Source organism: Patiria miniata, unplaced genomic scaffold (genome assembly GCF_015706575.1).
Source record: "Patiria miniata isolate m_02_andy unplaced genomic scaffold, ASM1570657v1 HiC_scaffold_19, whole genome shotgun sequence".
Lineage (NCBI taxonomy): Eukaryota > Metazoa > Echinodermata > Asteroidea > Valvatida > Asterinidae > Patiria > Patiria miniata.
In genome coordinates, this window is record NW_024037057.1 from 810468 (window position 1) to 882500 (window position 72033).

The window sequence follows — 72033 nt, forward strand, 5'->3', positions numbered from 1 at the left end:
TTTTGTACACGATTTGAGATCTAGACGTTCGGTCAATCGTGGACGTATTGTTTGCGCCGCAATTCTTTTGTCCTACGTCTACGATTGCCGGTGTTTACATACTCATACTCACACCCACACACCCACACACGTCCCACTTTTCGATTTTGGCGAGGCTGGAAGGCCGGTGACAAATCCTGTGTATCTTTTACCACAATTTATGAGCGAAACAAAAATGATATATTGCAACAAGCAAACAAATCTAGGGTTACGCTACTGCCTACCACTACAGAGGAACTTTTAATTATTAGAACAAGACTAATTTTTTAGAAGTGTACTGTGGTTACGTCCCCTTGGAGAATTCCGCAGAAACTTTTACAATAATCAGAGGGTCCTGCGTACTGTAACAACCGCAATAAAAACTTCACCTGCAGTAGAAAGATTGACCGTGCTCCTCCACGAGTCTTTAGGGTTAACATTAAAAAGAAAAGAAAACGAACGACTGTGTGCGAATCGGTAATAAAAAAACATTGGCTGTATCCATAGAGGAGCGGCATAGCCCCAATATTTCCAAGAATTGTGCACTTTGTGATAATAGCATGAAACTTCGCGTGTTGGTTCTTTTGCCATGAAGAACATTTTCAGATATAAAGGCATTTCATATTTGACATCTGGTGACCTTTGAGAGGTCAATGACCTTTACGTACTGTATTTATAGCAACTACTATTGAAAACGTCACTTTCTTATGAACAAAGTCTACGTCATAAGTCTTCATACAATTCAAATTATGACCAGATGCGGGAACAGTTCATATCTGACCTCTGGTGACCTTTGAGAGGTCAATGACCTCTTTAAACCTTATTTATAGCCATTTGCAAGAATTACTCTTTAAATCCCAACTTTCTCACGATCCATGTCTAAATGGTAAGTGTTCATGCTATGAAGAGAATTTCCATATATAGGACATTTCATATTTAACCTCTGGTGACCTCACGAGAGGTCATGACCTTTGTAAGCCCTATCTTTATATACATTATATAAATAAGATTTACTCTTGTAAATGCCACTTTTTCATGACCCAAGTCTAAAAGTTAACTCTTTGAATTTTCAGATGTGGGGACATCACCCTGGGAGAGATCAATGAACTTTGTATACCTTAGTTAATAATCATAATAATAATAATAATGGTCATTTATGAAGCGCAAACCATCTGCAGGTGCTCAAGGCGCAAGGTATATACATATACAAGCAAAACAACAGCAACAATAAAGTAAACAATATCAATATGAATTAATAAACAAATTACGGTAAACAACCAAGGAGCAGAAAAACGATATAAACTTGCAAGGGATTAATTAAAAGCTAACGACATGAGATGAGTTTTGAGAGATGTTTTGAAGGACTGGATAGTTTCTGAAGTTTTGATGTGAATAGGTAGCCGATTCCACAGACGAGGTGCTGCTACAGAGAATGACCTGACTCCTCAAATATGGTGTGATTTTGGCTCATGGAGTAGATGCTTGTTACTGGATCGAAGGGTGCCAGGGGTTGTATGTGGAAAGCATGTCTATGATATATAGACTATGAATGCATATATGGCTGTCGCTATTTATCATATTTATTAGTCAAAACGCCATTTTGTTCGTTACCCAAGCCTCAATAGTGCCAAAAAAGATGTTGCACCTATTATTCCCCAGTCATATGCTATGACTTCAGACCTTATAAACAATTTTGGGGTGACCTCTGACCTTCATTTTACTGTTTTATTGGCAGACGCAACAGATGCGATTGGAAATATGTGGGACTGTTCTGCAATGGAATATGTACACATGTCAAGCAGTATTCACTCTTGTGTACTTCCCTTACACAAATATATCATGTTAATTATGGAGATTCATGGGGCTTTGGACACAGTTTCAAACAATCAGAATGTACTTCTGAAGGTATAGGGCTTTTGAAAATACACCTTTTTTTAAGTGACGTCACGTGACACACGATGCCGTCATCGCTGCGAAAATCTTCGGGGACCATCTGCGGGTGTTGGTCTAAGTGTGTACTAAGTCGGAAGTAGATCAGATTTACGAAAGTGCCAAAGTGTAATATTTATTTATTTATTTATTTATTCATTCTACATCTTTAGACATAAATATAAAATTAAGTTAAAGGAAATGTAAAACAACATGAACAGGGGCTGTCAAGGACAAACATAGCATTGTTTCTCCCTTTTCAGACAGTCACTTTAGAGACGAAATGGTAGAAGAAGAACGTGTACAACGCCTATGTAGACAAGTCTGAAAAAGGAGAAACAAAATATAACTGTAATTGTGGACAAACACCAGCTGTTTCTGCTGTTTGAAACTACTCTGAAACGGCAGCAGCAGCGACTAACTCAAGTAATTAGGCTTGACGAAATGTTTTTTTGTTATTCAAATCTCGCGGTGCCTGTATCAATATGGATTATGGCAGCCTCGTTTTTCGCTAAAACAACCTGTATCTTCGGTTGTAAAGGGACGAAAGGAGTACGTACATTAAATACAAATCTTTCCTAAATATCACAACGTTCAAAACTTATGTTTGAAAGGATTGATTCTTCAAAATCACAACCTTTCAACATTTTAAAGATGGCGTCGGCACGTTAAACGGATAAACAGCAGCCTGATTATAATGTGCCATATTTTGACACATTTAAATGAGACAAATCCAGGGGTTGAGATCGCGCAAGGCATGATGGCAAACAACATGGCGCAGCAAGATCTCGTACCCATTGCAACGAGGTTGCATTCGGGATAATCGAACGCTCATCGAAGGCGCATGAATGCGCAGGAAGACGGGCGCACGACGGTCTCGTGCTAATTATAGTCGTGTTCCCTGACGTGGCGCACTTCGAAGCTTACCCGACTTTCCTCGTGTGGTGTTGCCAAACCTCTTTGTTGACAAACCTCAAATTCATGCAGTAAAATACTAGTACTTTTACCTTATTATTGCTTGCTATTTAACATCTGTCAACAATTTCGGTTTTATAAAATTTAATCCGAAATTCAAAAACGGTGGCGTCCGGAAATTGGGCACAAATAGGCGGAGTGTTCCCTAACGTGGCGTACTTGAAAAAAATCTCGGAAAATTCCAAATTAACATTTAAGAATGTCTGTAAACTTCATAAATTTTGATAAATAATTATTATCTCTACTTACCTACCAAGCCAGATGTTTCTTATTTTTCGGGGCATTTTCAAAGGGTTCACTTTGCACTTGAAAATAAAATCGGAAAATCACGCCAAAATAATTTTTTCTTCTAACTTTGTTACGGGTAAATAAACTCGCGATTTATGAACAGGGGTGTTTAGAACTTGATAAAATTTCACTTTCTGTGAAATTTCAGTTAAAACTTTTGCTCTAGGTAGGCGCTACAGGCGAAAAATCAAAGTGCGCCACGTTGGGGGCCGCGCCACGCTAGGGTACATCAACAATACAAGAAGAATGGGCGTCCGCGTAACATCGTGTATCATCACGTCAGTGATTTTATCCCGATGACCTTTGACATAGAGATACCTAACTGGCTTATTGTAATTGTGATGAATTCCGTTTGCATTAACAACCTGCTTGTTTTCTTGCCATGGTTGTTGAAGTGTCCTTAATTATAATGCTGTAATCACAAAGGTCTGCATAGTGAGATATGAATATGTGCAACCCTTAATTATTTGATAAGGCATTTTATGCATTAATAGGAAAACACGCAAGCAGCACGATGTTTTTAAAGAAGGCTGTCATTCTTACCACTCCAATTAACGCACTTGTTCTTGAAGTCAACTTTCTGAACGATTGGGCGGAATGAAATAACATTTTAATGGCGTCTCTCTTTGTGAAAAAAAAATGTGCTTGTTTTCCTGCACAAATAAGTGCTCTTGGCTGTGTCCACTATGAAAAACAAAATAAGCTTGGAAACCTACCAGAGAACCAAGATCCAGCATGTTATGTCACCTGAAGCTGGCTACAACGCATTTAGCAGCACAAATACAAGCTCATCGTCGGTGCAACATAACAACTTGATAGTTCAAATAAAGCCAACTTTTGTTGACCTCGATGAAAATGTGAATGGGCCCATGCCTATTTGGAACAAACATATATTTGGGGTCGTTATGAATCTTCAAAGGTGCAACTATGGAGAAGATTTAACAACTCAAAAAGGAAGCAAACTAGCTCTCTCTATGGTTTGGGTCTGTAATTGTGAAGCAGATGAGAACTGTTGCAACACCAACCGTTTTGTCCTGTATAAAGATGATGAAACTGAGATTACATTCCTACTTGTCTATAACTGAATTTCATGATTCCTTCATAGACATGAGGTTTGCTACTAAAATGCACTCCACTTGACATCCATATTCAACGTTTTTATGCAACCTTGCTATGGTTTGGCAACCTTTTCTGTTAAAAAAAAGCATTAAGAAAATAAACGACTGCCATCCATTCATTAATAAACTCATTAATTGTTACCAAAAAGTAGCGTTTGCCCACCAAAGAAGCAATCGGGACCAAAGTATGCACATTTTGTGTCAAATAGTGTTTGTTTTCAGCAATACAAGATGATTGCCATCCATTGCCGTTTCTTTGGCAAAAACAATAATTGCAGGGTATAAGACTCTGACTATTGCATTAACATTTATCTTCGTATATCCCATTTGTAATAGAGTTGTGCATGGAACCGCTTGGTATGGAGGATTTGGGCATCGCCAAGGGTAGCCTCTTCGTTTCTAGTACGTTACCGAATATGAAGAATGAGAATAACATCAGACATGATTGCAGTAAAGATAACGCGCGACTAAACTTTCCGCCGGGTGACAAGTTAAACCGGCCGCGTGGAGGGTGGTGTCCAAGTGAAGAAAACAAAAACACATCATGGATACAGGTTTGTGTTACCAGAATATATTGCCCTACCACAGACCAATGATTTTACAGGATTATCGTGTGGTTCGGGATAGTCACTCAAAGGCGCCGGTCTATGAAAAGTCATCATGTTTTAAAATAAAAGTCACTATCTGTGAGAGAAAAGAATCTGTCCTTCACCCCCCCCCCCCCCCCCCCACAGGTTGATCCTACTAACAATAACACTTCAATGTTCCTTCTTCTACTCCAGAGTCCATACCCTCTCCCAATCCCCTTTGGTCTTCACCCAGACTGGTCCGTCCCCCATTTATTTATCTTCTGTTTCTCCTCCGAAACATTTATTTGTTTGTCTTGTATCACTGCCATTTGCTTCTGAAGAAGATCTTGTTAGGATAAAAATATCAGGCTGTCGTAAGTTCTTGAAAATTTAAGAGGTGGGTTTGAAGACGGGACTCGGAAGGTGTTTGTTATCAAAGAAATCATTTCTTGCATTAAGTTAATGGGGCAATTTTTTGACTGGTAAACATTTCTGTATTGCAACAAAGTCATTGACGTGAACAATGTATTGCTGTTAGGAAACTGAATGTGTATGTCAATTATTATATGCATTTCACACTTAGATTTATCTCGGTCGTTCGCTGCAAGTTGAAGGCGTCATAACCCAAGGAGGTGGCTTCACCGACACAGAAGAATGGATTGAACGATACCAGATTCAGTACAGTAACACAAACGCCGATTCTTTGGAAAGCATCAGAGATAACAGTGGCAATATCCAGGTAAAATAATCACAAGAGAGTGAGACCCATGCAATTCGGGCGTTTCACAATGCAGTGCGCCACCAAGAGTTTGGCACGGAGTCCATTTTTCAAGTTTACGGTCGACAAACACGGCTTATTTGAACAAGTATCAATAGACAACCTGAGTTAATTTGTTAAAAATTGAGGCATAGCGTTCTGTCGCCTTACAAAAAAACACCATATTGTTACAAGGAAAAGAAAAGGGCAAACAAATACTCGAATCACACGCTTGCGAAATACTGATCAGACAAATTAACAACTTCAAATAGCTCGCGTTGCGAATTTGTCGACCATTTCCCACAATGCACGGGGACAAATGAACTCTCCGTGGCAAACTTTTGGTGGCACATTGCTTGCAAAACGCCCAAATTCTTCTCCTAGAAACCATACAATGTATGCACTATTAAATTGGGAGGGAATGCCTAGTAATATATAGAGAATATACTTTAAGTATACAATGTAGTAGGCGATTTCACAAAGTGACAAAACATAACTCTAAATGTGGCACAATAACAAGAGATAATCGTAATTTGAAGTTGATTTTTGTTTCCCCAAAGACTGTCTTTACCGTTAGCAGTAACAGAACTCAGGCATTTTAGCTTTGATTAACAGCCTATATTTTGCTCTTTGCTAATTTACACCTGTTTCTTAATTTAACCTTAGTGAATTAATCAAACTTGTTTACACTGCATGAGAACATACTAGTAAATACGAAGAGGCCGTGTAATTTCCCTATCACTCTATTCACAGATTTTGTCACTTCCTATGATTGTTTAAAGGTGCAACAAAATAGCCTACTCTGAGAAATACATTTGCAAATCTTACAACAGTTAAGCGCGCCGCGTTTAACGTTGCCTGCGCGCATGCGTAAGCTCTGATGCTGACGAGTGTTGACCAATGAATGATCCCTCTTGCCCTGTCAAAGAGGCGAGTTTTTGTCAAATAATTATGACATTTTATGTTTGATTTACACTTCGTTAAAACGGGGGAAAGACTTAGTTCGGTCACTTTGTCAAATGTTTATTTACACTCATATGGAAAGTAAACACATAGTTCCTTTAGAAACTTCGTCAAAGTGTTCCTTGAGACAAATATAACAGAAAGCCTGGTAAAACTCCAAATCGAAAAATTGATCGATTTTTTTTTTAGGTTTTATGCACTTCGTGAGAACAGCTATGGAATGTAAGGGAGATATTAGGAAAGTGTTTACCTATGAAAAAAAAGTTTAAAACCTCACCCTGAGTCTGAGTGGAGTAAAGTCTACTCACATTTCTATGTTTTATATAGTCCTAATTTTGTGGTAACCATGCCGGAGGTTATCAGTCTCTATCACATATCACTAAATCCTAGTATGGGACATGGTACATCCACCAGAGGAGGTGTCGCTTGGGCGACCGTACTGGATGGGTTGAAATTGGCGGGAAAACCTAGTGTGCTTGTGCATATTTACATAGGCTTGTGTACCAATGAACTGATCAACCCCTGTGACCAAAATGGAACAGTCAAATTGCAGTGTTGTAGGTCTCGAGACCGGTCTCGGTCTCGAGACCGGTCTCGAGACCACTTTTTGCTGGTCTCGGTCTCGGTCTCGGTCTCGGTCTCGGTCTCGGAAGCTGTGGTCTCGGTCTTGGTCTCGGTCTCGGTCCCCTTTGGTCTCGATATTTTGGCTGGTCTCGGGTCGAGACCGGCAATATGTAGCTTTTACAGCTCGATCGATTACTTTGTGTTCACTTCGTTCAGTACCGACCGTTGTTATTTAAAACATTTGCTAGCCTGTAGATCAAGCTTGTTATATATCGCGGTCGGTTTGGACTTGACTGCACGTTGGAAAGTCCCCAAAGTACATGTAAAACTGCAGCAGTACCAGTCACTGAACGATTTGGAACAAGTTCGGCATTTATCTGTTGAGTCGGCCACATAAAGCAAAGTATAAACTTGTAACAATTTATGCAATAAGGGTCAACCATTTTCGGGGATTGTGTAGTTTAGCCCATCCCTGTGGGCGTAATCACTTGCATTTTGTATTCTGATAATAAATGAGGTGCTTCAAATTAGTTATATTTTCGACCCCACACAAAATGTTCTCTTTAATTTGGGACAGTATTTTGAAGAAAAAGTAAATTTTTCTACCTGATTTTTCAGCTTTGAACTCACACACTCTTACCAGTTACCACTCACTGTTGCCATGAGAGTGTATGATGAGACCCCATTTTCTGGCTGCTCATTTTAAAGTACCCAATTATTCCTCAAAAATTAAAAATCCCGTTCAGAAAAAAAATAAAAATCCATATCTGGCACATTCTGGCTACCACCTGGCAACTTGTGGGTCTACATGTACAAGTCCACATTCTATGACAAAAAAATAAAAATTAATTCAACATTTTCTAGCTCCCATTTTTTAAAATCAAGTACACAAGTCTTGTTAGAAGTTAAGTCCTCAATTTATTTTAGGAAAAAAAAGGCAATGTAAAATTAAAATTGCATCTTTAAATATCCGTTAGAAGTCATAGCTGAAACCAAGGGGGTGACTGTGGAGTTTAGGATCCGAGTTCCTATAACAGATGAAACATCTACCTTTAACTTTTGTCACGATTGGGTGCAGACAACATGTCAAAGCCCATATTTCTTAAGTGTAACTACTTTTTGCTCAAGTAAGGTGTTATGTATCAATTTGTCAACATTGCCACTGGTCAAAATTTTGGTCTGTATTCTTTGTGAATAGAAAGGTTACATTTTTCAACTATAATAACGTGTCTTGTTTTTTTTATTTCGACTATTGTTATTTATTATCAGCGGTCTCGGTCTCGGTCTCGGTCTCGGACCATATTGGTCTCGGTCTCGGTCCGCCTTGAAGGGGCTGGTCTCGGTCTCGGTCTCGGTCTCGAATCTTCAGGTCTCGGTCTTGGTCTCGGTCTCGGACTATCCGGTCTCGACTACAACACTGTCAAATTGTAATCACGGGCAAGTCTATGATTTTAATGGATGTTTTTGGTCTGAATGATTCCAGTGGTGAATGGTCCGGGTGTAAGGGCCGGGTGGCTCGAATGACATTGTGGTAGGAAAACATTCCACTCAACCTCCAGATATGGTACATTAAACAGCCCCTCAAGATCGAATTTTATTTTATATTTCCTCAAAGTAACACGTTTCCTTTCCCCATTAGGAATTCACAGGTAATGTTGATAAGCAGTCAACGGTGACCATGATATTTGCCACGCCAGTAACGGCTAAGATCATCCGGCTCCTACCCACAGAGTACAATGTGTGGCCTACACTCCGCATGGAACTTCTTGGTTGCAGAGGTAGTGTACTTTGTTCACATAGAAAAAAATAATAACTGCGTGTGGCTAGTGTAGTCACTGGTACCTCATTACTTCAGTGCGGGATGCACGGCGGTGGATAGGTTGAGTGTTGCGTGGGGTAGCTCAATACATGCAGGGACACGTGTAGACTGGTTGATGTAACACACAAGACTAGCATGACATGCTTGAATGGTTTAAAACGTAATCACCATTATTGTTTTCTGTTCATAGAGAATCGCTATAATGGTGCTAATTGGCTCTAAGTCAATTTCAAATGACCCCTACATATGTACCTAGTACCTATGCCCGACCTATACTGCCAAATGAGGCAGGTATTGGTTAAACGCCGTGTCAGTGTGGGGTACATGTACACCACCCGATCGCACCGCGCACTGCATGCAATTTTCGTCTTACCACTGCTAAAAGGGAACTATATAAACATTGAATGATTTGACTATTGCCTATGCGCTTCTGCAGAACCGCTACCGCACACTGACAAGTCTCGTTTATTATATTAAACAATGCAAGGAAATTCCGAGGTAAGGACAGTCAATACATGTTATTTTAGAGAGACTTATCTACAGGGGTCTTTCTCTTTAGATTAATTTAGAAAATCGGGTTTTGGTGTAGCGGTACCTCGTTTTGCCTTCCAATGCTGCGACCCGGGTTCAAATCCCGCCGGGTCAATAAAATGTGGATTGGGTTTTCAGTCCCTGCCTGATTCCATGGATTCTCTGTAGAATATCATTCTGGGGGTTTCCTCTCACCACTAATCAAGGGCAGCGGAATGTTTTTTTCAAACCGGGGAGGGGGGGGGGTACCAAAAAGGGGCACTTGCTTAGAAAAATATAGGATTATAGCGAAATGATCGGGACCATTTTCTTTTCCTCCACTTTCACAACGACGAAAGGTGCTTCCTTTTTGGAACTAATTATGAATACGTTGTCCATCTTGCTCTTTGTGTTGTTTTACCTAGTTATGTAGAGAGACCATTTATTTTATCGGGAGAGGGGCACTGTTGCTTGCGGCCAGCTCAGTGACCCTTTTATTTGCGTGAAGAGCATTATTATTTTTTTAGGGGCCAGTTTTCCATCTTGAGGGGGGCACAGTTTTAATGATGCGGGCGGGGCACTAATTGTGCTTTCAAGGGCCAGTTTTTCATTTCGAGAATAGCCTTGCACCAAGGCCTTCGTGGCTTAACTTGCCCGCATTAGACAAAATTTAAAAATAAAAAATGCCAGTCTAGTTTTCCACGAGACCGTGACCGCGTAATTGTTCTTACATTATCTTGTTTTAATTGTACTAATAAAAGTATTTCAAGAAATTATTTGAGTGAATGAACTTATTTTTCATCTGAACTTACAGTTATTTGCTCTTACATTTTCCTTTTTTCACCCTTCTTTTAAAAATGGAAGCGACTAGGCAAAATCCGCGTTGTGATTGGTTAACCTTCAGCACTCTTCTTATTTGCATAAAAACTATGAATAATTCAACAAAATCAAGTTGGAAAAGGCCTCATGGCATTGCCACTCGTACGTGATTGCTCCAGTCGCTTCGGGACTTCGCAGCCTCGCCGCTCTAAGCCACGATGGCCTTTGCGAAAGGCTATCTCGAGAAGTAATAGCGAGAGGAGCACTATTGCTTTTGATGGCCGATTTTCCATCTCAAGAGGGGCACAATTTTATTAATGCGAGAGAGGTATTCGCGCTTTCGAGGGGTAGTTTTCCATCTCGAGAAGGTGCACAATCTTGTTAATGTGAGAGGGCTACTTGTGTTTTTCAGGGGCAGTTTTGCATTACAAGAGAGGAGACAATTTCTTTGGTGCTTTCATACGAGTGCGTTTGAGGAGCAGTGTTGTTTTCATCTCAAAGGGGGCTTATAACCGCGAGCGGGGCACTTTGTTGGCCTGGGAAAATCTGGGGGGTCCTCTCAGTGCCCCCTCCCCCGTTTTCGCCGCTCCTGCCTCTATACGAGTTCCTTTCACGTCGGCTACAAAAAAAAGACCCCAACGAAAGACTTTCGTGGATTATCCCGGTCAATTCAAATGCAGAATAATCCTAAATAGATCTCAAATCCTTTTCAAATAGATGTGTGCTTTCAGCCACTGGGTGTACAAGATGGGAGTGTGCCCGACTCCAGTTTTACAGCTTCAAGTTGGCGAAGCAACCTTGATGAAAATGACTGTCTCCCCGCTAACGGCCGGCTGAATATTGGTCACGGGAATGACGGCACAACCTTAGGCGGGTGGTGCCCTGCAACCAACAACACAGATGACGAACCTTGGCTGGCCGTGGACCTTGGACAGGCATTGCGAGTAGAGGGCGTCCTCACCCAAGGCGGTAACCATAGCGATCCGGCCATGATGGAATGGGTGACCAAATTCCGGGTGGAATACAAGGTCCACAGTTCTGACAATTGGATGAAGATCAAGAACAGAAAGAGAAAAACAAGGGTAGGTCGGGCGGCACATTCACGTCAAACTTTCTGTCCATGTACATTACACTTTGGATAATACAAAATGTCTTCATTGTTCACTACGCAAGTTGCAGATGCGACGGCTGTTTCCTATACCATGCATTTATCGTCTGGGGGCCACGTGCACTGATTGCTATTCAGGATCCACGGCACAGGAAACAGCCGTCGCATTAGCAACTCGCGCCCTCGCTAGACAAGCAATTTGCATCTGTATCTGTATCTGTATGGCTACGTTGCAGAAACCTATTCAGGCATTATCGCAACGGAGTACTGAGGTAGGCACTGGGAGTTATGTATATTATTAGATGAATGAAGTACATGAGAGATATGAGACCCATTATGTGGCACCAGGGCTTACAAGGTGCTGCGGCCACTGCCAGAAACACCGGGGCGAACCCCTTCTCTTAGCGACAAGTGTTACTGGGTTCTTTAACGTGCATTACACAACACACGGGACCTACGGCTTTGCGTCCCATCCGAAGGACGAAGCCTTAGGGTAGCAGACCAGTAAATAAACTTCCATAGACCCCAATGGTGAATGCTCCCACTTCAAAAATTCGGGAAAAATACTCACAACTCTCCAAGGTGTTCGAGACGCACATCAAATTAAAGCTTATTTCATCATCTTTCATTTTCTTTTCAATTTTCGGGGGGTCAACTGATGACTTTTAGGGGAAATTTCCATCTGAAGATGATCACCCCTGAAAATAGTCCTGAAGCCCATCGCCATTTTGAAAAACGATGCCTACACTCCATTGCAAAATAGAGCGCTTTTAGGGTCCAAAGTACATCAAAATTACACAGAACTGCAAGCTCCCAGTCCTGTGCACGGCTTCCACCCATATTTTTTACAAACCCTCAAGTTCATGGCCCAAAGCATGCCCAAATACCGAAGATTTTGAGGGCATGCAAATCGTGATTTGGCCGGCGCAGGCGATTTCGGACCGATTTACTGGTCTGCACCCTTAGTGGTAAAGTACCACAGCACACGAGTCGAACACCGTAACCATTGGACCACAGCACCCCATAAACGCGACGTCACAGATTGAGGTCATCTCTAGCTCTTGTCACATTCAAAATGGCTGCCATCACCGGACGTTTCACGAGTGCATATGGGCTCCAGAAAGATTCAAGAATATCTCGGAAAATTGAACATCATTACACCTAAGCATCCCAGAAGTGATAGATGGGACATCATAGAATACAACCATATGTAAGAAACTGCCTGTAATTTTTATGAAAACGCCCTCAGAAGTGCGCGGTACCACGGTGTGTGGCCAGAGGTTCAGCGCAGCATACCGTGGCCACACTAGTGGGGCTACAATAAGTGGTCTATAATGAGATGAATTAAAGAGGCATTCTCCGTGCTGTATATTCGAAAGTTTGACGGTTTGCAAGAGGACGATTAAAATAAGATAAGGTTTCCAAAATCTCTTTTGTGAGTTTGTGAGTTTAGAATAAACTGCCACCAGACAATAATTCTGTCCTTGTGGGATAGGCTGGTTCCCACTGCATAATCAATGTCAATGTTGTAGGCCTACGGTTTGCCAGGCCTACGGACCGCGAACCAGTTTGCTGACAAGGCGAACCACATTGTGCCCAAAAATATAAGCTTTCTTTAGATAGTTTAGGGTTTAAACAAAAATAATGAAATACAATACAATTATTTTGGTTGGAATAAAACGTACATTGTACAGGTTGAAAAGTCGATTATTTTTAAGTTCACGGGAACCAACTTGTCTTATGGGGATTGGTGAAGGCAAGTTTGATTTTTGGAAAGTTCCTTTTGTGGATATATATTAACACGTTTTAGCTTTACTAAGGTAGATTGAAAGTGGTCATTGAATATCAACTCTGAAAGCTAAATCCCCGTGACAGTGTTACTACATTAAAGCAGTAAAAAAAAAATAGAAATGATAATATGAATATGTTGAGAACAAATTGGAAGAAACAGTTGCTAAAAGATTATATTTTTGCTCATCCCTGTTAAAACAAAGGTTCAATATTTAAAGTCATGATTTCCACTCTCTTTTAACACTTTAAAAGGTATTTCCTGGGAACGAGGATGTAAACACACCTGTTAGACATCTGTTTTACGTACCCACCGTGCTTCGTTTTATCCGGATTGTGGTCATGGACTACGAAGGGTACCCCTCACTACGGTTTGAGGTTTTAGGATGTAAAGGTGAGTGAATGCACAAAGACACTTCGTTTATCCTGAATGGAATTTGTTATTGTTATCTTAATGGGATCAGAGTGCATGGCTTAATGTGCAATCGCAACTAATTCGTTTCAAAAAATCATTTTTACAGTGGCACACAAACAAAAACTTTCAAACCAATAAAGTATTTTCACCCACTTTGTTCAATTGTTATTAGAAAATGTTAAAATGAAACTTTTTTTATGAATTATCCCCTACAAAAGTCAAGTGTAGCTGGTACCCCTTTTCCGACATTTAAATTGTGTTTACTTTTGTTCCTTCTTCTTTTGATGAAGCTCCATCCAACATAACATGTCCAAGTCCCGACTCGTTCACGCTTGCACCAGGAATGGGCGAAGTTGAAGTGGTGTTTCCTGCTGTCACCAGTACCGATCCTTACTTCAATCGTTTCACTGTCACGATCAGTGACGTGGACCCACTGGTGTCCAGCGGAGGTGTCATGTGGCGAGTAGGTGAAAACTCCACATTCCCTCCGCCAATGAACAGCAATGAGCAAACAGTTCATTACATTGCTACCGATGATGCCGGGAACCAAGCAACATGCGCATGGACGTTTGAAGTTATCGGTAAGCCATAAACTATACTGAAGACATGGCACCCTTTTCAATTTTGTGGCACTGCGAAGAAAATTACTCATAATGCATTGTGTAATCGCTATGTATGTACATGTAGTGACATGACTAGCTCTGATTCATGACTTCATTTTTGACAGCCTACTCAGCGAATGAAGCGCATCTTTCTCTTTTCAGTGAATTAACCATTGCATTTTTTTTCTTCTTCAGATAACGAACCTCCAGAATTTGATAACTGTGAGAATGTTACCTTATATACCGACCCTTATAAGAATTATACCACTGCAATCCCAAGTGCACCAACGGCAAGTGATAATATAGCAGCGACTGTAGAATGCTCAGCAATCCCAAATCAGCTGGAAATTGGTGTTCACCAAGTGTCTTGCATCGCCAACGATTCTGCGTCCAACACCGACATGTGCGAGTTTGAAATATATGTAGTAGGTAAGTGTGACGACTTGAGAATGCCTTATGAAACACAGAAACCCAATTTTTGACACGTGAAATTGATGAAATCCTGGGCATACTATTCTTTGAAGAGTGAGTAAAACTAACTTCAGAAGGCGAATCTTGGTATATTTTTTTAGTACTTTTAGTTACTTTTCATTGAAAGAGGCAAAGGAACTTCTTTACGTATTTTTGTTTTAAATAATAATCTTGCTAACTTTTTCCTGCTATATTTTTCTCCATAGACATTCAAGACCCTGTCATCTCCTGCCCATCTAGGGGATCATTCCCAACCGAACCACGCCAACCAAACGCTACGGTGGTTTTTCCTGGAGACTACGTCGCTTCAGACAACTCAGGCGACTTCCAAGTTATCATCACGGAATTGAGTCCTAACTCCAGTGAGCCTAATGGAATGACGTGGACCGTCGGGGACGCTGTGGTATTAGGCATTGGTGATCACACCTTCTTCTACCTGGTTACAGATGGGGCTGGGAATGAAGACTACTGTGCTTGGGATGTCGAGGTGTATGGTAAGATTCTTTCTAACTTTAGATTGCCAGAAGGCGGCTGAATATCCAGCCCTATAAGTGAAAAACCTAAATAACGGACTTCAGCTGCACAAGACAGAGTTAGGAACCGAATCGCTACATCCTGGTGAAACAAGTGTTTCTGATATAACGGATGCACAACTGTCTTCACAGTAAAGCATATTGAAACTTAGGCTGTAATCCACTTAATGCAGTTCAATTCCAATGTCTTTCATTTGTCAATGTCGCAGGTAACAAACCACCACAATGACAACGCCCACTTATATGTTCAGTGATTTAATCTTGCTCACTTTCTCCTATTATGTTTTGCAATGTAGATAATCAAGACCCTGTCATCTCCTGTCCACCTAGTAGATCATTTCCAACCGACCCAGGCCAACCCAACGCTACGGTGATCTTCCCCGATGACTACGTCGCTTCAGACAACTCGGGCGACTTTCAAGTTATCGTCACGGAATTCAGTCCTAACTCCAGTGAGCCTAATGGAATGACGTGGACCATCGGGGACGCTGTGGTATTAGGCATTGGTAACCACACCTTCTTCTACCTGGTTACAGATGCAGCTGGAAATGAAGACTACTGTGCATGGGATGTCGAGGTGTACGGTGAGAGCTTTCTGTCGTTCACTTTAGATTGCTGGAAGATCGCTGAATATTCAACTTTACAATAACTAGATATGGGACAACCGATATACCGACATGAGCTACACAAAACAGTGCTAAGAACCGTTTTCCTGATGTAAAGAGGAACGTGTCTCATTTGTTGCGCGATCAAATGGCTAAATGTGTAACTTGCTGACAGTTAGAGATACTAGTTGACATACTAGACGCATCAGAATTCCTTTCTGCACAATAAAAGATATTCAAACAAATGGTTCAAACCACTGCATAAAGTTCAATTGCAAATTCTTATCTTTCTTAATATCTTAGATGACCAACCTCCAGTATTACAATGCCCCTCTGATGTGTTCAAATCTACCTTAGCTGGTTCGGATATGGGCACAGCCAGCTGGTCACCTGTAACTGCGACCGACAACTCCGGCGTAATGTCGACTATTGTTGCCTCTCACACGTCAGGACAAATGTTCACACTCGGTGAACACACTGTGGAGTTCACTGGCATGGACCCTTATGGCAACGTCGGACGATGCAACTTCACTGTCACAATCACAGGTATTGCCTTACTCTATATAATGATTTGTTTTAGAAACATGACTAAAACTGCAAATTTCAGTTGAACGAATCTGAGCAATCCTCAACAGACACGTTTTGGCAATCCTTAGTTAAAACTCGTCCTGTCTTGACACATGTGAACTATATATTCCTTGCTATAATGCAAGCGCTTCGAAGCCTCGCTGGCACTGCCTGACTTCAATCTGGCGTTGCACTCTCCCAAACTTCACAATGAACGAGCTTTGATGTTCCGCTGCCTTTCCTGCATGGGCCTTATTCACAAGTTGGTCGTTTTTGTCGAGTTCCCTGAACGTATTTCATTAAGTGTTAAATGTTCCATGGGATTCTTTTTTAATCTGGCTTTAAACATTAGGGAATTTTTAATTACAAATTTAAAAATTATTCATTGAAGCAGACTAGAATTAATTACGAAATAATATGCTCTCATTTCTCTTCTCAAGTTCCAAAAAATAAGATTTCACCTTGCTTTCAATTCGTCACCGTTTTCACGAACAACCACATACTATTATGTTGATTTTGAAGTAAAGTGTTTTCGAGATAATCGCAAAAGAAGTTTCTCATATTTTAAAACTACAAGAAATACTACTTTGCAACAACTTTGTGCAGCAAGGAAACCATCACACGATTCTACGTGAGCTGAAGTTTTCCATAAACCCGGAAATAAGACTTGCTACAGCAGTTAATTAGTGAAAATTAATTAGTACAGATATGTGGCTCTTCGTAAAAACGCAAATTCACGTTTTCTGTTCAACGTGTATTTCCATAGACGCGCGTGAGTACGCGCGCGCAACTAAAAAAAAGGAAACAAAGATGTGTGGCTCTTCGTGAAAACGCAAATCTCATTTGACCTACTTTTAGTACGTATTTCCGTGCAATGGGTTTTGTACGCGTACAAAGGGCCAAAATGTATGTGGCTCTCGTGAAAATGCAGTTATGCAGTTGTCGAGATTTTTGCCCCTTGCAACATTAAAGTAACTTAGAAATTAATGATGTTGTGCATACAGAAACATGTCAAAATGGTTAAGTACATTGTTTTAATGCAAAATATTGAAAAAAAAAATCAAAATCGAAAAAAAATTTGTAATTTTGGACATATGTGGCTCTTCGTGAAAACGGTGACGAATTCAATATGGCCGACTCGTGAATAAGGCCCAGTGGAGTGTACTGCTCCAGTGGGCTTAATGACTGATTTGTCATACAGTCTAAGCTTCGCTGTGGATGTTTGCAACGGCTCTTCTGTCTGTAATTTTCTGTTTGTTCTGAAGTAGTCCTGTTCTGCATGTAGCATTGTTGTCTATCAGAAATTCCGGTGCTGCTGCTTTACCACATGACCGAGGTCTGGTCTGTGGATTTGAAAGATAATTGGTGCCTTTGGCCTATTAGCGTTCTTCTTTTCTGGTTTGCAACACTCTAAAAAAGAAGTGTGAAATTGTGTTGTGTAAAACTGTTGGGGACAAAAAAATGTAATTTCTGCTCAGTATTGAGTGAAATAACAATTTCGCTTTTACCTCCTCCTTGTGTCATATGTGTTACACATGAAAAGGGTAAAAAAAAATACGTAACATTGACTACAAGTTCCAGCAGCTCAGGCAAAAAGGTAAAATTATGGTATTATCACCCAAGTGATGGGTTAAAGAAAATTAATTTACCCCACAACTGCGTCACAATTTTTCATTGTCACGCCGAAGAGTACAATTTACCACGACATTGGCAAAAATGTTATCACTGTGCAGGGTTAACTGACACACGTGATAACGTTACCCAAAATTGTGCACTCGTATCACTCATGTACAAGATGGCCGCCGCTTGTGAGGCCCTAACAAGTTAGGCAATTGAAGACGTAATTCCCTTGTTCAAGGTTAGTCAGTGAAATGAATCTCAGTGTTGTTTCCTCCAAATGCGATGCTGATGAATAAGGATTACTATCGGGGAGATTGGAGGACTGAAATGCTTATTAATGAGACAGTATTTGCAACATGAACCTCACGCTCTGCCAAGCACGTTTACATGCATGCGTTGTATAGTGAGTCTTCTCATCTATAGAAACACACAGTCAAGTGACCGAAATTTTGGGGAAACAAATTGTAATGAGTCTATTGACGGAACTTCTAACACCCCTGCCCATCGTAATAATCCTCATGCATAAGCACCTTACATGTATATTATATTTATTCATTTAACTGGCTTTTAAACCCAGGATTCCGTTATTGAAATACCTTGGTTTAGCCCAGCGATTGCTGTCTCTGGCAATTAACATTGCAGAATTCAAAGTTGAAATAAAACCTCAAGGGTCAACATACAAAGGTGCACAATAACTGATTAAAAAACCTTCAAGTAATGGTAAATTTAGAACCCAACGGTGTAGGGTAGAATTAGAACCCAGTATCTGGGTAAGATTACAAGTTGACGACCATGTTCCCTTATTTTCTCAAAAAGGTAGTACTTTTTTTTCCAACATTGAGCAACTATTTTTTAGAGTGAACTTTTGCCAGATCTGCTGACTGGTAGCTTATTTTTGGTCCGGGGGTTTCCTGTTCCTAGGAGAAAAAGGAAAATCCTGACACATGAAGATGCAAGTATACGTATGTATATATACTCAGTATTCGAAGTAGTTATGCCGGCCAAATAATTTGTTTTTTGCTCCTACTTTAATACGTTGTGTAACAAGAAGATGTAATATGATTTGTGGATCTTTTCTCTCGTCTGAGAAGTGGTCGTGGGAAAATAGCAAAATGTCTGGTACGTGTAGGTTGCGGACCAGTAAATAGGCCCAAAATTGGCCACGTCAAATCATGATGTGCATGCCCTCGAATAATCTGCCGATGGAGCATATTGAGGACCATGAACTTCAGAGTTTGTTAAAAAAAAAAGTACAAGCAGTAAACATGATTGCAAGCTTGAATTTCTGTGCAATTCGGATGATCAATTTTCCAATGGAGCGTAGTTATTTTTGTTCAAAATGGCGATGGGTTTAAGGACTACTTTCTGGGAAGATATTTTTCCAACTGGAAATCAAAATAGTAATAATAATGATAATGTATATATTTCTTTTTTAAAGGAACAAAACCAAAATGTGAAGAAGAAAAAATAAATTAAATTTGATATATGTCTCAAACACCTTGGAGAACTATAGGTACATGTATTTTCCCTCCTTTTCGGATTTTGGGGTATTTATCAATGGAATCTTTGGTAGTTTATTCAGAGGTCATTTTACTTTTCGATTTCTGACTAAGGATGTTCCCAATTTTGCAAGGAGTCCGATTTTTGGCACATAATTTGTCATAATTAATACATTCACCATAGTATTATCGTGTGTACTAATACATTCACCATAGTATTATCGTGTGTACCGTTCACCCTGAACCAGCTTCATGGAGGCATGAAGTATTATAATTAGAATTACAAGTTAGGGCCTATTACAAGTTGCATTTATCCTGAAGGGAAATTTTACACTCGCACATAAAATGGTTATACATTTAAGAAAAAGAAAGTATACGTTGGAACTTATCACAATACATACACACTAAACAACAGTTCCTACATAAAATAACATTAGGTATTTTGGACCCAAGATTATACACGAGACTTCGATAATCAGCGCTTAAAATTAGCATGACAGCATTTTATATGCACGCGGGACAAAATGAATCCCGATATCGGTTATTAGGCTACCCTCAGGATTGGGAGTCAAAGCTAGCATTGCTGCACCTGTCCCACATTGATCACAGAGCTGACCATCAAGGGGATTACTCGAGTCATTATTGATTCACTTCGCCAGACGCACTGATAGACAGTGGTTAGCAGTTTCTAAGTTTCCCAAATCACACGCCCAGCCCGCTTCATCACCCTGAGATTATGTCCCTTTCCATTTTGCTTACATTTCCAACCCAACAAATCAAACAATATCGCAAAACATTGAATACAATTGAGTTACAAAACAACATTAAATTTTCAGTTCGGCATTAAAAGTAGCCATTTTACGTAGACAGTAACTCCTAGTATTTACTTTTTGTACTGCATTTGTCCACATGATCTTGCCAGGTAAGCTTATCATTCAATGTTTCACACAAATATGTTTATGTGGGCGAGATGAGAGCCGCGGGCTATTAATATAAATACGGTAACTCAAAGTGTGCACTAATTGTTTGTATTTTTATTTTGGAACAGAATTTTGCATTGAACCCCTCGGAATGGAAGATTTGGGTATCCATGGGTCTAGTATTTTCGCCTCCAGTTTTTTCAAGTGGTCGAGTAGTGATAATATCAGGCATCTATGCAGAGCACAGAACGCCCGATTGAATCTTCCGCTCGGCACTAATCCAAACCGGCAGAACGGAGGATGGTGTCCCGATGAAGCAGACAAAAACACCACATCATATATACAGGTTGGTGTCATGAGTATTGCAGGTAAACATCTTGTGATAGGCCATCAGCCTGGTGGTTGGTCGGTATCAAGTTAGGGGAATAATGCTCATGGCGATTTTTGGCAAGGTATGCACCCCTAGAGTTGGAAAATATGTGATAGCATTGCAACGGTGGCAGCTTTTTGGGTGTTATCACTTTTTTTTCAAAATGGCCGCCAAAATGTGTGTTTCCACATATAAGTGGCCATATCTAAACTCATAGAGAAGTTAGGACAGTACGTTGGTGTCTATAACTAGGTTTGAGGGGTCGAATATTTCATTTCTGTCTTTGCCTCAAACACTGGAGCCTTGCTTTATATGAGAATCCCAAATGGCCGCCAAAATGGCTGTCAAAATGCTGATAACACCCGAAAACTGCCACCGCTGCAATGCTATCAAATATTTTCTAACTCTAGGGGTGCATATACCTTGCCAAAAATCGCTATAAGCATTGTTCCCCTAACTTGATACCGGTGGCCAAAATTTTGGACCAAGGCTGATGGCCTACGAGTGTATTATGTTAAACAATGATAAATAAAGTCTATATTCGATTTTTTTTTTGCTTGTACCCACCCCTTCGAAGGGTGCTGCTGACCTTATATAAGTAAGTAGTACTCGAGTCCCTGACTCGTGCTCGAGTCTCAATCGATTAGAGTTACACTTAATTACATAGGCAAAAGACTCGGACTGGCACTTGACCATCAAGACCCGAATATACAACGTCTTGGCCTAAGACTAAGGATGCGTCCGCACAAAATGTACGTGCAGTGATTGTCACTATATGTTACCCACAAGAATATTGCTGCAATTTGCACGTTGATCACATTGGTCACCTGCGCCTTGGACAGGATTGCGGACATCACTTGTCCCATAAGCCCTATCCGAGATCTTCTTTAAGGGCGCTCTCATTGGATACATATACCCGTGGTCGGCATTGCCATGTTCCCACGACCTTTGCGTACAAAACGCTAGAACATGTAGGCCTACACCGCCTATTGCCAGTAAGCTACCAACAATTCTTTGCGACGTCTGTATTTATTTCAAATGTTTGTTTTTTTGTGAAAGAGATTAGGATACGTGTAGCTACGCGATAAGTATATGCCATTTATGCGGATCGGAGAAAAATAGAAGTGGCTTGCTAAATCACTCATTTCAAAAGTTATTTCATGTGGCACATTATGGGCAATGATTCATTTTATATAAAAATCATAATATTTGGGTTTGGTAATAACAACACAAAAAGGGGATATTAACAGCTGTTTTTGTTTTTGTTTTTTGAGCCGCGTACGTATCCCGTGTAAGCATCATTTGTAATGTTCCCTAATATGGCAGGCACTTATACACAACCGTGATCCTGGATCTCAGGGATCCTTCCCGAGAGTTGGTTCAGCGCCCCCGAATTTTCTCAGCCCAACAAAAGTGCCCCTCTCGCGATAATAAATGTACCCCCTCGAGATGAAAACAAGACTGCCCCTGAAACGCGCACGTCTTAAAGCATAGGTACGCGCTACAAATACAATTGTCTCCTCTCTTTAAACAAGTACCCTCGCATTAACAAGATTGTGCACCTTTTCGAGATGGAAAACGACCTCTCGAAAGCACAAACACTCCTCTCGCAATAATAAAACTGTGCCCCTCTCGAGATGGAAAAGTGGCCATCAAAACAAAAAACAATACTGGTCCGCTTGCGATAACCACGAAAGATGGAAAACTGCCCCTCGAGAGTACAATTAGTGCCCCGCCCTCAAGAAGGAAAACTGGCCCCTAAAAATAATAGTGTTCTTCAAGCGAATAAAACGGTTAGTGAACTGGCATTTAAAAAGCAACAGTGCACAACTCGCGATAAAAAAAAGGTCAGGACCATATTCTTTTCCTCCACTTTCACACTGACGGAAGGTCCCCCCCCCCCCCCCCCAGTTTCAAAAGCGTTCGACCGGCCCTGCATACAAAGTTAGCCGTCCTCTTTTTTTCACTTTTGGCTTGCCAAGTGACTTTATATACGGATCAGGCACATTATGGGCCTTCAAGGACTCGAATTGGGATCTGTACCGAAACAAATGACCCAATAGAAATCAGTTGGGGAGACCATAACCACTGGTCGGGATTCTTGAAAGCACTGCCACTGTTCCGGCACACACGCCAAGATGCTAAGGGTTTGTACACAGTCGTGCAATATACGTCTAGTGATCAGTAAGCGCAAGTTTTGTGTCAAATACATGCAACACTCTGCAAAGGAGCAAAATACTATCTTCTGTTCATAACCGGAGTACAAGAATGGAGCAATTCACACTTACAAAACGGTACATTTGCAATCGGAATCGCTTGCAATAGGGTCATTACGTGAATGTTTGGTTTGGCAAAGGTTTCTCTGTTTTCTCAACACATGTATAAAGCATCCTTTTAGTCGAAATTCCAACAGGACAGTTGTGAAGCAAAATTGTGTTGCTTCAATGGAGCAAAAAATAACCTACAATGATCTCATGACCTTATAAGAAGCTTCGTTAAGCATGACAAGTGAGTGTGCAGGGGCAGACGGCCACTCAAACGAAACATGTGTGTTATGTGGTCAGGTATCCAGTCTACACTGCGATAACAATGGGGGTAAACTCTCTCAGGGTAGTGTGCTTTATCAAAAGGATTCAAGAAATAAGTAAGAATATATTTGCTTAATTGCTATCACATAACATTAACTCTAGATCGATCTTGGTCGTTCGCTGCAAGTTGAGGGCATCATAACCCAAGGAGGTGGCTTCACTGACACGGATGAATGGATCGAACAGTATCAGCTTCGGTATCGTTACGCTAAGGGGCAACCTTGGAATTACATACTTGATGAAAATGGCGATATCAAGGTACGGAACATCAGATTTGAAAACCAAAGTAGGCTAAATCATAGATTAAGCAATTATTCATAGTGAACAAAAATGAACAAAGTGAAGCATCGACCCTGAAAAGTAGGAACAGTTCCGGGATATATCCAGTTAGTTCTCCTGAGCTACGCATCCTAAAGAAAATCCGGCAGCTGCGTCTCAGTTCATTGGAACCAGAATTTTAGCAATTCCATTGTGTCAACTGTTTATTTCTCTCTTTTTTCCCGGATCGAAATACCCGTAGAACGAAAGAACAAACGTCGTTTTATGTTCATCACTTGTATGAACTTATGGTAGATTTGATTTGTTTTTGCCTATTAAAGGAATTCACGGGAAATACTGACAAAAGTTCCCCAGTGACCAGGATCTTTGACGCGCCAATAACGGCTCAGTTCATCAGATTCATACCCACAGCGTACCATGTGTGGCCTACACTCCGAATGGAGCTTCTTGGTTGCAGAGGTAACGTAACGCACCTTTCAACCTTATCTTTTTTCAACGTTTCAAGATAGAATTGAAGATTGCTAAGCGCATGACTCATGAGGCACCATCTCTTTATCTCTTGCCTGGGGTGCCGCATAGGAATGTGGGGTAAAACGATTAATCCCACTAACTCCATATTTTTGGTCGTCAATTAATGGTTTTGAGTGGAATGCCTTCATAAAACACTGTGCCATCTAATGTCATTTCTGTCGAGTCACAGCCAACCTAATTCCCTTTTCCATCTTTGTCAATCGTTAGTTTTTGAGGGATTTCAGAAAAAAAAACACGTATGTATGTTGAACCTTTCCTAATATCATGTGAACATAATTTGGCATACACACGGCAAACGCAGTGAACAGTGTAAAACAGACACCTAACACGGATGTACGCATCGTGGTAGAACATTTTGTAGGCCCCATACACTGCAATGTTGAAAGCAGTGTCCGAAATGCCAGAAAACATTCATATGCAAAATTGTCGGTCGCATGGAGCGATGTCCCTTTCCTGTTTTTGGCGAGCTGCGAAGCAGATGCGAGCCTATGTAATACCAATTTCCATCCGTCTGTCCGGGCGCCCGTCTGTCCGTTCTGACCATACCACCCTTGTGGGGTGATGTTCCTTTCAGGACACATCACCCCACTTTTTTTACAATAGAAAAACATTACCCCAGAAGGGAATCTTTAGAAAAAGGGATAATGGGAACACAATGCTATCACCCCACAATTCCGTCTGGCTGGAACGTCCGTCCGTCCGTCCGTCCGTCCGGCCGTCATGATAAAAATGTTGAAGTTTTTGGTTCTAGTTAACTTGGGGAAAAGAATTAAATGCAGTTGTCATGTATCATCTCTATAACTTCAGTTAGGTTCATATCATTTCAGTAAATTTTTATGATTTTATTGAGGAACTTAATTCAAGGAAATGTTAAAGTTTTTAATTGTTACATGTACATACTGGTGTAACATGTACATGTGTGTATACCGGTATAACATGTACATGTACACTATGCATTTTGGGGATGTGCATGAGATTCTGGTTTGATCTTTTAGTTTATGGGGTTGGAGTAGGGATGGGGTAGGGGAGGGTGGGGTGGGGTGGGTTGGGGATAGGGTTGGAGTTAGGGTTTGTGTGAATAGGATGAGTAGGGGAGCTAGGATGGTAGGGGCGGGGTGGGTGGGGTGGGGAGAGGGGTTGGAATACTGGGTTTGGGTGAGGTGGGGATTTGTAGGGGTGGGGTGGGAACAGGTAGGGAGAGACAGGTAGGGGGAGACAGGTAGGGAGAGGATGGGCATGGATGTAGGGGTTGGGTTAGGAGGGGGTTGGGCAGGTGGCGGGATATAGGATCGGAGTAGGGTTGGGTTGGGGATGGGTAGGGATGGGTAGGGATGGGTTGTTGTAGGGGTTGGATAAGGGGAGGGGGCAGTACATGTATATAGGAATCAGAGTAGGGGTTGCTGGGGTCTGGGGTGGGCGGGATATTGGAATTCGAGTAAGGGTTAGGGTGGGGATGTGTAGGGTGGGTAAGGACAGATAGGGGAAGATAGGGTAGGTGGGTGTAGGGGGTAGGGGAGGGTACGGGTCAGGGGAGGGGGAAGGAGATAGGGATTGGAGTTTGGGTGGGTTTGGGATGTGTAGGTGATAGGGTGGGGATGGTTAGGGGAGGATGGAATGGGTGTGGGTAGGGGGTTGGGTGGGGGAGGGGGCGGGTTGGGGATGGGGTAAGGTTTTGGGATGGGGTAAGGTTCGGGGGAGGTGGTGATGGTGCTGTGTCTACATGTACATGTATACCCATTCTTGTTCTGCATTTGTGGCGACTACACAAGAGTTTTCCCATGGTAATACAAGTATGGGGAGCAGAAGACACTGTTGGGGGTGCAAAAATCCACAACGGGGTCCTAATTACCCTAACAATGGAAAACTCCCCCATAATACAGTGACGGCTAACCTACCGGTATATACACATGTATTTATTAGGTAATCTGTTGACTTTTTATGTTGACATTTAAAAACTGACCCCTACACCTAGGCACATCAACATGAATCCTGATCCCCTTCCATCATGCCCATCCCCAACCCTACCTTCAGCCTCCCTTCCTGCCTTGGACAGCGAGCCATGGCGGCTTCGCCGTTCTAGTTAATGTCAATTACCAAAATTTTGTACACATTGCCTACTTCAACATTTGTTGTTTGTTGATTCGTCTTGGGCAATCAAATCCACTGAGTGTTCTATTTAGCATCGGTATCGCTTGTTTCAAAGCAGTTAATATTTATCCCAAAACGTCCTACCCACGGATCCTTATTTTTTCGGGGGGGGGGGGGGGGGGGGTTTGTACTCATTGCGCAAATATTACATATAAATTTACTTCTATTTTAACATGGAATTACTTAAACATTTATTTGCACTAATTTTGTATACAAATCGCTTTCAACACATTTTTGCGTGGCTAAAGGCCTATCTGGTCAAATAATCAAACACATTTTGTTACAAAGGTACCGCTTTATTAATTTGACATTAATATTAAACGGGCTGGATTCCTCAGATGATGAAGCACCGAAACGCCAGTCTTAAGGTCGCCACTTTAAACCCCGCCCCAGAGGGTTTTTACTGGGCTCAACTTTAAAACTAGTTTGAACATTAGTTTTGAACAATAGTTGAACATTTGCTTGCACTTTTCAGAAATACTCCTTAAAGATTTTTTTGAAATCAAGTTTTGCAGCGCAACGCCCACATCGGTATGCATCGACTTACACACTTTCACAACACTGGTTAAATTTGGTTGGTAAAAACGTTGTGTATTTTTTTTCCCAATGTGACCAATGCTGGGTACATTTTACCAAACGTTGGGTAAAATTGGCATATTGTTTAACCAACCTTTTAGTTTAACCAACTGTTGGGCTGTTCACCTGGTAAGCAGCGGTTAGTAAAAATAGTTAAACTAACCCAACGTTTGTGAAATTTGGTTAGGTTTAATCAACGTTGTGTAATATGACTAATTTTAACCAATCGTTAGTTACCAGGTGAACAGCGCAACAGTTTTTAACCAACTTAAAAAGTTGGTTTAAAAATGAACACATTTTACCCAACGTTGGGTAACATGTACCCAGCATTGGTCAAATTTGAAACATTAACACAATTTTGGTTAAAATTTTAACCAACTAATTGTAAACCAATGTTTTGAGAGTGCACCTCCTGGGTTGCTATGCAAGGCGAGGCTGCCGCTACGCACAGTAAAAAAAACACGAACAGAGCTAAAATTGTTGATATCATGTGGTGTGTCTTGACTTATCAATATACCTGATGCTATAAACCCAGTAATTAGAAAATCTTCTGCTACTGATTCAACATGTAACCTGACTCACTTTTTAAATAGATGTGTGCTTTCAGCCACTGGGTGTACAAGATGGGAGTGTGCCCGACTCCAGTTTTACAGCTTCAAGTTGGCGAAGCAACCTTGATGAAAATGACTGTCTCCCCGCTAACGGCCGGCTGAATTTTGGTCACGGCAATGACGGCACAACCTTAGGTGGATGGTGCCCTGCAACGAACAACACAGATAACGAACCTTGGCTGGCCGTGGACCTTGGACAGGCATTGCGGGTAGAGGGCGTCCTCATCCAAGGCGGTAACCATAGCGATCCGGCCATGATGGAATGGGTGACCAAATTCCGGGTGGATTACAAGGTCAACAGTTCTGACGATTGGATGACGATCATGAACAGAAGGGAGAGAACAATGGTACGTCGGGTGGAACTTTCAAGATAAACTATTTGTCCATGCACAGTACATTTTGGATAATCTAATTTTTTTCCCATGGTATAACAGAAATTCTTCAATTAGTGGTCTTGAACTATGAAAGCAATTTAAGTAGCCTTCCACATTTTTTTGTTTGGTTTCATCAACTGAAAACTATTTCTATTTCTAAACTGCTTTTTCACTCACTTTTGAATGAGACATTGAACAAAAAAAAATGGAAACAATTAGTTATTGAAACAATTTCTATACACATTTCAAATTAACAAGCGCCCAGACAATAATTGCGTTCACGCAAGATAGGCTGGCTCTAGCCCGACTGCGTCTGGCCGTACAGTACTATCGCAAGCTCTGTAGTACGGCCAGATGCTGAATGCTTCCAAAAAGACTGAATTTTTTGGGCCGCTGATGTAGCGATTTTGCTACATCTTTTAATCGAGATTATCTTTTCATCCAGGACAAAAATGTCCACAGTTAAGGTTCTTAGTCGTAGAGCAACTCATACCTTTTCGAAAAAACGTTCTTTGGTCTCAATATTTTCATCCATCTGGCCAAAAGACGACTTTCAGTCATCATCTTCCACAAATATCGTCCCGAAAATGCTCCCCCATGCGATTTCAAAATGGCGGCCGCGCTGTAACTCATGAATATGCATGAAAAGTCTGTGACGTATGACCTCGTGTTTTTGGACGTGCGTGCGGCGGCGCCGTACGTACATACATGTATGTACATGTATATTACTTGTAGACAACAGCCCAGTACGTGCATGCACACCGCCGCGCGGACGTACGTGTGCATGCACGTACTGGGCTGTAATGTACATGTAGTCTTTTTGGAAGCATTCAGCGTCTGGCCGTACTACCAGACTACAGAGCTTGCGATAGTACTGTACGGCCAGACGCAGTCGGGCTAGGCTGGCTCCCGACCCACAACGAGTATCGATAATATACTGACCGGGAGCTAGTCTGCTGGGATGGTGGACCTGAACTTTTTTCTGAGGGTTGGAGGTGCTATAAAAAAATATATTTATAAACATGTAGAGGCCTATTTTGGTTAAAAAGTAACATAAAGATTGAACAGTTATGAACAGAAAAAAATATCGAAACTTTTTTGTGCACAGGAACCAATCTTAAGCTGCACGTGGTACATGGATTGATAAAGGCATTTTTTTAATGGCTCGTTCATAATGTTGGTATGCACTAACAAGTGTCGGCCATAGTGAGGTTGGTTGAAAGTGGGAATTGATCAAAATATCATTGAGAGTATTGTTATAAGAAATCAGTCAAGAAAATAGTGAGATTAAACATATAATGTGTTGTGAACATACGTGACGGATTTGATGCTTAGACATGTTAGAGATGATCTTGCTGCTCCACCCCCTTAATGTGGATACAATCTTAAGTCATGAATTCTTCCTCTCACTTTACCCTTCTGAAGGTATTTCTTGGGAACGAGGATGCAAACACACCAAATAGACATCTGTTTTACGTACCAACCGTGGTTCGTTTCATCCGGATTGTGGTCATAGAGTACGAAGGGTACCCCTCTCTACGGTTTGAGGTTTTAGGATGTAAAGGTGAGCTAATGCGCAGACACATTCAAATTCCAAGGACATTTCTTTAGCTTAAAAGGTCGATGCGATACATTTTTCTTAGGAGCACACTTTGTGCAACTCCACTCCTCTTAAGAGTATACGAAAACTATTTAACATCACTTCTTAGTAAATTTTGTGGAAATGTTCACTTCTTAAAACCTTAAAAATGGTCCAAACTTTTCTGGACAACCCGGCGCTGTTGCTGTGAAGTCATTTCAGAAAGACATTGTTCAGTTTGGGGGTTTTCTGTTCAAATTGTGAACTCAAATTTTCCTCATTGAAAACTTTCGCTCAAAAATAAGGAAATTCGTAGTAGGTTAATAACAAAAAGTCTTCAAAACACACTTGAAACCCTTGAAAATGGCAAGACAACATTTAAAAATAAGTTAAATAGGACACAAAGGTGCATTTACAAGGATAGCGTAAACAAAAATGCATTGCATGCAAGAGGTGTCAATTGCAATGCATTTATTCCTCAAACATTTAATCAAAAAATAAGGTGATAGGGCCTTACTGTCCAGTCTTGACTAGACCTTCTTCAAACAAATGACAGTGATGCAAGAAAAAAAACATGTAGGTGACAAACAGGCACACAGGGATAGAATGATAAACAGAAAAGAGGTATTAAGGAGCAAGGGTGGGTGAAGATCAAAGGGGAAAAGATAAGGTTTGGAGGAAAAGAGGGAACCAAGGGGTGTGGGGTAGGGAAAGTCAAAGAGACGGGATTCAGACGGAAGGGATGACACTGGTGGATGGATATAAAGGAGTGTTGCAGCTCATAAAGTGTTAGCTGAATAGGAGATAAGAGGAGATGATAATTAGGATGAGGGAAGAAACAGATGGATTAGGCAAAGGATAAAGTGACAAACCACAGGAGGTTTAGCCACTAGGATTCTCTGTAACGAATGACTATGAGGTTGACAATTAACAGGTTAGTCACTCGCTTCTTTAATTTTGTTTTCAAGTGGTTGAATAGTCCGTTGACAATTCATCTACACTTTTTCCCTGCTGAGGTGAACTGATTCCTTTCAATGGCCAAATGATTGTATGCAGGTTGAAATGGTAGGCAACATGGCAGTCTCGTCTCTTAATGTTGACATTCGAAGACCATAGAAACGCTTGAATGTGTTTTTGGTCTCAAAAGAATGACACAGAAACAAACACTTTGAATTCACAAACACTCATCCTCTTTGTTAATTGCGAAGCAATACCAAAATGAAAACTTTTTTAATGAAGGTCTTCTTCGAAAGTCAAGCATTTATTAATCGTGTATTTGCTCCTTCTTCTTTTGACGAAGCTCCATCCAACATCACATGTCCAAGTCCCGACTCGTTCACGCTTGCTCCAGGAATGGGCGAGGTTGAAGTGGTGTTTCCTGCTGTCACCAGTACCGATCCATACTTTAATCGTTTCACTGTCACGATCAGTGACGTCGACCCACCGGTGTCCAGCGGGGGTGACATGTGGCGAGTAGGTGAAAACTCCACATTCCCTCCGCCAATGAACAGCAATGAGCAAACAGTTCATTACATAGCTACCGATGATGCCGGGAACCAAGCAACATGCGCATGGACGTTTGAAGTTATCGGTAAGCCATAAACTATACTGAAGACATGGTACCCTTTTCAACTTCCTGGCATTGCGAAGCAAATTACTCATAAATGCATTGTGTAATCGCCAATATATGTAGTGACATGGCTAGCTCTGATTCATGACTTCATTTTTGACAGCCCACTCAGCGAATGAAGCGCATCTTTCTCTTTCAGTGAATTTACCATTTCATTTTTTTCTCCAGATAATGAGTCTCCAGTATTTGATAACTGTGAGAATGTTACCTTATATACCGACCCTGTGTGCCGACATCAGCTATACAAAAAAAATTTGAAGCCGTTTATATATGACCGGGTAATTCGCCATGATAGCCAAAGAAAGTCTTTCGACTTGTTTCTAGTTGGGCTTTTTGGTAGAAGCTGTAGAAGGAAATTACAGTTTTAGTGGTTGGAGGGAAAACCCCAGAATGATATTATCGGGAAATCTAACGCAATCAGGTAGATGACTAAAAAGCCAATCTACGTATTGGCCCAGGCGAGATTCGAACCCAGGTCACAGCGGTGGAAGGCCAGGAAAGTACAGCTACGCCAAACAGAGTCCCAACCCTGATATCACGGGAACTGTGATACAACGAGTTTACCTGAAATAAAGTGGAACGTGTTTCCACCGGTCACCTAGTAATTGCCCCAAGTCAAGGTCTGGTAACTTGCTGATAGATATATACTATAGTTGACATATAAAAAGAAAAATCAAGTGCACTAGCAATATTTTTCCCAATATCCTAGATAACCAGCCACCGGTATTGCAGTGTCCAACCGATCAGGAGGAATCTACCTTAGATGGATCAGATATGGGCATGGCTAGCTGGTCACTTGCAACTGTGACTGACAACTCTGGCGTAGTGTCGACTCCTGTTGCCTCTCACACATCAGGACAAATGTTCACAATTGGTGTACACACTGTGGAGTTTACTGCCATGGACCCTCACCCTGATGGCAACTTGGGACGATGCAACTTCACTGTCACAATCACTGGTATTGCTGTTCTTCAAAAGAACGTTTTCTTTTACTTACATGTCTTACTACATATTTCTATCGAAACAGATTCAGATAATGAGTCTCCAGATTTCGATTCTTGTGAGAATGTAACTTTAGTTACCGAGTCGGATACAGATTACACAAGTACACTCCCAAGTACACCAACGTCAAATGACAATGTAGCAGCGAGTGTAGAATGTTCGGAAAACAAATCGTCTTGAAATTGGTGTTTACCAAGTGTTTTGATTGCTAGCGAATCTACGTTCAATACCGCGCAGTGTGAGTTTGAAATATATGTAGTATTTATGTTCATATAGTTTCCCTGTCAAATCTCCTCCATAGATAATCAAGCCCCTGTCATCTCCTGCCCACCCAATGGATCATTTGCAACCGACCCAGGCCAACCAAACGCCACGGTGATGTTTCCTAATGACTACGTTGCTTCAGACAACTCGGGCGAGTTCCAAGTTATCATCACGGAATTCAGTCCTAACTCCAGTGAGCCTAATGGAATGACGTGGACCGTCGGGGAAGCTGTGGTATTAGGCATTGGTAACCACACCTTCTTCTACCTGGTTACAGATGCGGCTGGGAATGAAGACTACTGTGCTTGGGATGTCGAGGTGTATGGTAAGATTCTTTCTAACTTTAGATTGCCAGAAGGCGGCTGAATATCCAGCCCTAAAAATGAAAAACCTAAATAACTGACTTCAGCTGCACAAGACAAAGTTAGGAACCGAATCGCTATATCCAGGTGAAACAAGAGTTTCTGATATAACGGATGCACAACTGTCTTCACAGTAAAATTTATTTAAACTTTCTGACTTTAGATTGCTGGAAGATGGCTGAATATTCAGCCATTTATATGACAACCATGGACCGACATCAGCTAAATTAAACAGAGTTAGAAAGTGTATTCATATATCCAGGTGAAACAGGTGTTTGTGATGTCGGGGTGATGGTCTACGGCCAGAGGAGAGAGAAGCGGGTCTGGAGGTCTGCGGTGACACGTATGAGGTGGTGGAGTCGTTCTGCTACCTGGGTGACATGCTGGGTGCTGAGGGAGGAGCAGATGCAGCAGTGACATCACGCGTGAGGAGTGGGTGGAAGAAGTTCAGGGAGCTGGCCCCATTTTTGACATCCAAGGCGCCGCCCCTGAAGATGAAGGGCCAGGTTTACACCGCCTGTGTCCGAAGCAGTATGGTGTACGGCTGCGAGACATGGCCCACAAGGGTGGGGCACATCCAGCAGATGGAACGAGCAGAGATGAGAATGATCAGGTGGATGTGTGGGGTGTCTCTGGCTGACAGGCTGTCAAGCGAGGAGCTGAGGAGGAGAGTGGGAGTGGAGGGGATCGGCATCGTATTGAGGAGGCACAGGCTGAGGTGGTTTGGTCATGTGGAGAGAAAGGAGGATGTCAACTGGGTCAAGAGGTGTACCAGCGTAATTGTGGGTGGGCCCACACCCGTCGGCCGACCGCGCAAGACTTGGCAGAGCTCCGTGTCAGATGACATGCGACTGCTTGGAGTCAATGCGAGGGACGCGACGGACAGGGCCAAGTGGAGGAGAGCCATAGGGAGAAAGCAGGCCAACCCAGAACAGACTGGACAACGGCCTTAAAACCGACATGATGATGATGTGATATCTCATATGTACGATTGCCTGCATAATATGAGATATTTCAAACAGTGTTCTAACCGACTTAATAAAGTTCAGTTCCAATTTCTTGTATTGTAAATATCTTAGATTACCACCCAGGATAATTAAAATGACTCATAATGTGTTTCATTAAAGAATCTTTCTTACTTTCTCTTATTAAACCTGAACCGTAGATAATCAAGACCCTGTCATCTCCTGCCCACCCAATGGATCATTCCCAACCGACCCAGGCCAACCAAATGCCACGGTGATGTTTCCTAATGACTACGTCGCTTCAGACAACTCGGGCGAGTTCCAAGTTATCGTCACGGAATTAAGTCCTAACTTCAGTGAGCCTAATGGAATGACGTGGACCGTCGGGGAAGCTGTGGTATTAGGCATTGGTAACCACACCTTCTTCTACCTGGTTACAGATGCGGCTGGGAATGAAGACTACTGTGCTTGGGATGTCGAGGTGTATGGTAAGATTCTTTCTAACTTTAGATTGCCAGAAGGCGGCTGAATATCCAGCCCTATAAGTGAAAAACCTAAATAACGGACTTCAGCTGCACAAGACAGAGTTAGGAACCGAATCGCTTTATCCAGGTGAAATAAGTGTTTCTGATATAACGGATGCACAACTGTCTTCACAGTAAAATATATTTAAACTTTCTGACAACCATGGACCGACATCAGCTAAATTAAACAGAGTTAGAAACTGTATTCATATATCCAGGTGAAACAGGTGTTTGTGATATCTCATATGTACGATTGCCTGCACAATATGAGATATTTCAAACAGTGTTCTAACCGAATTAATAAAGTTCAGTTCCAGTTTCTTGTATTGTAAATATCTTAGATTACCACCCATCATAATTAAAATGCCTCATAATGTGTTTCATTAAATAATCTTTCTTACTTTCTCAAATTAAATTTGAACCGTAGATAATCAAGACCCTGTCATCAAGAAAACCAAGTAAAGTAGCAATTTCGTATCTTTATCAATATCTAGATAACCAACCACCACTATTACAATGCCCCACTGATGTGGAGGAATCTACCATAGATGGATCAGATATGGGCATGGCTAGCTGGTCACTTGCAACTGTGACTGACAACTCTGGCGTAGTGTCCACTCCTGTTGCCTCTCACACATCAGGACAAATGTTCACAATTGGTGTACACACTGTGGAGTTTACTGCCATGGACCCTCACCCTGATGGCAACTTGGGACGATGCAACTTCACTGTCACAATCACTGGTATTGCTGTTCTTCAAAAGAACGTTTTCTTTTACTTACATGTCTAACTACACATTTTCATCGAAACAATCAGAACGATCCTGAACAGACGTATTGTATTATACGATTTTACTAAATATTTCAGAAGGGACTGCAGTTGCGAATTACTAATCCCAGAAATCAATTCATTGATGTCGAAAAAAATATCCGAATTATAATAATTGATAATTTACCAATGGTACACATTGGCTATTATTTGTTCTCTCTCGGAAGCTGAACTTTTTATATAAAATTTGCCCAAAAGATGTTTTTTAAGTCGGTAGACTAACCAAAACCCAGCAGATAATAAACATAATACGCAGTACTTCGCTGGCAACTCGGACCATGGTGCCGACAGACGGACCTGGACTGCCTAACGACTTGAAATTTGTATCCGAGTTGGAATTAGCTCTCCAAATTATCACATTGCGTTTACATCAATGCCTCGTGGAAGGCGTTGTTTAACACCCTTTTTAGCTTAAAAATGCCGATGTTTTGCAGGGTTTTAAAACTTGAACAATATTAAACCGAGGGTTGGACGCGTTGCTAGCCTAAACATATTGATAACAATATAACAATATCACATCAAAATATCACATCAAGAATTCGTTGTATGTTTTTATTTCATTTTTATCTCTATAATTCAGATAATGAGTCTCCAGATTTTGATTTATGTGAGAATGTAACTTTAGTTACCGAGTCGGATACAGATTACACAAGTACACTCCCAAGTACACCAACGTCAAATGACAATGTAGCAGCGAGTGTAGAATGTTCGGAAAACAAATCGTCTTGAAATTGGTGTTTACCAAGTGTTTTGATTGCTAGCGAATCTACGTTCAATACCGCGCAGTGTGAGTTTGAAATATACATAGTATTTATGTTCATATAGTTTCCCTGTCAAATCTCCTCCGTAGATAATCAAGCCCCTGTCATCTCCTGCCCACCCAATGGATCATTTGCAACCGACCCAGGCCAACCAAACGCCACGGTGATGTTTCCTAATGACTTCGTCACTTCAGACAACTCGGGCGAGTTCCAAGTTATCGTCACGGAATTGAGTCCTAACTCCAGTGAGCCTAATGGAATGACGTGGACCGTCGGGGAAGCTGTGGTATTAGGCATTGGTAACCACACCTTCTTCTACCTGGTTACAGATGCGGCTGGGAATGAAGACTACTGTACTTGGGATGTCGAGGTGTATGGTAAGATTCATTCTAACTTTAGATTGCCAGAAGGCGGCTGAATATCCAGCCCTATAAGTGAAAAACCTAAATAACGGACTTCAGCTGCACAAGACAGAGTTAGGAACCGAATCGCTTTATCCAGGTGAAATAAGTGTTTCTGATATAACGGATGCACAACTGTCTTCACAGTAAAATATATTTAAACTTTCTGACTTTAGATTGCTGGAAGATGGCTGAATATTCAGCCATTTATATGACAACCATGGACCGACATCAGCCAAATTAAACAGAGTTAGAAACTGTATTCATATATCCAGGTGAAACAGGTGTTTCTGATATCTCATATGTACGATTGCCTGCACAATATGAGATATTTCAAACAGTGTTCTAACCGACTTAATAAAGTTCAGTTCCAATTTCTTGTATTGTAAATATCTTAGATTACCACCCACCATAATTAAAATGACTCAAACCACTAAACCAAGTAAAGTAGCAATTTCGTATCTTTATCAATATCCTAGATAACCAACCACCACTATTACAATGCCCCACTGATGTGGAGGAATCTACCATAGATGGATCAGATATGGGCATGGCTAGCTGGTCACTTGCAACTGTGACTGACAACTCTGGCGTAGTGTCCACTCCTGTTGCCTCTCACACATCAGGACAAATGTTCACAATTGGTGTACACACTGTGGAGTTTACTGCCATGGACCCTCACCCTGATGGCAACTTGGGACGATGCAACTTCACTGTCACAATCACTGGTATTGCTGTTCTTCAAAAGAACGTTTTCTTTTACTTACATGTCTAACTACATATTTTCATCGAAACAATCAGAACGATCCTGAACAGACGTATTGTATTATACGATTTTGCTAAATATTTCAGAAGGGACATCAATTGCGAAGTAACTAATGCCAGAAATCAATATGCTGATGTCGAAAAAAATATACGAATTATAATAATTAATAACTTACCAATGGTACGGATCGGCTATTATTTGTTCTTTCTCGGAAGCTGAACTTTTTAAATAAAATTTGCCCAAAAGATGTTTTCTAAGTCGGTAGACTAACCAAAACCCAGCAGATAATAAACATAATACGCAGTACTTCGCTGGTAACTCGGTCCATGGTGCCGACAGACAGACCTGGACTGCCTAACGACTTGAAATTTGTATCCATGCTGGAATTACATGTAGCTCTCTAAATTATCACATTACGTTTACATTGGAAACGCCTTGTGGAAGGCATTGTTTAAATAAATTTAACACCCTTTTTAGCTTAAAAACGCCTATGTTTTGCAGGTTTTAAATGTTGAACAATGTAAAACCGAGGGTTCGAAGCGTTACTAACCTAAACATAGTGATAACAATATCACATAAAGAATTGTGTTCGTTGTATTTTTTTAATTCATTTTTATCTCTTTAATTCAGATAATGAGTCTCCAGATTTCAATTCTTGTGAGAATGTAACTTTAGTTACCGAGTCGGATACAGATTACACAAGTACACTCCCAAGTACACCAACGTCAAATGACAATGTAGCAGCGAGTTTAGAATGTTCGGAAAACAAATCGTCTTGAAATTGGTGTTTACCAAGTGTTTTGATTGCTAGCGAATCTACGTTCAATACCGGGCAGTGTGAGTTTGAAATATACATAGTATTTATGTTCATATAGTTTCCCTGTCAAATCTCCTCCGTAGATAATCAAGCCCCTGTCATCTCCTGCCCACCCAATGGATCATTTGCAACCGACCCAGGCCAACCAAACGCCACGGTGATGTTTCCTAATGACTACGTCGCTTCAGACAACTCGGGCGAGTTCCAAGTTATCGTCACGGAATTGAGTCCTAACTCCAGTGAGCCTAATGGAATGACGTGGACCGTCGGGGACGCTGTGGTATTAGGCATTGGTAACCACACCTTCTTCTACCTGGTTACAGATGCGGCTGGGAATGAAGACCACTGTACTTGGGATGTCGAGGTGTATGGTAAGATTCATTCTAACTTTAGATTGCCAGAAGGCCGCTGAATATCCAACCCTATAAGTGAAAAACCTCAATAACGGACTTCAGCTGCACAAGACAGAGTTAGGAACCGAATCGCTATATCCAGGTGAAATAAGTGTTTCTGATATAACGGATGCACAACTGTCTTCACAGTAAAATATATTTAAACTTTCTAACTTGAGATTGCTGGAAGATGGCTGAATATTCAGCCATTTATATGACAACCATGGACCGACATCAGCTAAATTAAACAGAGTTAGAAACTGTATTCATATATCCAGGTGAAACAGGTGTTTCTGATATCTCATATGTACGATTGCCTGCACAATATGAGATATTTCAAACAGTGTTCTAACCGAATTAATAAAGTTCAGTTCCAGTTTCTTGTATTGTAAATATCTTAGATTACCACCCACCATAATTAAAATGCCTCATAATGTGTTTCATTAAAGAATCTTTCTTACTTTCTCAAATTAAATTTGAACCGTAGATAATCAAGACCCTGTCATCAAGAAAACCAAGTAAAGTAGCAATTTCGTATCTTTATCAATATCTAGATAACCAACCACCACTATTACAATGCCCCACTGATGTGGAGGAATCTACCTTAGATGGATCAGATATGGGCATGGCTAGCTGGTCACTTGCAACTGTGACTGACAACTCTGGCGTAGTGTCGACTCCTGTTGCCTCTCACACATCAGGACAAATGTTCACAATTGGTGTACACACTGTGGAGTTTACTGCCATGGACCCTCACCCTGATGGCAACTTGGGACGATGCAACTTCACTGTCACAATCACTGGTATTGCTGTTCTTCAAAAGAACGTTTTCTTTTACTTACATGTCTTACTACCTATTTTCATCACACAATCAGAACAATCCTGAACAGACGTATTGTATTATAGGATTTTGCTAAATATTTCAGAAGGGACATCAATTGCGAAGTAACTAATGCCAGAAATCAATACGCTGATGTCGAAAAAAATATCCGAATTATAATAATTGATAATTTACCAATGGTACAGATTGGCTATTATTTGTTCTCTCTCGGAAGCTGAACTTTTTATATAAAATTTGCCCAAAAGAAGTTTTTTAAGTCGGTAGACTAACCAAAACCCAGCAGATAATAAACATAATACGCAGTACTTCGCTGGTAACTCGGTCCATGGTGCCGACAGACAGACCTGGACTGCCTAACGACTTGAAATTGGTATCCATGCTGGAATTACATGTAGCTCTCTAAATTATCACATTACGTTTACATTGGAAACGCCTCGTGGAAAGCGTTGTTTAAGTAAATTGAACACCCTTTTTAGCTTAAAAACGCCTATGTTTTGCAGGGTTTTAAAAGTTGAACAATGTAAAACGGAGGGTTTGACGCGTTACTAACCTAAACATATTGATAACAATATCACATCAAGAATTCGTTGTATGTTTTTATTTCATTTTTATCTCTTTAATTCAGATAATGAGTCTCCAGATTTCGATTCTTGTGAGAATGTAACTTTAGTTACCGAGTCGGATACAGATTACACAAGTACACTCCCAAGTACACCAACGTCAAATGACAGTATAGCAGCGAGTGTTGAATGTTCGGAACACAAATCATCTTGAAATTGGTGTTTACCAAGTGTTTTGATTGCTAGCGAATCTACGTTCAATACCGGGCAGTGTGAGTTTGAAATATATGTAGTATTTATGTTCATATAGTTTCCTTGTCAAATCTCCTCCGTAGATAATCAAGCCCCTGTCATCTCCTGCCCACCCAATGGATCATTTGCAACCGACCCAGGCCAACCAAACGCCACGGTGATGTTTCCTAATGACTACGTCGCTTCAGACAACTCGGGCGAGTTCCAAGTTATCGTCACGGAATTGAGTCCTAACTCCAGTGAGCCTAATGGAATGACGTGGACCGTCGGGGAAGCTGTGGTATTAGGCATTGGTAACCACACCTTCTTCTACCTGGTTACAGATGCGGCTGGGAATGAAGACTACTGTACTTGGGATGTCGAGGTGTATGGTAAGATTCTTTCTAACTTTAGATTGCCAGAAGGCCGCTGAATATCCAACCCTATAAGTGAAAAACCTAAATAACAGACTTCAGCTGCACAAGACAGAGTTAGGAACCGAATCGCTATATCCAGGTGAAACAAGTGTTTCTGATATAACGGATGCACAACTGTCTTCACAGTAAAATATATTTAAACTTTCTGACTTTAGATTGCCGGAAGATGGCTGAATATTCAGCCATTTATATGACAACCATGGACCGACATCAGCTAAATTAAACAGAGTTAGGAACTGTTTTCATATATCCAGGTGAAACAGGTGTTTCTGATATCTCATATGTACGATTGCCTGCACAATATGAGATATTTCAAACAGTGTTCTAACCGACTCAATAAAGTTCAGTTCCAATTTCTTGTATTGTAAATATCTTAGATTACCACCCACCATAATTAAAATGACTCATAATGTGTTTCATTACATAATCTTTCTTACTTTCTCATATTAAATTTGAACCGTAGATAATCAAGACCCTGTCATCAAGTAAACCAAGTAAAGTAGCAATTTCGTATCTTTATCAATATCCTAGATAACCAACCACCACTATTACAATGCCCCACTGATGTGGAGGAATCTACCATAGATGGATCAGATATGGGCATGGCTAGCTGGTCACTTGCAACTGTGACTGACAACTCTGGCGTAGTGTCCACTCCTGTTGCCTCTCACACATCAGGACAAATGTTCACAATTGGTGTACACACTGTGGAGTTTACTGCCATGGACCCTCACCCTGATGGCAACTTGGGACGATGCAACTTCACTGTCACAATCACTGGTATTGCTGTTCTTCAAAAGAACGTTTTCTTTTACTTACATATCTAACTACATATTTTCATCGAAACAATCAGAACAATCCTGAACAGACGTATTGTATTATAGGATTTTGCTAAATATTTCAGAAGGGACATCAATTGCGAAGTAACTAATGCCAGAAATCAATACGCTGATGTCGAAAAAAATATCCGAATTATAATAATTAATAATTTACCAATGGTACGGATTGGCTATTATTTGTTCTCTCTCGGAAGCTGAACTTATTAAATAAAATTTGCCCAAAAAATGTTTTCTAAGTAGGTAGACTTACCAAAACCCAGCAGATAATAAACATAATACGCAGTACTTCGCTGGTAACTCGGTCCATGGTGCCGACAGACAGACCTGGACTGCCTAACGACTTGAAATTTGTATCCATGCTGGAATTAGCTCTCCAAATTATCACATTGCGTTTACATTGGAAACGCCTCGTGGAAGGCGTTGTTTAAGTAAATTGAACACCCTTTTTAGCTTAAAAACGCCTATGTTTTGCAGGGTTTTAAAAGTTAAACAATGTAAAAACTGAGGGTTCGACGCGTTACTAACCTAAACATATTGATAACAATATCACATAAAGAATTGTGTTCGTTGTATTTTTAGCTGTTTCTAATTTCAATTGGAAACAGCTCTTGCTTTCGTTAAATTTTTTTTTTTTCGGCTTTTTCGCAATTCGTGCGAAAAAGCCTTTCTTTTGTTCTGATTTTTTTTCTTTCTTCCTCTTCCTCTTCCTCTTCTTCTTCCACTTCTTTTTTGCACAAAATCCCATAGACTTTGTACACGTTTTTTCTACACGCCACTTTTGGCCTTAAGTTAAAACAATTCCGATTTCCTTCAAACCTGGCACATACTTAGAACATCACCTGCAGATGTGTGCCGAATCATTACGCCATGCTGACGTCATCACGCGATTTATTATAGAATTTTGTATATTTGATTTTTCCCATAGACTTTGTACACATACATTTTAAAAAAAATGTCGATTTTCAGAGGGCATTTTCGACTCTTTGCCAGTATTTCATTTACACCAATCTTTGTCCAAGCAAAGACCCTCATTCAAACAACATTTTGTAATGATGACGTCATGATGACGTCATCCGGTGTTTATTTATAGGCAATTAAATTGTGACACTTTTAATATTTAAAAATGTATAAGAAATCAACCGTACGCGTCCGCAGCATTTTGTTGCCGGCAAGTGGTAGAGTCGGTTGAGGTCTTTATTTCATTCAGTGTGCGTGAAATCACGTGACCCTTGCTTCCGGTCGAAAAAGGCCAAAACCGGAAGTGGCTTATTATTTGAAAGTGGTCATAGATATGAACTTGCTTTTAACGGTGTTAGTTTCTTGGCTGACAGTATTCTTCAAATCATCTACCGATGACGTCATGCAATCTTCGAGCGCCCTCTAGCGACAGGTTGAACATTTTCAAAAATGTATTTTGAATAGGTGTCTGTGGCGAAGTTTGTCGGAATCGCCTAAATATTGGTGTACATGATGATCTTGACCCACTTAAGACGTGTGCGAAGTTTTAGGCGTATGACGTCATCAGACCGGAAGTTATAATGAAAAGACCTTTTTTCCTTAGAAAATTCCTGAAATATCAATCCGTACAGATTTTATCTTGAATTCCCCATTAAATGATAACGTAAACATTTGCCTCAACAGTGCAAAGGTCCCAGCTTGTCAAATTGTTCACACAGTTGACGCGGCATCAGCCAAAAAATATCGCGCAAGTTGCGGCAGAGAAAATAAAAAATGCCGACTCAACCAATGCAAGCCGCAAGTTTGTGCGTATAGATTCGGAATCGCCCGCTTCCCATACACCTGTACACCACACATGCACGTGGTCGTGAGGGAGCAGACCTACCAACAGGGTGACCGTTTTAGCCGAATTTCGGCTAAATTGGGCAGAATTTTTCGTAAAAAACAAGTTTGACAGAAAATTTGACAGAATGTATTTTTTTGGCAGATTTCTGACAGAATCTTCAAAAATGGTTATTTTCACAAGTACATAATAAACTTGTGTATTGATAGACTCAATTTTTACAATCCTGTAACTATTGAACTATTTGAACGATTGATCTCAAATTTGGTAGGTATACAGAAAGGGAAGTGTTATAGAAGAAAATTGATATGTCAAGGTCACGTGACCTTCACTTCCGGTTGTACCGGAAGTGGTAATTTTAGACCCCTTTATCATATTTCATGAATTATTAATCTGATTGGGTTGAAACTTCACATTGATACAAAGCTATATTGACAGATAATTATATTGCATTATTATTACTGTGCACTTAATTATGTCATGTTATGACGTCATGAATATTTAATGAGGCAATCTTTATAGTCCTATAAATATAGAACCATTTGACCGATTGATCTCAAACCTGGCAGGTATACAATCTGGGAAGTGTTACAGATAAAAAATGGTATGTCCAGGTCATGTGACCTCTACTTCCGGTGTCACCGGAAGTGTTAATGTAAGACCCTAATTAGCATATCTAATGAATTAGAAATTTGATTGGGTTGAAACCTTATATTAGTATTAAGCAACATTAAAGGATAAATATGTAGCATTATTATTAATGGGCAGTTTAATGTTTTCATGTTATGATGTCATGAATATTTAATGAGGCAATCTTTATAGTCCTTAAACTTTTAAAACTATTCTACCGATTGATCTCAAACTTGGTAAATATATGAACAGGGAAGTGTTATGAATGAAAATGTGTTTGTCAAGGTCATGTGACCCTTATTTCCGGTCTTTACCGGAAGTGCAAATATTTAAGATAATGATTTCAATTTGGAAAGTTAGACATTTTTGAAAATCTTTACATTATTTTCTACCATCTAACAGACAATCAAAAACAAGTTGGGAACAGCTCTGTGGTTGTTCAGGTACAACCACATCTAGTTTTATTTCATTTTTATCTCTTTAATTCAGATAATGAGTCTCCAGATTTCGATTCTTGTGAGAATGTAACTTTAGTTACCGAGTCGGATACAGATAACACAAGTACACTCCCAAGTACACCAACGTCAAATGACAATGTAGCAGCGAGTGTAGAATGTTCGGAAAACAAATCGTCTTGAAATTGGTGTTTACCAAGTGTTTTGATTGCTAGCGAATCTACGTTCAATACCGCGCAGTGTGAGTTTGAAATATATGTAGTGTTTATGTTCATATAGTTTCCCTGTCAAATCTCCTCCGTAGATAATCAAGCCCCTGTCATCTCCTGCCCTCCCAATGGATCAGTTGCAACTGACCCAGGCCAACCAAACGCCACGGTGATGTTTCCTAATGACTACGTTGCTTCAGACAACTCGGGCGAGTTCCAAGTTATCGTCACGGAATTGAGTCCTAACTCCAGTGAGCCTAATGGAATGACGTGGACCGTCGGGGAAGCTGTGGTATTAGGCATTGGTAACCACACCTTCTTTTACCTGGTTACTGATGCGGCTGGGAATGAAGACTACTGTGCTTGGGATGTCGAGGTGTATGGTAAGATTCATTCTAACTTTAGATTGCCAGAAGGCGGCTGAATATCCAGCCCTATAAGTGAAAAACCTAAATAACGGACTTCAGCTGCACAAGACAGAGTTAGGAACCGAATCGCTTTATCCAGGTGAAATAAGTGTTTCTGATATAACGGATGCACAACTGTCTTCACAGTAAAATATATTTAAACTTTCTGACTTTAGATTGCTGGAAGATGGCTGAATATTCAGCCATTTATATGACAACCATGGACCGACATCAGCCAAATTAAACAGAGTTAGAAACTGTATTCATATATCCAGGTGAAACAGGTGTTTCTGATATCTCATATGTACGATTGCCTGCACAATATGAGATATTTCAAACAGTGTTCTAACCGACTTAATAAAGTTCAGTTCCAATTTCTTGTATTGTAAATATCTTAGATTACCACCCACCATAATTAAAATGACTCATAATGTGTTTCATTACATAATCTTTCTTACTTTCTCATATTAAATTTGAACCGTAGATAATCAAGACCCGGTCATCAAGTAAACCAAGTAAAGTAGCAATTTCGTATCTTTATCAATATCCTAGATAACCAACCACCACTATTACAATGCCCCACTGATGTGGAGGAATCTACCATAGATGGATCAGATATGGGCATGGCTAGCTGGTCACTTGCAACTGTGACTGACAACTCTGGCGTAGTGTCGACTCCTGTTGCCTCTCACACATCAGGACAAATGTTCACAATTGGTGTACACACTGTGGAGTTTACTGCCATGGACCCTCACCCTGATAGCAACTTGGGACGATGCAACTTCACTGTCACAATCACTGGTATTGCTGTTCTTCAAAAGAACGTTTTCCTTTACTTACATGTCTTACTACTTATTTTCATCGAAACAATCAGAACGATCCTGCAGACGTATTGTATTATAGGATTTTGCTAAATATTTCAGAAGGGACATCAATTGCGAAGTAACTTATCCCAGAAATCAATACGCTGATGTCAAAAAACATATCCGAATTATAATCATTAATAATTTACCAATGGTACGGATCGACTATTATTTGTTCTCTCTCGGAAGCTGAACTTTTTAAATAAAATTAGCAGCGAGTGTAGAATGTTCGGAAAACAAATCGTCTTGAAATTGGTGTTTACCAAGTGTTTTGATTGCTAGCGAATCTACGTTCAATCCCGCGCAGTGTGAGTTTGAAATATATGTAGTATTTATGTTCATATAGTTTCCCTGTCAAATCTCCTCCGTAGATAATCAAGCCCCTGTCATCTCCTGCCCACCCAATGGATCATTTGCAACCGACCCAGGCCAACCAAACGCCACGTTGATGTTTCCTAATGATTACGTCGCTTCAGACAACTCGGGCGAGTTCCAAGTTATCGTCACGGAATTGAGTCCTAACTCCAGTGAGCCTAATGGAATGACGTGGACCGTCGGGGAAGCTGTGGTATTAGGCATTGGTAACCACACCTTCTTTTACCTGGTTACAGATGCGGCTGGGAATGAAGACTACTGTGCTTGGGATGTCGAGGTGTATGGTAAGATTCTTTCTAACTTTAGATTGCAAGGAAGCGGATGGAGATCAAGCCCTACGTAAAAACCAATAAACCGACATCAGCTAAGAAAACAGAGTTTTATTCGTAAAAATCCAGGTGAAAAATATACTGATATAACAGATGCACAATTGTCTTCACATATTTTAATACTAATGTGCTTATCCACTTAATAATAGTTCAATTCCAGTTCTGTTTATCTTTGACAATGTCATATGTAACAAGCCGCCATATTTATACTACTACTGCGTCAACTCGGGCCGCAATGACGGACTCTCCACTTCTCTCACTCCCTCATCAGTGTGTTCAGTTCATCTAAATGTATATGAGCCGCGACGCTGTTTTGAAGGAGCGTGTTGTTTAAGCGTTCAGTTGAAGTCTAACTTTATTGTACTCAATTGTCCACTCTTGTCAGTATAGCTGTTGTGCTTCCTTCATATGGTCAGAGACAAGGGTTATGCATCAGCAAAGTCCAGTTCTGTGACCGTAACTGGTCCAACCCTATTGGTTCGTCCTGGTTTTACGGTGAAACTAAGCTTCTCACGAACTTTGGTAGCTTGATGTAGAGCATAATGAAGGACGATTATATACATGAAGGGTGGCAAAGTGTTTCCTTGCAGCACACCAGCTAGGAGCTCGAGCACTGCTGTTTCTCCGTCCGGTGATACAACTTTCTCAATGGTCTTGGTATAGCTGGCCTATATTGCTTTTAGAATACAGCCCGGCACTCCAAAGACTTTTAGGATCTTCAGCATTTTACCCCAGTGGATGGAGTCAAAAGCTTTAAGAAAATCAATGAAAGTTAGCATGGCTGGTAGGTTGTTCTTCTTGACTTTCCTTGATGATTCTGCAGAGAGCAATTTTTTTGTGCTATCGTTGTGCGCTTCTGCTGAAAACCTTTCTGACAGAGTTTTTTGTGAGTCGAGTCGAATCGAGTCATTTTCAAGAAGTGACTCGAGTCGAGTCGAGTCATTAGGTCAAGAAGGTCGAGTCAAGTGAAGTCCAGTCACAGTGTGTAGTCGAGTCGAGTCGAGTCGAGTCGAGTCGAGTCGAGTCGAGTCAAATATTTGAACACAATATAACAAATAAAGAAAAGAGAGAAAGTCATTTAAATGCACAAACAGCACACAAGAAGTGAAACGTTGGTCTCATAGGCTATCTGGTTTGGTTTGCGGGTTTAGAATATCGTCCAGGTCGCAGTTCTTCATAATCTCTGCTGGTATCCTGTCTGGTCCAGCGCTTTTACCCTGCTTGAGTGCGTACTCGGCCTCTTTCAGTTCCTCCATGGTTAATGGACCCGTCATCGATTTTGCCTTGCGTTAATAACGTCGGTATGCCCTCCTCCTCTTCCGTGACCGTTGGAGGGCTTCGAGGCAGGTTCGTGAAGTGGGTACACCATGCCTGGACAATATCCTCAGCTGTCTTTCCACTTATTTCACCTGATGAGGACTTCTTCCGTCCGCTGATCTCGTTGACTAGACGCCATGCTTTTCCATGCTGCTTGCCTTCATTAGCAGCAACTACCTTTCGAATCCGCTCGGCTAGTTCCTCTTCCTTCAGTCGGTCGTAGGTGGCAAAGGAATTCTTTTTGCCGTCTTGAACTTTGTCTCCGAGCTCTTCTGTTTCACTCCTTCTAAGCTCGGCGTGACTTGCATTGACCACTCTTCTTGCTGCGGCGAAGTCAGGATGTTTCGAGATCTGGCTCTTCTTGGTTCTCTCCACAGTATAGGCAGACTCTTTGTTGCATCTGTGTGTGCGTCCATGAGGCGTTGATAGCGGTCGGTGGCAGACTCTTCCTCCTCCTTCTCTAGTGGGCCAAAGCCATTTATCACCTCAACCGTCAACTGTGCTTGAAGAATAGGTTGTACGAAAAGTGCCTTTAAGTCTATCTTCTCCTTGGGATCTGTGGATTTTTGGTACGGCAGGCTCAGTCTCACTTGCATTGACACCATTCTGTGGTCAGAAGTGACTAAGTTGAAGGCGCTACAGGCTTTTGTGTGTCCACGGTTTACCGTCAGGTTTTTTTAATTGAGTGTAAGTGGCAATGAGACTGTGTTCCTGGAGAAAATCAACTAGGTATTGTCCATTTCTGTTTGTAAGGTCGTGATATGAGTATTGGACGTCTCCCGGTCCGACCCGGGCTTTAAAATCAACGAGCACGTCCAGGAAGTTATGTACTGGTATTTAAGCGACAGCTTCGCGAAATTTATTGTAGAAGGTCTCCACCTCCTTCTCCTTGCTGAAGTTGTGCGGGTATTAACAGACGATAACGGAGGCCCCCGAGTCTTCAAATTGAAGCCTTTTGTTGACTTCTGATTTTAATTTTGGTGCCGATTCAATAAATCAATACTCAATTAAGCAATTGGAATTTGAAACATCCACCAATCACCAAACAAAGAGAACCAAACAATGATTCACTTTTTTTTTGACGCAGTTCATAGAGCCCGTGGCTTTTGTCGCAATACTTTTTTAAAATTACCCAGACACAGTATAATACACAAACAATACGAAAATAACCCATCAACCGATGCTCACAAAGACTACATTTTTAGTCTAACTATAGTACAATGGTATAATGACATGAACATTGGACTATATCTTATACATGATAAGCATAAGTGTAGCCAGGGGGGGGGGGGGGGGGGGGGGGGGGGGGGGGGGGGGGGGGGGGGGGGGGGGGGGGGGGGGGGGGGGGGGGGGGGGGGGGGGGGGATTTCCCCCCCCCCAATTATTTGTAAAGAGTGCCATTTTATGAAGTGCCCTTTTTTCTAAACAAAGTGCCCTTTTCAAAAAAGAAGTGGTGCCCTGTTTTGTTGCATCTGCCGTTGTGGGTGCCTTTTTCAGAATTTCGCACATGCATCGTCCTGAAAAGCACCATATAACTATTGGCCCTTTGTGTGCATAATTGTCTGTTTTGAACAGCGCCCCCATCGACAGAGGGAACCAGCCCCCAACCAGCCCCCCCCCCCTGCTTTTTTATTTCACGGAGGCCAAGTGTCCCAGGAAAAAATACCTGTCTACATTTCACAACAGATGTACAAGTGCCCTTTTCAAAAAAAAGTACCCCCCCCCAATAAAAATGACCGTGCTACACCCCTGAAAGGAGCTGCCTCACTGTCCTTATGACATTTTATCTAGATACATGTATTCCAAATTGCATAGAAATGATATTTTACGTTCATCAGACTCAACTCTATATGAAAAGGAATTCTCTTATTTTGAGTAATGGAAGAACAGTGAAACAAATATCGTATTCGTTTCTTTTAATGAGTGAAACATGTTCTCATTTACGAATGCTTAAATGGTGTTTAACTGTAACGACCAATGTAAATATTTTGAATCAAATTTTAATTGAAAGTTGATATTGGCAGATTAATCTTTTTAGCCTTACCATTTTTACATGCACAGCAACCTCCACACCAAAACCAGCCACTACCCATGAAGCGGAACCCAATTCAGACACAACCACCACAGGAAGCGTATCAGATGAAACTAATAATGGTATGTATTTTGAAAAAAAAAAAAAAAAAGACCCAGACACAGTATAATACCCAAACAATACGAAAATAACCCATCAACCGATGCTCACAAGTCTTTAGACTACATTTTCAGTCTAACTATAGTACGATAGATGTACATTGGACTATATGTAATACATGAAAAGCATAGGCGTAGCAAGCATAGGGGGGGGGGGGGGGGGAAATGAGGGGCGGGGGGGTATTTACCCCCCCCCCAATAATTTGTAAAGAGTGCCTTTTTATGAAGTGCCCTTTTTTCTAAACAAGTGCCCTTTTCAAAAAAGAGGTGGTGCCCTGTTTTGTTGCATCTGCCATTGTGGGTGCCTTTTTCAGAATTTCGCACACAGGTAGAAATGATATTTTACGTTCATCAGACTCAACTCTGTATGAAAAGGAATTCTCTTATTTTGAGTAATGGAAGAACAGTGAAACAAATATCGTATTCGTTTCTTTTAAAGGGAATATATTTACATCATTTGCTTTTGCTGTAATTTTCAGAAATGGATGGAATTGGGAGGTTTGAAATATATAGCAGATATAGTTACACTGACTTTTTTGAGGTTTTGGGTTCGAAAATGCTATAAAAACCAAGAAAAACAATCATTTTCCTGTAGTCTGGTTCCCTGACTCCATATAAGAAGAAACAGAGCAGTTTACATACATTGGGGAATTGTAAGGTCAGGGAACCAGTCTAGCTGGCTTGTACCCGTGCATAGGTGTGTAATCGATTGCAAACAAGTGCGATGGTCAATTGGGGCCAGTATATGAAAAAAGCCAGTTTTTTCCAACGCTGATCGACCGATCAGCGTTGGAAATTGATACAAAAATAGCATTTTTCTTGAAAATGACAGTATACCAGGTGCCATGATTTTACAGGATGCTTTACACTGTCATTCACTAACAGTCCAGCAAGGTATTTCTGATTTGGTAGTTTTATTTTTTGATGTTTGCAAATGTTGTATTTTCCCTTTAATGAGTAAAACATGTTCTCATTTACGAATGCTTATTGTTTGACTGTAACGACCAATGTAAATATTTGTGAATCAAATTTATATTGAAAGTTGATATTGGAAGATTAATCTTTTTAGCCTTACCATTTTTACATGCACAGCAACCTCCACACCAAAACCAGCCACTACCCATGAAGCGGAACCCAATTCAGACACAACCACCACAGGAAGCGTATCAGATGAAACTAGTAATCGTATGTATTTTGAAATGAAAAAAAAAGAAAGTCAAGCTATTTGATGGGGTCGTCGCTTGTTAGGTTGAAAACATTATTCATGGCATGGCTTTAACAAGATTTTTTTTGAATGAATGTTGCCGTTTTGCAATGATGCTGATTGCATTACCACTCCCAGGCAGAACACATGTATACATGTATATTGGATATATGTCAAATGAGGAATATGTGCGTGATGTTTTAAAATTGATGCAACATAATGTTAGGTTTTATTGGCATAGTTGCAATATGAGCAGTATATTCCACAGCAAAAAAATGATTTGATAATATATAACTTGATTTGATAACGAGATAACGTGTGTGAATTGTATATGCAGAAAGAATTGTGATGTTTTCTTTGGGGGGGAGGGGTTACTAAAGCATTAAGACAGGCGAGCACTATAGAGACGCTTGTTTCGTAATAGATTTTTTTTTTTTAAAGGAAAGTGTTGTTTGAAAGGTCCAATCGTCTAGCTACTTGACTCATGTATCCCTTACACAGGCTGGCCGACATTATCACCAATGACCATCTGGTGCGACACTGGCGATTCTTGACAACAGTTGCTTTAACCATGTGTATTGCGTTATATTATTGCATACTGTTACTTCATGACACCGTTGAGTAACGGTGATGTCAGCAAACGATTAAAATCTTGAAACTTGTTTTGGAACTTGTAGCAAAATACAGAACAATGTTTTGAACCGCTAGTTGTTTTTGTTCTATTAATGTTGGTAGTTTTAAAACATTCACAGGTATAATAACTTCTACTCCAAACCCAATCTCAGCACTTGAGCAAACTACTTCTCTTGAACCATTCACCGTCACAGAGACAGCCCAACTTACCGGTAAGCGAATATATCATGTGCTTGAAAAATTAAAACTGACAATCGTAATAGTTCTTATTCTCATTGAAACATTATTAACTATGGATAACTTCATACGGTCCAAACCTTTTTTTATTGTGGTATCCCTGAATTTGCATGGCATTGTTTATTTTGCGTCGATAAGCTTAAATAGGATCTTAAGTCTGACATGCACTCTTTTGAAAGGATCTTAATGCGTTTCGTATTAATGATAATATGTAGAAAAATCGTTAAATAAACGTACACATATAAAGTATACCTTGTGAGGTACAGTTTCCTTTCCTTGCGAGAATTTTGGTTCACAAATTTTGATGGCTTTATTCACTGTTAGAAATGGATAGGTCTATAGGCAAGGTCAAAAATATGAAGATGTAAACGAACGTTTTTTTTCCCTACGGTAAATGTACGATAATGTGTTAATTTCTTTATCACAGACCCTCATAATATGGCCAGTTAAAAGTATGTAATACCAGCGATCCTCGGACGAAAGTGCATCTTTAGGATATTGGTGGAATTATCCTCTTTGCTTAAATTCGTAAATGAAGGAGTACTTTTAAAATCCAATTACATTGCCGAAAATCTCTTTTTCACAAACTCAATAAATTCAAGCAAAAGCATTATTTTTTTTCAAAGACGCGAAAATTAAATGCAGATATATCATTGACCACAGGCAAACCCAATATGTGACTTTGGTTCAGTTGCGTACCCATTTAACTTTGAGGCCGCATAATCCCCAGGTTCAGAGCGTGGAAGAGGGGCACAAAGGGGTTCAGACTTGGAGCAGGCAGGGGCCTACGCACACGACCCACAACCCTCTTTGTTATATGTAATATAATAACAACAACAACAACATTAACAACAACAACAACAACAATAATAATAACATTATTTGTTGATTGTAGTCATGTCATCCACCATTGGCTTAGACAAACCACTGTTTAGACCCTCCTCCAAATTTAAGCGTAAGCGACGTTGAATTTCTTTAATGTTGTTTCAGATAATCACAAACACGACACATTCCGTTTTATAGCCAGTTTCACCGTCGAATTAGTCTCTAATAGGAACGGCTTCAAGAATGATGCCAAAGAAACACTGACTGTGAGTTTTTTAACAAAGCCCTTTCAGCTTTGAACGAATTTCGCAAGTTGTCGTCATTCAAGTTCAGTTCAGTTGATTCTTGCTCTGTGAATAATCAGGTGACGCCATGGGCGTTGGCAGAATTTGTTCTGGAGGGGGCAAATTTTTTTTTGCCAAAAATGTTTGTATCAGTTTTAGAGAGGGGCAGGGACATTTTGCCCCCCCAACTCATTAAATTTATACCACTTTGTCTTGCTTTTCCGAGGGGGGGGGGGGGCAAGTGCCCCCCCCCCCCTCGCGACGCCCATGGGTGACGCAAAACCTGATTGATGTTACGGTTTTGATCTTCATCCTTAGATGAGTGTAGCCCACAAAATGAAACACCTTGTTCTGGAGATCTCACCTGCATCTTTCTTCTAGGACGCCACCAGTGTGACTGTCCCTTTGCATCTGGTCAGAGCGGTGATTCAGATATTTGCATTGGTAAGATCACATTTCACTAGAAATCTGTTCCCGAACACCTTCAGGCCATGAATAGAACAGCCAACGATAAGTCAAACAGTGCAGGGTTTTATTAGGAAGATTAAGTTGGAAGGCGCATTTCTTTGGAAGTGGTTGGGCTTTTTATCCCCCTAAATGACATTATCTTGTAACCCAATTATTTTACTTTTCTAACGCAACCTTTTCTAGTACATTGTTTAACTGAAACTTCTTTAAAATTCCCGAACTTATTAAGACTTTCCGGTTACTTTTCTAAAACATTCTAAAAAAATCATTCTCTCTACAAGTAAATGAAAACTTTCAATCACCAAATGTTTGCTGTAGGGCAACTGCTGGATGTTAAGATCATTGTTTTGTTGAAGGTAACAAAATAAGACAGTGTTCAATGGGCAATATAATAATTTCTTGTGATACTTTCTGTTAGTAGCACTGATAGCGTACACCTGCCCTTGTAGGTAGGACGAACATAAACGTTATGATATTTGACTAAAACGAGACCCGGTTCACTAAGATAGAGACACATGTTTGTTGTAAGATCTTGCTTTAGAAAATGGAATAACTATCAATCTCTTTAAATGAAAATTCTAATAACGGCGTCTATTATAGGTCAATGGTCGATTTTGTAATGGATACGTGCGGTATAATGCTGTAATAAGTTTGTAACTCTTTTCAGAGGTAGATGAATTTCGTCTATCGATTGTGATAGTAGAGTTTGTGCGAAGCAACGGCGCCATCATAACAGCCGAGTTTAATAGCGCCTTCCTCGACCCATCGTCCTCTGAATTTCAAACTCTCCAAGTGGACCTGGAACGAATAGTAAGAACAAAAATCTTGCCCACATTTTACCAAATACCTGTATATCCAATAAAAAAACGAAGCCTTACCTGAAGAATCTGAAACTTTCATTCGTAATTTTAATGTACAAATTCAATAACTCTGAACGATAACTGTTAAAACTCTGAGTAACACGATTGTTGAATTTAAATTGAACACGATTGTTGAATTTAAATTGATTAAGTCGTCATTCTCCATTGATTAGATACATCATTATCTTACATAATAATCAATATCTTATACATAAACAAAACCTCCATGGGTTTTTTATATTCGATTCCGTGTATAAGGGACACCCCCTGAGCTCAAAACTTCGTATGCTACTGTTAAGGAAACATTTGCAAACGTCGGCCATTTTTATGCAAAAGCAATACTTGGAGTTGTACGGAGATTTCAGTGTAGGGGACAGCCAAGAGACAATTATATTTGCTAAGACAAATTGCATGTTTGAATGAGTAGTAAAACCCTGTTTGTGTGTGGGTTTTTTCAGCTTCACACCCTGTTCCAAGACATACCTGGTTTTCTGCGTGTTCGAGTCTTCAGTTTCTTCAGTGGAAGTATCGGGGTGGTGCCGATCGTATCATTCAACACAGAATCACCGACGACCATGGAGATGGTTGAAGAAGCTCTGACGAGATCAATAACCGATGGCAATCTGCTGTCAGGGTCTGAATACAAGGTCGTGCCAAGCCTAACCACTGCACAGGAACGTATGTATAAATCTCTGTGGTGCAAATTTGCTACAATAATATGATGTAGATCCGCAACAAAGTCTTGTGTGAGTGCGACAATCGCATGCCATGATGGGTATGACATGACATTTTTGAAGTCGCGGGTTCGATTCCTGCGACTTTCACATGTTCAAGGAAGCAGTTGGTTATAAACTGACAATACCTCTATGCCAAGACTGGTGAATTGTTATTTCTGATCCAAATCTGCACATATACTTAAACTTGTCACAGGCATCATGTTTTTAAAAGTTGCATTGGCGAGGATCTACCTACCGACCTGCCAAATCAGTGGTACTCAATTATCCATAACGGGTGGGGTTCACCTTACAGGAAAGGTATAGTGGAAACCAAATAAGCCCCTTTCTAAATGCAACCATACTGGCACCTGGCAATCCATACAAACCAACACATTATGTATACACCATACATGTATGCAGTATAACACGGGATAGTTTATCACGGGATATTGTCAACTCAATGATAGCAATTAAGTAAACTGTACACAGGTGGATCATTTAAAAAAAATATGTTATATTTACAGTGAATATTATTGCAGTCATTGGTTACTTATAAGAAGTTATATTGGTTTTCAGTTGTGTGCGAGGATGGGTATTGTCTTAATGGAGGCACGTGCACACCCAGTACTGTGGACTATGCAAGCACATGTTTGTAAGTATTCATGGATGTTAAGATTAAAAGGTAAATTATAGTTAATTTTGGTCCCAAGTATTATGAAAATAAGCGGTGAAGTTAAGCAATGTGGTTATCAGAAAAGGATGAGTACATCTAACTTCTTGGTAAAGACGTTTATAAACCAATCGCTGCCACCTGACAAAAGATGTAGGTCAGTAAAAATCAGTTGACGCTAAGTTAGCGTATGTCTGTTGATTCAATGAAATCAACCAGCTTCAGTGTTGTAGTCCAGACCTAGCTCGAGACCGAGACCGAGACCTGAGGACTGAGACCGAGACCTCAGGGTCCAAAGCCGAGAGCGAGACTGAGATCTTATGGGCGAGACCGAGACCGAGATCTTAGACTAATCAGCATAGGGTAATGAGAGATATATATTTATTACATAAAAAAATGATGCTAAAAGATTTTTTTCTGAATGCCGAATGAATTCAAATGAATTCAAATGTTGTAACAATGTATCCCCTAAATCTTAAATCGCAACCACTTGTCAGACTGTTTGAGAAGAAAACTAGCAGAGATACGAACACCTTCATTTTTATCAAAGCTGATTTTCAAAAACTTATTTAAACTTACTTCGAACAAGTAGTAGTACAAGTCAATAGTAACAAATACGGAATGAATTTGCCCGAATCAAAATCAGTGTCGGAAATGTGTGCCCGACCGAAGGCTTTAAATAACGGGGAACGATATCCACATTCGTGTGGCAGGACGCGTAGCCTTATGCGTGTACTGAAACACTGCCATGTGGGGTACCGGAACAATGGGAATACCCCACCAGGAATGCCCACCGACTTGCGGGGTACCGTTTTGGTACCCCACAAGTTTTTCACAAAATAGATATATGGATTTTACTCCAAAACTAGGAATTTCCAAGGTGGGTTGACGGTGTCGCAAATGGAAGAGTTTTAGAAAAGGGATATTAAGTCCGAATTTCAGCCCAGGAAATTAACTATGACTAAAATGAGAGCATTTTGACATAAGCATGATAAGCGTGCGACGTTGCAAAATTTTAGTACACTAGAAAAAAGGAAGTACCCCACTTCTATGCCTATGTAAGCGTGTGTGAACTCGCTGAGGTGCCTCGCAAAGCCCGAGCTTGTGCCAGCCAGCCTCTCTGTCAGCTTAATGTTGCAATATCTGCAGATCGCAGTGCTTCAAAATGTTTGCCATCGGTCATGGAATTCAGTGTGGTCCTGAAACCAAACTTCATCACTGCGGAGTGTGTGCCAACATGGCTGCGCTTGATCAACTCGATGCGGTCCACACGCCTAGCGCATGCGGTACAGTGCATTGCACCAAGTACCGCAAGGGAGTTTGCTTTACTAGAAATGTGGTGACATGTGGGTACCAGACTATTTGATTTCGTTAGCACCGTCCATCAAAACTTTCGAAAGCAAGTCAAAAATGGTCAGATGTAAATTTATTTAGTTTTTTTTGTGTGGTTCTTCCCTACTGAATAATAAGGTCTCGTTTGCTCGAGACCCCACAAGATCTCGAGACTTTTACTCCGAGATCGAGACCGAGACCGAGTTTTTTTTTAGTCGAGACCTTGAAATTGTCGAGACCTAAGAAAATCAGTCTCGATATACCGGCCTTGATACCGAGACCTGCCTAGAGACCTACATCACTGACCAGCTTACATTTGAATTTTATAACACCTCATCCACAAATTCTGTGTCTTGATTGGCCGAGAGTGAGTCACATGATACTTTCTATTTTTGCTATCTTTCTGTGCACGGCCAAAAGTACTATACCCGTAGCAACCAAAGTACTATACCATTAGCAACCAAAGTACTATTCCACAGCGCGGTATTTGTGTCCAAATGCATGTTGGTCTGCGGGTAGCGCGTTTTGTTCCAAAGAGAGCGCGCCACAGAGTTGGGTTCAAACATTTCGCGAAGGGGTGGTTTGGAAGAGAGAAATACATTGTCCACCAATTTTGTAGTGAAATTGAAGTTTATTTCAACTGTGTTCAGATTTAAATAATTTAAAATATTTAAACCAAGCAGAATCTGTGGGTGAAGTGTTATAAAACAAATATTGAATGCTTTATCTCGTGGTATAGTAAAACTAGCCTCTCTCGGTGATCTATGGAGCATTCTATTTTCCCTCGAGGCGATGGTCCATGGATCACCTCGGGAGGCTAGTTTTACTACGCCACTCAAAGCATTCAATATTTGTATACTACCCCAATTAGCACACCAGTGCACATGAAGTTTGTGATTGTTGTTTTTATTAGCTTGAAGACCACTGAAAATAAAGCGCGTATTAATTATATTAAAAAAGAGCTGTTCTACAGCAGCATTATAAAAGAGTTATGAGTTATTTTCTTTTATTGTGGTTCTGATTTGTATCATTCTTACAGATGTGCTACCGGCTACTCAGGAACAAGATGCGATGAAGGTCAGGGTCAGTCTCGGTCAAAGATGAATTTTCAAAATATCACAACTCCAGAAATTGGTCATCATTTAATCGACCCTATAATACCTCAAAACATTTATTACTATTTATTATTTGTTAACACGTCTTCCCTAAATTCACCATAGGACTTTTTATCATGCAACGGGTGCTTATTTAGAGTTGTTGTTTTTTGATTATCTAATATTTTCACTGTACGCAGGTGTGTCATCGATTACTATCATCTTGATTCTTGTGGCGTGTTTGGTGTTAATTGCCGTCATTGTCGTCGTAGTGTGTTGTTTCTTTGCTGTGGGTGTTATTAATCGGCGTAAGCAGCAATTGTATCAAGATCATCACGGTTGGGATATGCCCTCAGCCGATGACATGGACCTATTCTACAACCTGAGATACCACACTGGATCGGTGAGGTCACTTTTTTTTTGAACAAGTACCCTTTTCAATAAAGAAGTGGTGCCCTTTTTTGTGGCATGTGCCGTTTTGGGTGGCTTTTTCAGAGTATATTATGGTCCTGTATGTGCGCATAATTGTCGGTTTTGAGATGGTGTCCCCCCCCCCCCCCCCCTCCGCTTTCAAATTTTACGGAGGCCAAGTGTCTGGAGAAAAATAAAAGTCTACATTTCACAACGGATGTGCAAATGCCCTTTTATAAAAATGTACCTCCTCAATAAAAATGACCGTGCTACGCCCCTATGTAGTAACAATTGACAGCAACACAAGGGCTTCAAGTAGATATGAGCGATGAAAAACACACATTTCTGTTTATGTGTATTGTATTTATTTCACGCGCATTGAATTCTGTATTATGTGTAATGTATTAAGTTTTTGTTCTAAAACGATGCTTATTTAAACAGGCTCGGAGAGTGCCAAGTGGAGGATTCGGATCTGGTACGGCTTACATTGCAAGCGGAATGGAGGCTGAGGAAATTGCGGTAAATCTTGTCATACTATGACTTCATTAGTACATCGCCAGTCATCCATTCTCCAATCAAATACCAAGCTACTCACAGTGACGAAGGCATTACTTTGTCATTTTCATCTCCTATTAATCGCGACCCGATTTGTGACCCGATTTATTTTCCACACCCCTCTATCTGTTGTACCAATGACAATTGGATTTATGTGTGCAAGAAGCGTTGAACGTTCTCTCTCCGACTCAGTCAAACAATTTGCATTTATCTGAGATAACAAAATGTACTCTATTCAAGTGAACATTCAATAAATACGACTAAAACTAGAAAAGAGACAGTTAAATTATATTGTGAAATTCATTGAAGCATAAGATGGAATGTCCACACGACGGTTTCAATTGGAGTGATTCTTTTCCAACGTATTTCAATATTGAATTAGTGTGATCTCCACTGGACATCGTATGGTCCTGAGTTTATTTTTTTGTAAATGAAACAACACAGATATACAAAATTATTCCAAATCACCCGAGATCAGCAACGGTTAACTGATTGTGTACCAATTTTTTTTCCTTTTCTTTTAGATGCACGATTTACGCCGATTCCGCAACTCCGTCATTTAAATGGAGATTTGCCTAGCTGCAGCTGGATGAACGTGAAGTTTTTGTAATCGTGGAGACGAATCGGCAAATTAAAGTCTAAAGTTTTTACTATTCTCATATTAATCAAGGATGTTTAGTGGTAGTAGTGTTTCGGCATTCCAACAGCTGAGGTCGCACGTACGCAGTGAATGCAAAGTAACATCGGTGAAAGCATATCTTCTCATTACTTGGATGATGTTAACTTTCTTAGATAATGGTAGCAATCATTTTCCGAAGACCAAGAAACTACAGAGAATTTGGACAAATGAAGAGCCACAGTTTTTAACAGATCATCATGTTTTAAAGTATTCATAATACAATAACTAGATATCACTAGAACTGTGAAAAAGTCTCTTGTGGACGCACTTTAACTGATTTAAAATGTCTTTCAATTGTGAAAGATTGAGTCGATTCCAACATTGTGAAGAAATACCTCTGGATTTACCTAAAACAACTTAATTGATAACATTTTAGAGATTTAATCCAGATCTGTTATTACATGTATTTGTATATTGCCCCACATAATTATATGTATATCTTAAAGCCTAGTCGACTGTACATGTGTAACAGTATATTAATCAGCGTATAACAATATTTAATTGCACTAGAAAGCAGAAGGTCGTGGGTTCCAGTCCCACCCGAGTGATTTTTTTTTTCAATTTTCACTCGGGAGGTAACACACTGAGTATACAGCGTTTATACGTCGGTGAAGGGCAAAATCTAAGTTTGATATACATCACCTTATAAGTATTTAAGTAATACTAAATTCCACAAGAATGGGTTAATGGTTAATAGGTAGATATATGTATTCATTTTTTTATATTACCCAATATAATCATACATACAGGGTTGATAAAAAAAACTGAAACCGAGATATTATTGCTAATTGGAATATCCTCTGTTAGAGTGGAATCTCCTCTTAAAAATGACACCCTGATCATGTCCTTACATTCACGGTTGACTGAGCAGTGACCAATTTTATGAAAGGGTGTATTTAGAGACTTGCGCTATTTTTTTATGTCGAAATCACTTGATTGGCAACCATAGCCTTTCACTCTGTGACAACTGACGCAACAAAAACCACAATTGAAAAGTGGCGCAATTCTCTAAATAGACCCTTTCATAAAACTGGTCACTGCTCAGTCAACCTTGAATGTAATGACATGACCAGAGGATATTCAACCCTAACAGAGAATATCTCCCTTTGATTCACATGTGACCTACTTCTGTTGCAATTAGCAATAATATCTCGGTTTAGTTTTTTTTTAATGCACCCTGTATATCTAAAAGTTGACTAATCTTAAACTAGAAAGTAGGCCGTAGGCCAATTTCATGTTTGTTAACTGAAAATAGCGCTTTTGTTGAATGCCTTTAACGTTATATATGTTTAACAGTACTTTAATCAGTGTATAACAATATGTAGTAGAAATGCACAAGCCCAGGTAGGATGTTATATGTGGATATGTGTGTTTGTTCATTTGTTTTCAGGTAGAGGCCTAAACATAATATTAAGCCTTAAAAACAAGATCCCTTGTTGTTACCCAACGTAGCGTTTATTTTTTGAGTATGTATTTTAGCACAATACAAAAAAAAATGACTTCGTTTCTAAGAAGGAAATAGTTAATGTCAGTTTTAGCATGTACGTTTTACTCAATCATTACTATTTGGGTCATGTTTTTATAATTAAAGGTTCTAGGGTTAATTAGCTTTTTGTGCATTTGTTTCCACTTGAATCATCAAAATGGCTCAAATCTGAATTAGGTTGCATACAAGCCGAATCTTTTGAAATTTTAGCTCTAATTTCTTTACATTTGAATGGCGCCCTCTCGCGATACAAATCCTAAATCAGCAATCAGGACCTGATTCCAATTCAGCCCATATCCTGGAGGTAATTCCCTTTTTCTTCAACAAAGTGTAATCATTGACCTTAATGCACATACGGTAACGGATTTTTAATCCCTACCTGATCGTGTGGGTTTGCCCCAAAATTGTCTTCTGGGCTTTTCCTCTCACCTCTAAAACTGTAATTTATTCTCATTGTCTCCTCTCTACAGGTTACATTACCAGAAATGATGAATAATAACTATAATAATAGTATCGGGGTTATATGAGAGATATGACGAAACACAGACCTCGACCCTATTGCTTACGGAAGACAGATAGTGCCACTCAATGAGTGTGAATATATTTGTTGGGTGCGTGTGAAAATATTTTGTGAACACCGGCCGCCACTTATTATGTGGCGGCCGCCAGATAATAAGTGGCGGTCGCAACATGAGTGGTCATAATAAGTGGCGGCCGCTGTACAAAAACAATATTTTACACATACACAATCAATATATTCACACTTTTCAATGTGGCGGACGCCATTTATTATCTGGCGGCCGCCACATAAAAAAAGTGTGAATATATATATATTTTTTGTACAGCGGCCGCCACATATTATGATGACTTATGTGGCGGCCGCAACTTATTATCTCGCGGCCGCCACATAATAAGTGGCGGCCGCTGTACAAAAAAAATATATTTTCACACGTACCAAAAAAATATATTCACTCATTGAGTGGCACTATCCGTCTTCCGTAATTTCTCAATAACAATGGGAGGCAGCCCTCGATATCTTCAACACGTTCACAATTGAGACGGAGAGCAAAAACAGGAGGCTTGATACAAAAGTAAAGGATATGATGCGCTTTAGTAGATCTTCCAATCACCGGAGATGCATGATCAAAGTGCAGCACAAAAGTAAGAATTACTTCCTTGCATTCCTTATCACAACAGGAAACCACTGGGGTTGCAAGCCTGTGACAAGCTCAACTCATAAAGAGGTTTCGATAGGGAAGAGGTTTCGTTTTTAGGGAGGTAAAGTCCAACACCTCAAAACGTATACATCCCATTTGCTTATGTCCTTGATGACCCTACACACTTGTAATACTCCCTCGATAAAATATCTCTCACGGTACGGCTTACTCAGGGCTGTTGTTACTCAGGGCTGCAGGTACTGCTGCCGAGCGGACAAGCTGACTCATTCACAATTTATCGCGCATTTCTCTCCATCGTTCACAATGAACGTCTGTTTCAGCTTGACGGAATTCTGGAGTGATGGCATTGTGTTCGATTTTTGTAAAGATTTCCTTCTATGGTGATTATTTTCTATTGTAGTGGAGCTAAATAAATGAACGGTTTGGGGTAAAGATTCGGGTAAGAGCTGGAAACTTGGGCGTCGCCAGGATTTCTTTTCTAGGGGGGGGAGCAAAACATATTTTCAAAAAAAAAAAATCATGTTTTTCTCAAAATATAAATAAATTATTATGTGCTGTGTTGTTTGTAAGGATTAGGACATGCACAAATGGGTACAATGACAATCCCTTGCTATGAGAGTTTTGTGTGTGTACAGGATGACAAATTACTACTTTTATATCATTGGTATTTTCTCGGCAACCCAAAGTGCTATTTTCATGATTTTTTTCAGCATTTGAAACTTCCATTTTTGTAAAGATTTCCTTCTATGGTGATTAATTTCTATTGGCCAAACAAGTAGGGTAAGGTCAGACCTCGGACACAAACGTGGTGTTCCCCCTCCCCTGCAAACAGGGCGCTAAGAAGGGCTGATGCCGCTTCACAGAATCTTGCGAAGGAAGTACGGATGGCATTATGGTATCATGACCTTCGCAAGCAGCTAGCGCGCTAATTGAGTGCGTTCGATTACTTCCCCCAGCTTACTCGCGCCTGGCTCCTCGCGTAATGACAGACCGTCACCGTTTTCACGAAGAGCCACATAAATTATGTCGATTTTGAAGAAAAGCGTTTTCGAGATAATCGCAAAAGAAGTTTCTCATATTTTAAAACTCCAAAAAATACCACTTTGCAACAACTTTGTGCAGCAAGGAAACCATCAAACGATTTTTTTTTTGGCTTTTCGGGGGGGGGGATGTTGCTACCTGACGCCACTTTTTTTTTTTCATATATCATCTCAATGAATGTCAGTCATTGCAAAAATGATGATAAGACAGGAATCTGTGACTGAAAAAAAAAATCCAATTTTGTTTCCAAAATTTTTTTTGACTCTCCATAGACTTTGTACACAATTGCGGAAGTGGCGTCAGGTTGCAACATTTTTCCCAGGCCGGCTGCATCCGAATCAATTAATAAAAATAACTGTCTAAAGCACGTCCATGCCCAGTGAAAATATGTGGGGACGCGCTGACAATAATTTGTAGCCGTAGCTCCGTGCAAAGCGCTACATAGGTTTTGAATGAAGCTCTGCTCCGTGGAAGCCCGTTTCGGACACGGCCTGAAACGCCGGCCCGCCGGACGTTGCATGGCCTTATGGGACACTTACCCAAGTGACCGGCTCGGCGAGTGGGTTACTTGGGCCAGGCTCGAGTAAGCGGGAGAAGTCACGTGAGAGGTAAATCGAACGCTGTCGTGCTTGCACGAGTAAGCGCGGAGGAAGTAATCGAACGCACTGATTATGATAAACAGCTAGTAGCACGTTCGTGTGCTGCATGCTACTCCACAGGTCACGCAAAATCTATCCAATGAGAGCTCATGGAGACCAGCCCTTCCCAGTGTCCTGTTTGCAGTTGGGGGTACGAGCGATCAAGGATTAACTGCACTTGTGTCGAATTATTTTATGAATCAACAGAGGACGCGCTCTATGACGGGAGGACGTGCTGATGGTTGCAGACCAGTAAATAAATGTCCATAGACCTCGATGATAGATGCACCCACTTCAGAAATTCAGGAAAAATACTTACAACTCTCCAAGGTGTTCAAGACGCACCTCAAAATAAAGCTTATTTCATCATCTTTCATTTTCTTTTCATTTTTTTTGGAGGTAATCTGTTGAAGTTTGGGAGAAATTTCCATCCGAAGATGATCACCCCTTAAATAGTCCTGAAGCCTATAGCAATTATTTAAAAAAACGGTGCCTTCACTCCATTGCAAAATAATTTAATTTCATACACATTTTACAGAAATACAAGCTCACGGTCCTGTGCACGACTTCCACCCCTATTTTTTTACAAACCCTAAAGTTCATGCCTACAGTATGCTCAAATACTGCAAAAAAAAAATCGGACCGATTTACTGTTTTGCACCACTTGTACGGCATGAGGATGGGTAACTCATATTTCATCAAAGAATTGGGACAAAAAATCTCCGAGTTCAATATCTGGCCTGAAAACAAGTTTGCGGCTGCCTTGCTGTAGTGCGCCCCAACGGGAGTTAATTGAGCTACAAATCATCACCCCACCCCCCCCTTTTTTTTTGCTCGAAATTGCTGTAATCAGATGAAGGTCATTCGGCCCCTTCAGATTTGGAAGCATTTGTTGTGCGGAACGAGCATTAGTGACCCCTTTGAAATGCTGCCCCCACCCCCCGAAAGGTCACGCTCCCTGAAAAATCACTGTCGTGGCATATAAAGCGCTTGCGCACCGCCATGTTGACAACGATGGACATAAATTTAAGCTTATTTCATCCGAATCTTTCATTTTCTTTTCACTGTTGGGGGGGACCTTTCCATCCGAAGATGATCACACCTTAAACTAGTCCTGAAGCCTACCGCCATTTTGAAAAACGGTGCCTACACTCCATTGCAAAATAGAGCGCTTTTAGGCCCTAATTTCATCCAAATTATTACTACTAATACTGTAATAGGGCGACAGGTTTTGCGAACTCCGTCCACAATAGGGCGATACACCTTATTGAGGCGACAAAATAACTGTCGCCCTTTTATGAAAACGACCCTTAGGACAAGGAATTTTGCTGTCGCTAACCATATAGATCGATTCCTCATGGTCCAATTAGTATAAATACTAAATTTCGTGGAAAAAACACAAGGTGAACTTGGGTTAGGTGACAGTTTAGGTTTGTGCACAAGTCTATGGGAAAGTCACCCTATTGGGGCGAAAAGAGTTATAATTATTATAATAATTATTATCATACTTTTTTTATTATTATTATTATTTATTTGACCTCAACAACGAATTATAAACAGTGATACAAAACAGTACAAAAATTACACGAAAAGTAGTTGCAAAAGCACAACAAAAGGAACGTATAAACATGTAATTTAAATTTTAAAAAACCCGAAAATCAAGAATTTGAGGGCATGCACTTTAAATGACAGCTAGGCTTCCCTATTGTGAGGTGAACAATCACCAATAAGGCACAATAAATCACAATGAAAACGATTATGTGGCTCAGGGACCGCAAAAGCGAATCCAATCACTGTTGATCGGAAGCATGCGGACCCGCACATAATGACAACCGAACAGGACAAACGAGGCAAACAAATTTGATGCACAAGAACAAAATCACAAATGGCAGGGAAATAAAACAAGAAAGGGAAGTCCGGAGATTAAACTTAAGCTTAACTTAAAAGCGCTATAATGTATGCTGGTCATGGAAGTGTGTCTTGACTGGCTAGAAATGAGTTTAATGAATTAACTTAGCACTGTGGAATCTCGGATTGAAGTTGGTTAATTATTCTAGAGTCTTGGAAAACGACGGGTTGGTGAATGAAATAAAGTATCAGTACGAGCAGGAAGGTGACGAAATGTGAGGATGTTTGAATGACGTGGATTACTATGAAGGTTCCCATGGATTTACTCACAGTGTACTAGACCATACAAATAATACCTTGAATACAAATGAGCATAGAATTAAATTTCTTCTGGAAGTGAGCATTGACAAATTAAGCCTATGAAGTCTGTCCTCATATGACAACCCCCTCCCCTTCCGCTGACCTTGAACAACACGGAGGAATAGGGGTCCCAAGCAGGTAAGCCGTAGGCCTATTCCAAATACTCACAGAAATACAAGCTCATGGTCCTGAGTACGGCTTCCACTTTTATTTTTGTTACAAACCCTCAAGTTAATAATAAAATGCGTATGCCATGCGTATGTACGGATATGCCCGTTCGTGCCAGATTTTAAAAGTAAAAACATATTTTTATTGCGAAATACTGCAATAGTTATTGCGAAAAAACGCAATACTTATTGCGAAATAACGCAATAGTTTTGCGAAATAACGCAATAGTATTGCGAAATATCACAACAGTGTTTTTTTTAAATAAACCCAATTTTTTTGAGAAATAAATGCATGAGTCCGAATGGTTGAACCTATTGGCCTACTCCGGCGCACTTGAGGCCTACTTATAGGCAAATTCTCACGTCATATTTTCTGACAGATAAAGTTTTTATGGTGTATAAAACCCCACCCTGCATGGCGGATCCTGGATTTGTAAAGGGGGTTAGCGGAGGACAAGTAATAAATAGGACCAAAGACCTAATTTAAAAACAGTGACTAGAGATTGTATAACGAGATTGTTTTTTCACGAATCTTAGGGAACATTAGGATTTTCTACCCAGTTGGCATTTTTACAGACGGAAGATGATGGTTAATCATCCCAACCATCCCCATAACCCACCACTGCCTAATGACCCCCATAAAACATGTTTTAGCTTTACGAACAAATAGAGACTTAAAAGTGCAGTTCTTTTTTAAAAACTTTTTAAAATTCGTTCAGTTCCTTAACAAGCTTAAAAAACACTTTTCTAATTCATATCAATATACGACTTTAGTGTTTCTTGATGCAAGGCATCCTTTTATCAGTTAAAATTGAATGGACCGGTTATGTAATTTTGGGAGAGGTTTTTGCGGGGAAAACATTTTAAAGTTGGAAAATCATTCTTACATAATTGTCATTCGTTCAAATGTATTAGTTTTCTTCAGCGTGGTGGAATATTGAGCGTATTATCGATGCATCCCCCAACCCAAACAGCCATTCCTCCAAACGTATCATTATATCAGTACAATTTCCCCTGCATCGTTACAATACGAATGCACTGTGGATGCACCATTAAATTCAAGTGATTATTAACATTCTAAAGTTTGATTCTTTCAGGTGCATGGGTAAAACGCAATACTTGTAGTTGCGAGGGAATCATTTAGTTCTCTTCTGTCAGCACGCGGGCGTTCTTGGTGGCTATTTTGAGTCGGTTGTGTTTAAAAAATCGGGATGTGAAAAAAGGGGATGTGAAAAGATTATAAAGCCCTACAAACTTGTTGCCCCTTCCCCCCCCCCCCCGGGCAAATGATGCCACAGAAATGGCTATTATGGCAACGTTTTCTGAAAAGATCAAACATAGGCCTTCTGGTTTTCAGCACCCCGCCCCTTTCAAACAAAACCGTACCACGACAAGAGCACAACGGATAAAAACGCAATGACGGACAGGAATTTCAAGAACATTTCATCAAAATGGACAAATAAAGGCCAAACTGAACATCCGAGGTGATGTTCGTACACGACAGTATTGCGTTAATTCGCAATAAGTATTGAGTTATTTCGCAATACTATTGCGTTATTTCGCAATACATTTATTGCTTTATTTCGCAATACTATTGCGTTATTTCCCAATAGTTTTGCGTTATTTCGCAAAACTATTGCGTTATTTCGCAAACTATTGCGTTATTTCGCAATAAAATATTTTTTCACTTTTAAAATCTGGCCCGAACGGGCTTCCGTACATATGGCTTCGATTTACGCCCATACTTCTTAGTTTTCCTATACGCGCAGCATTTTGCTCAGAGGCGCAATAGCAAATCTCGTGTCTAGGTTTTATTATTTGTCTATGGTTTAGACACGCGCGTCTGTGGAAGCCGTAGCAGTAGCCAGGTAATCATCAGTGACGGCCTGTGTCTTCAAGACAATTTCAGGCGTTGAAGTGACCGGAGCTTTAAATAGAATTCAACTTGAGACCTGATCCTCAAAACGTTCACGAATGTGGATAGGAAATGAAACGCCTCTGAAACGTGTTACACAAGTGTGATAGCATTCACAATCTCCCACACAGCGATTTCAATTTACCCGGGAAAAGGTACACGGATCGCGCAAGGCATGGCGGGAAAATGGCGGAGCAGCTACAAGAACCCATGTGAGAAGGAGGATGAGTTCGCATGTAATTCTTAAAACGCGCGTACATCCTGGATGCGTCAGGGTACGTGCACGTAAATATTTTGGAGGTGAACTTGCATTAATAAGTTGCATTATGAACAACAGACTGTCGCGATGTCGCTCTGTCTAAACTGTTTAGACTTTAACGAGAAGCGCTGAAAGTTCATGAAGGAAAATCAATATACGGGCAGGTTGATTTAATGGACGGGATAAGCGCCAAGACATAAACGTAGGACTTTGACAATGAAGTGCTATAAACCACGACAGCGTTTAGCACAGTTCATTCTTCTGCAGGCTTGCACTTTTTAGTACCCGTTCCTTTGTCTGGCAAATGAGTTTTAATTAGTTTCTCTGTTATAAAACTATATGATTGGTTTTGTGGTGAAGCAGTGCATCAAATACTTTTAAATAATTGCATCTGTATTCAATTAGGTTTGCTGTCTGTAAATAAAACCCAGAAAGTAATTACCATAATTGTGCTTAAAAGGGAAATTGCAAACTGATCATGGAGTGCCCCTTGTTAACTTGCAATTCAAGGCCTGCTGGAGATCTGTTTGTTTTAAATTAACGAGTACAATTTAACCTGTTCTAATAAAAAATATTCAGTTTGTACTTTGTACGCACAAGCAAGCATCTAGTGATAGTGCGGCAGACATAAATTTGACTATTACTCCTGCAATGGGGATTTTTAGAAGATTTTACAAACTCGTAAAATGTCCGTGTTTTACGAACTGCAGTAGAGAATGCGAAACCACCCCGTGGTGAACCTTCAACCATTTGCCGTCAATAAATTCAGTTATCTCTGAGATAATCTGTCTGTTGGTTTGCATGTCAGTATAAGTCGGCATTCCTAAATCATGAACTCTTGTACATTCTTTGGGATAAAACATCACACACGGAGAATAACTCACGCACAAAAGCAGTATATTTAGGTCTCTGTAAAAGTATTTATTTACATTCCAAATATAAACATTTGCTGCAGTTGTATTTACAGTTGTACAAATAAAATATGCTAATCGCCCATCACCACAAATAATTAAAAAAATCAGAGGAAGGCATGTTTAGTTCTTCAAGTAGTCGATAGAAGAGGATTGCTTAAGTTTTTGACACATTTTTTTTTGTCCCGGTGAAATAGTATGAAGCAAAGATGGCGGAAAACTTGGCTACATCTCAGTAAACACAATTCTCTGGACAGCAGGAATCTTCATTTCTGCAAGTAATATTTGAGTAGATTCGTAAAAGCGAAGTAAACGTCGCCCGCGCGAAAGAAACTGAAAGGTAAATGAACAATTTAATTCAAAAGGAGAACCAATCTCTTGTCTCGATGTCTCTAATGGCAATGCTCCTCGACCTCCTCCCAGACGCAACCCTCGTCACAACACTCGTGGTTGAGATCTCGCTTGGAACGATTCAGGAACCCGCCAGCCTCCTCTGGCTCCAGAAACTCTGAAACGAGAACGACAAAGCAAGTTATCCTTGTGAATAAGCAAGTAGGCCTAGGGGCTCTGTGCACAAGTAACCCCTCACAGGCATAAAAGGAAGAGTTGGGGAGATCAATAGAGCTATATTAAATTACTAGAGCGCTAACTCCTCATTCTTGGGCGCGGAGACGCTTTGAAGCCGTCCTAGGCGCAGACATTTTGAAATCATGCTTGTGTTTGTAGAAAATAATGAAATCGGATGGATTGAATTTTGAAAGTGTACTCTAAATGCAACGCGCAAGTAGAACATGCGCAAACAACTGAAGCGCGTCATGACAGTTCAAAAAACGTCACGGCAAAAAAGCATCTGCAGCGAATACGCGCACGTGTTGCGCTGTTTGCGTAGAGCAAAATGACACGCTCATTTGTTGATCGTGCGTTTCGGTTTTGGGCGTATCGGCTTCGATAACGCACTGGTATGGAATACAGACGCAGATATGCAAATAGCCGTACAAAAGCAGTACAAAATTGCTAGTTCTCCATAGGTTTGTGTACAAACATGGATGCGCCCATCGGGCATTACTTTGTACTCTAGTACCTTATTTAACCGCAATCATTACCTTTTTACTTAAGTTAATTTCTTTTTTAAATAGTACAAGTTATTTCATTCAGTCGAGATACTAGAAAGACTTGTGTTCATGTACTTTAATTGTTATTTTATATTATTTTATTATAAATGTAGGATGAGGGTGGTAAAACTGGTTCCCGTGCCATATTCGAATTAAGAGATTCGGAACCAGCCTGTGGTTCCAAATGTGTGTATATACGGCGCGCAAGGCCAGTGAGCTGTTTAGATTGGTATAAAACAGTGTCTCGGACCTACCTGCTCGGTCGGCATCTCTTTCCCTCGGCACGACTGAACAGGTACAGTACTGCTCTTTTTTCCTCTCAAGTGTAGGGTTACAGTACCAGTGTTTTGGGCCAACACCCAATATGCTCCTGTAAGAGTAAATCAATATGAAGTTTAGAATCTAAAAAGCCCGGTTCATACTCTGCGCGAAAGCGAAAGCGAATGCGAATTTATGACGTCATGGCAAGCATTCGCGCTGCGAATTCGTAAAAGTAGAACATATTTCAACTCGGGCAAATTTCGAAGCGATAGTTTCATGACGTCAAATTCGCTTCGCATTCGCCTTCGCATGAAGTATGAACCGGGCTTAAGAAGAAGGCTTTTTTGTCTAAGATCCTTAAAAGTTCGGGTTCTTTTCCTTTAAGATGAAAGGGATACAATGTAATGCGCCAATCAATGGTCCCTTGCCTCCCTTGCTGACCAGGGGCGTCGCCAGGATTTTTTTTCCAGGGGGGAAAAGCAAATTTTTCGCCAAAATTCCTTTACTTTTGCATTATATTCTCAATTTATCATATTTCCGAGCGTGAGCAGGGGAGCGTTTGCCCTACCCCCCATCAAATTAACAGCAACATGGCTTCGCACCTTTTTTTCCCGGCGCCTACGAAACCCTTAAATAGAAAAAGTAACGTGCACAACATTTCGTAGAATTTGCGATTATTTTTAGTGCAGTGATTTTGCAAGAAAATCGTCAAGAAAAAGACCTTTGTTAGAATACCGTACCAATTCATGGAAACTGATAAATCGCCTGACGTGCATGAAAGAGAAATATCGTGTCAAAAACTGACCTCCCACTTCTTAATATCTAAAATAAATACGGACAAGTGTTACTAGACTCGGTGTACTCGTTCATAGATGGAATTTTATGAAATCATTTTGTGGCGGTCATTAGGTGAAAAGATGTCTTTGAGGTTTGTTTTTTTTGAAACCTCAGAAAACCTTTTTTGAAAGGACTCATTAGCATTTACGTGTGACATTTTGTTAAGTGACCGCTAATACTGGACTGTACTCAAGCCAGCCCGACTAAATCTAGAACCCATCGGCTGTAGGTAGGTCAATCTTCGCCTTGTTCTCGTTCTCACGCAAATACGCGATATGAAAACAAACGTGAACGAATTGGGAGACTAAAGAAACGAAAATGCCGGATGTGAAAGGTCGCAAAT

At 40.5% G+C, this 72033-nt stretch overlaps 2 protein-coding genes across 15 annotated transcripts in view; one reads left to right on the forward strand and one right to left on the reverse strand.

Moving 5' to 3' along the window:
* The first annotated feature begins 8844 nt into the window (after positions 1 to 8844).
* LOC119725269 lies at positions 8845 to 60680 on the forward strand. 14 transcript variants are annotated; one of them, XM_038196610.1, is made up of 38 exons: positions 8845 to 8959; positions 11047 to 11411; positions 13481 to 13619; positions 13931 to 14221; positions 14438 to 14671; positions 14920 to 15207; positions 15543 to 15830; positions 16155 to 16397; positions 20586 to 20803; positions 23518 to 23673; positions 24015 to 24153; positions 27543 to 27907; positions 29360 to 29498; positions 30814 to 31104; positions 31853 to 32101; positions 32447 to 32734; positions 33937 to 34224; positions 34755 to 35003; positions 35939 to 36226; positions 36730 to 36978; positions 37917 to 38204; positions 38780 to 39028; positions 39962 to 40249; positions 40826 to 41074; positions 44324 to 44611; positions 45188 to 45436; positions 45870 to 46157; positions 49581 to 49673; positions 50802 to 50894; positions 51666 to 51758; positions 53211 to 53336; positions 54028 to 54170; positions 54679 to 54898; positions 55513 to 55588; positions 57978 to 58021; positions 58233 to 58435; positions 58885 to 58962; positions 59523 to 60678. In XM_038196610.1, the coding sequence occupies exons 1-38, from the start codon at positions 8860 to 8862 to the stop codon at positions 59559 to 59561; spliced, it is 7974 nt and encodes a 2657-aa protein (XP_038052538.1). In that variant the 5' UTR covers positions 8845 to 8859; the 3' UTR covers positions 59562 to 60678. The 14 variants fall into 14 exon arrangements, with proteins under 14 accessions (XP_038052538.1, XP_038052539.1, XP_038052540.1 ...); XM_038196611.1 differs by having other exon boundaries at positions 57978 to 58015; XM_038196612.1 differs by having other exon boundaries at positions 51699 to 51758.
* Positions 60681 to 69469: 8789 nt separating this feature from the next.
* The window catches only part of LOC119726106, a 5288-nt gene continuing 2724 nt past the window's right edge, over positions 69470 to 72033 (reverse strand). The window contains exons 3-4 of the mRNA XM_038197718.1: positions 70847 to 70962; positions 69470 to 69988 (exon numbers count right to left, since the gene is read on the reverse strand). Of these exons, the coding sequence (XP_038053646.1) occupies positions 69873 to 69988; positions 70847 to 70962 (232 nt within the window). The 3' untranslated portion in view covers positions 69470 to 69872. The remainder of the gene's footprint in view (positions 69989 to 70846; positions 70963 to 72033) is intronic.

Bases quoted from the DNA above. Each gene is read 5' to 3' on its own strand.
- LOC119725269 (XM_038196610.1), top strand. From the start codon at position 8,860: ATGATATTTGCCACGCCAGTAACGGCTAAGATCATCCGGCTCCTACCC. The intron at 54,899-55,512 runs GTATGTATAAAT...ATTGGTTTTCAG, and splicing joins CCTAACCACTGCACAGGAAC to TTGTGTGCGAGGATGGGTAT. The intron at 58,963-59,522 runs GTAAATCTTGTC...CTTTTCTTTTAG, and splicing joins TGGAGGCTGAGGAAATTGCG to ATGCACGATTTACGCCGATT.